The sequence below is a fragment of the Oncorhynchus keta genome, chromosome 33 (genome assembly GCF_023373465.1).
Source record: "Oncorhynchus keta strain PuntledgeMale-10-30-2019 chromosome 33, Oket_V2, whole genome shotgun sequence".
Taxonomy (NCBI): Eukaryota; Metazoa; Chordata; class Actinopteri; order Salmoniformes; family Salmonidae; genus Oncorhynchus; species Oncorhynchus keta.
Window position 1 is genome coordinate 24,477,977 of NC_068453.1, and position 72,089 is coordinate 24,550,065.

General features: G+C 41.8%; 1 protein-coding gene across 1 annotated transcript; it reads right to left on the minus strand.

Annotated features, from left to right (window-relative positions):
* Positions 1–2,462: 2,462 nt before the first annotated feature.
* LOC118381368 (decorin-like) lies at positions 2,463–42,002 on the minus strand. The gene is made up of 8 exons (XM_052492559.1): positions 41,561–42,002; positions 24,790–25,028; positions 16,378–16,490; positions 9,873–10,086; positions 8,693–8,806; positions 7,220–7,313; positions 4,809–4,947; positions 2,463–4,516 (listed from the first exon to the last, which is right to left on the minus strand). The coding sequence occupies exons 2-8, from the start codon at positions 25,007–25,009 to the stop codon at positions 4,316–4,318; spliced, it is 1,095 nt and encodes a 364-aa protein (XP_052348519.1). The 5' UTR covers positions 25,010–25,028; positions 41,561–42,002; the 3' UTR covers positions 2,463–4,315.
* Positions 42,003–72,089: the final 30,087 nt, after the last annotated feature.

Here is a 72,089-nt window from a genome sequence, read left to right on the forward strand (position 1 = left end):
CTTTTGCTAGACAGTCGCGGTTTAAATCCACCCTTCCTCCCCGACCAACCTCAATACTTTCTGTCTGAAATAACTAGACCATTAGTATATATAATATGTCTTAGAGGTGCTCAGAAATAGACGTGTTGGCTGATAATGTCACAAAAATGATGCACGCACATCGATGTGGTCGGAAGTCGTGCTTTGTTATGATTCTGAACGATCAGAAAGCTAGCAAAAATGACAAGCTGCCATGTGGGGAATCATAGGTGGCTCGTTTCACGAGGTTTAATCTTGTTCTTGATACCACGTCTTGTTTTGAGGTGTTTTGACTGATTTCATGTCAATGCTAATATGGTTGAAATTCACTAGCTAGCTAACCAACAACTGTAACAACGTATTTAAGAGACAACAAGTGCACATTGTGCAAATTTACTTGTTTTCAATAAACATTTGGAGACTAAATATAGTTGACATGTTGTCAACAATCTAATTTTGCCCCAAAGTTGCGCATGCTTTGCTTTTGTTGCTAAACAACCAACTCGCCTATATATATAGTATGTTTCCTGTGGCTCTGAGGCTGAGCGCACCTGATTTTAATCTAGGTTTGAAAATACGTTGACCAGTTGGGAGAACTCACAGAGAGGTTTGGGAAACACTGCTGTATAAATATCTCCCTGTCAATATGCAATATGTGTATTGTCTGGTATCTCAGTGTGTGTAAGTGACCCAAATCTGCAAGGAATCATGGAGGCTTTACAGACCTATCTTACACCATGAATGATATCATTACTATCACAGTAAATATACTATATCGGGTTTCCTACGTTTTTTTTTAAAGAGTCAAGGGAGCAAACTTGTTTTAAAGTGTCTATCTTTGTTGTTAACACAACCTTCCAATAGTTCATAAGTCCAGGGCATGCTGCATGTTGCGGGAGTATGATTCATGAAAAAGACTGAAGATATGATAGAGCAGTCATGTTTTTGGGGATAAATCTTTTTTACCACAGTTATCTGGGTGTCACTGGCCTCGTATCAAATCTGTCAGCTATTAAACAATATACAGTATTTACGATGTGTATCTTGATACCAAGACTATTCAACCACAACCATAGGCAATTTACTTTTTACTTGATTAGTTGTCGCATTTAAATATTTAATATAAAATCCATAAATGTAGCTCATATTCACTGAAGCGATGTGAGTTTTAACACTACTGTTGCCTTCAGCTTGTTGTTGATATAATATTATTCTGTATATCTACATTACACCACTCTTACTGTTTACCTTGGATCCTGTTTGTTTCAGATCTCCAGTCCCTGGACTTCTCAACAGAGAGCCAGCACAACAATAGTTCTGGCAACTACAGAAAACATTGATATTTCTCATTGATATTTCACCTTATGGATATAGTTGTTGTTTTGCACAAAGTCACGTATTCTTACTTGTTATGAGGGCCTTTCAACTTTTAAGAGTCTTCTAAGAGTCTCTCCAGTACTCTGTGTTTGGTGTGTGACTGTAGAATATTACAGTGTGAATACTTTCTCACCTGCTTTCTCCGGTGTCACACCTGTTCCTCCTCATGACCTTGTTCACCTGGAAACTCTGTCCATCACTGTGAAGTCTACACTCGTTTGACTGTTCCATAGATATTACAGCTAGCGACAGGGCAAGTTGCGCCCTCCACACACCGACCATAGAGTTGGCAAGTAGCGCCCTCCACACACCGACCATAGAGTTGGCAAGTAGCGCCCTCCACACACCGACCATAGAGTTGGCAAGTAGCGCCCTCCACACACCGACCATAGAGTTGGCAAGTAGCGCCCTCCACACACCGACCATAGAGTTGGCAAGTAGCGCCCTCCACACACCGATCATAGAGTTGGCAAGTAGCGCCCTCCACACACCGACCATAGAGTTGGCAAGTAGCGCCCTCCACACACCGACCATAGAGTTGGCAAGTAGCGCCCTCCACACACCGATCATAGAGTTGGCAAGTAGCGCCCTCCACACACCGATCATAGAGTTGGCAAGTAGCGCCCTCCACACACCGACCATAGAGTTGGCAAGTAGCGCCCTCCACACACCGACCATAGAGTTGGCAAGTAGCGCCCTCCACACACCGACCATAGAGTTGGCAAGTAGCGCCCTCCACACACCGACCATAGAGTTGGCAAGTAGCGCCCTCCACACACCGACCATAGAGTTGGCAAGTAGCGCCCTCCACACACCGATCATAGAGTTGGCAAGTAGCGCCCTCCACACACCGATCATAGAGTTGGTTAGAGGCCGCACTTTCCACAAAACCTATGCTATCACAGAAGCAATCATGTAAAAGATAGGAGGTGGGCCCTCTTTTCAACTCTATGACAATGACACACACAACCAAGGGTTATGACCTCTGATGGCGACACCCCCAGAAAAATGCTGCTTTTTAATTGGTATTTTTATTTGGTTCAGGAAGCCTTAGGCGGAGCCCCTGCTCAGAAAAAAAGAGAGGAACATCTTTATTGTTGATATATTAAGTCTGAACTACTGTAAGTGCTTGTGCTTTTAAGCAATGAGAGTTTTTCTTATACAGCATTTATATACAGCGTCTATACATACAAACATTCACACTAACATGGGCACTGAAGGCATGACAGTCCGCCTGCAAGCCTCCAATTCTCTTCAGACTTAAAAAAAAAGAAAAAAAGAAAGCCAAAGAATAAAAGAAGAGAAACATAACAGGCATTAACATGTCATTCCAGAAACCACAACCTTGCTTCAAGTCAAAAGATGAAAAGCATGCGTATAGATCTTTGGGCATGGCTTCTGTTTCAGAACGTATATATTGTTTATTCTACATCTTTAAGAGCTATTTTCATCTTGGTTGTATGAGCTGATGTTACATGACAGATGGGGGAATGGAATGTGTAGAAGAAGAAATAAATGCTTTACGGAAAATCAGAAATCTTTAAACTGTCGGAACATTTCGTAAAAACAACAAAACTTGACATCAACAGTGAAGCAAGCAGGAGACATGGCAATTGACTACAATGTGACAGAAAGAAAATCGGGAATCTTTCAAATAGTACGACATATTGTAAAGGTACACTTTGAACGCTAGCTACTACACAGGTAATATACTCTAGTACATTCTAGTATCCTAGCTGGTGTTAATGATATTAAGACAGGAGTTAACCCTTGGCAGCCCGCTCCGCAGGTCAGCTCACCTTCTGTAATTGTCACAGACTTATGCACGTAAAGGCTTGTTGCACACAACATGTCTACACCGGGCAAATTCAGATTTTTCAGCCAATCTCAACCAGCTGACATGTGTGAGGTATTAAAGGGTTAATTGTGTACATATTGTCAAAGTGGTCATAGATATTTTTTGTTGTTGTTGAAAATATTTAGTTGTCTTTCTTTCGCACACAAAATAACATTTCAGTCATGCAATCTGAGGGCACACACTTCCAAACCATTGCACAGACTTCTGTTAAAGGGCAGTTCCGCCACTTTTCAACCTCATATTCATTATCTCCAGCACCATATCAGTGTCTACATGTGTGAAAACGAACACGTTGTTAAGTCTATGATCTGTGGGTAAAAAGGTAAGGAGAAAGGTCCTAAAACAATGCTCCTCTGTGACATCACAGGGTTTTTTAAAAACAGTGATTTTCAAAACCGGCAACGAGTTTCTAGCCAGAGGGATAATTCTTGATGATGTCATTTGGTATATCTTTTTAACTTGATATTTGTTTTCTACAAAACATAGAAATGGGACGTTTTCACATATGTAGACAATGGTATTGTAATGGAGATAATGAAAATGAGGTTGAAAAGTGGGTGACATCCCCTTTAAGTTGAGCTTTTTGACAGATAACTACCATGAGGTAGTGTTACAGTATTTCATGAGTTGTTACAGGATAATGCCTGTGATTACTGTTGTAGGATATGAAATGTACAAATGACACATGGACTGTTATAAATCAACTGTTTGCACACAGAGCTGGTTTGAGTTATTACTAAGCCATCTATGGAAGGTTTGGTACTGAGTTTTGTAACTGTTCTGTCTTTGCTCATGAAAACATGAAGTACTGTAACTGTTAAAACTGTATTGGATGTTCGTTATGGTTTTAAAATGGGGATAAAGGTGCCGATCAGTGTTGTGGGGTAGATGGGGGGCTGCGGTTCACACACACACACACACACACACACACACACACACACACACACACACACACACACACACACACACACACACACACACACACACACACACACACACACACACACACACACACACACACACACACACTCTCCCTCTCTCTGGGGGTGGTCTACTTTTTCTCTACTTCTTCCTGTAGTTGCCCAGCTGGATGGCAGAGCGGTCGAACACACAGCGGAAGGTGATGGGCTGCACCTCCCAGTAAGGGACGGGGTTGGAGAACAGGCTGATGCCAGAGTACATGGCCTTCTTGGTATTGTAGCCCGGTGGGCAGAAGTCCTGGGTGCCCACCACCCCTATCTTGTTGCTGTGGAGGTAGATCACCTGGGAACATATCAACCACAATGAGTGGTTAGAGGGAGGGATGTCTGGAAATGAACATTGCATATATAAAAAGGTCATGTATGAAGCTAACACAATTCCTTTTGTTGAATGGCAGAAAATCATTTCTGTGTTAACAACTTATTAATATTTATTTCATCATCATCATCAGATTGATCTGTAATGGTTACACCCTCCTGAGAAAACCCTGTGTGAGGTGGAACATCCATGGACATGAAGCCTCTACCCATTCTCCCAGGTGTGGCGGGACACCTGTGTGTCCGGTGGAACCCACCTGGATATACTTGTGGTCAGGCAGGCCTGCAGGCACGGTGGTCAGGGCATTGTTGTCCAGGTGAAGCTCTCTGAGGTGAGGAACCATGGCCAGAGAACCGTTCTCCACCTGGCTGATCTCATTGTAGCTTAGACCCAGCCTAGGAGACAAACCAGCCAATGGGGAGAGACACAGAATGTGTCAGAGCCAATGGGAAAGACATGGTGTGTAAAAGAGCCAATGAGACAGAGGTACAGAAGAAGAGAGATAAAAGAGGGCATGAAGCCCTGAGCTGTCCCTACAAGTCCCAACGTACAGAATGTATAAAAACAAATGAGAGAAAGAAAACATCCAATGGGAAAGACACAAACTGGTTTTCTGCCAATGAAAACCATGGGCAGAATGTAGACTAGCAAATGAGAAAGAGGCTTTACTTTTGCCAAGGGATCAACTTCGTAGACAAAATGAAATACTCGCTAGCGAACGTGTTGCCGATCCAGAAAATGGAAAATAATATTTTCAGTGAATCCTGTAGCTCTTCCAAAATAAACTGCCTTGTACTGCATGAAAGGATATTTCTGTTGTTTAGTCTACCTACTTCGGCATGAGTCTTTTCCTGTCCTCCAAGCGGTGATCTTATAAACCAAGCTGTTGATTTTCAGAAACATTGCTTTCATATGCATTTTGTCAAAACTCTCAAACACATAATGATAAATCAACACCCCCAATGTCTCAATGAGAGCCAGAGAGTGAGAGACAGAGAGAGAGTGACAGAGTGAGAGAGCTCTAACAGGCACAGCCACAAGGAGTGAGAGAGAACCAGAGGTTGGGTTCTCTGAGTGAGTCTGTCTGGTTGGTTTAGATCTGGTACTGATGTATACCTCTTTCTCAAGCCCTGGCGTCTTTCCACAAATACAGCAGTGGACTCCAATTGCAGAACGCACTCAGCGTTGAGAAGAGTGGACAACTGAGTGATGACGAAGGAATAGAGAGAGAGAGAGGGGGGGGGAGAGAGCGAGAGCGATAGCGCGCACGCGCAAGAGAGAGAGAGACAGAGAGAGACAGAGAGAGAAACACAGAGAGAGGGACACACAGAGAGGGACACACAGAGAGAGAGAGAGAGAGAGATAGAGAGACAGAGTGAGAGACACAGAGAGAGGGACACAGAGAGAGGGACACAGAGAGAGAGAGAGAGAGAGAGAGAGAGAGAGAGAGAGAGAGAGAGGGACACAGAGAGAGGGACACAGCGAGAGGGACACAGAGAGGGACACAGAGAGAGGGACACAGAGAGAGAGAGAGAGAGAGAGAGAGAGAGAGAGAGAGAGAGAGAGAGAGAGAGAGAGAGAGAGAGAGAGAGAGAGAGAGAGAGGGACACAGAGAGAGACAGAGAGAGAGAGAGAGCGAGAGACAGAGACACAGAGAAACAGAGAGAGACACAGAGAGAGACAGAGACACAGAGAGAGAGAGAAAGAGAGTGAGAGCGAGAGAGACAGAGACACACAGAGACACAGAGAAAGACACAGAGATACACACAGAGAGAGAGAGAGAGAGAGAGAGAGAGAGAGAGAGAGGAGAGAGAGAGAGAGAGAGAGAGAGAGAGAGAGAGAGAGAGAGAGAGAGAGAGAGAGAGAGAGAGAGAGAGAGAGAGACAGAGACAGAGACAGAGAGTGAGAGTGAGAGAGACAGAGACAGAGACACACAGAAAGACACAGAGAGACACACAGAGAGAGAGAGAGAGAGAGAGAGAGAGAGAGAGAGAGAGAGAGAGAGAGACAGAGAGTGAGAGTGAGAGTGAGAGCGAGAGAGACATAGACACACAGAGGAACAGAGAGAGACACAGAGAGAGAGAGAGAGAGAGAGAGAGAGAGAGAGAGAGAGAGAGAGAGAGAGAGAGAGAGAGAGAGAGAGAGAGAGAGAGAGAGAGAGAGAGCAGAGAGACACAGAGAGACACACAGAGAGAGAGAGAGAGACAGTACTAGCAGCAGAGTACAGGGCGGACAAGGAGTTTTGGACATGCTGCTCCAGTCTAACCTCCCCAGTGAATGAGGCGATGTGGTACAAAAAACACTAGTGGCATTAATGCCAATAAGCACCGCATCAATTCAAATACCCCTTATATAACTGAATTGGTGACTACCCAGGATTGTTGCTGAGGTTTGAAATACATACTAGTGTGTGTGTGTGTGTGTGTGTGTGTGTGTGTGTGTGTGTGTGTGTGTGTGTGTGTGTGTGTGTGTGTGTGTGTGTGTGTGTGTGTGTGTGTGTGTGGGGCACTGTTGTCTAGAGATGACCCAATATCCCACTACAAGACTACTTATGAAGTGTTGACCCACTCATCAAATACAGTGAAGAAGAATACTGTACGCATGCTTTGTCCTCGTCAAGAGCATTTATCAACCGTTTTTTGAAACATTGAGTAGAAACATCTTTACTTAGCCAGGTTCTTGAGGCCCTTCAGGTTGTCCGCCTGCACCTTGGTGATCTTGTTGCTGTCCAGGTGGAGCTCGGAGAGGGAGGAGGGCAGACCTGGCAACCCACAGGAGAGAGACAGTGACGAGAGGACAAACAACCGGGGAAACCACAGCAGTTATGGTGAGGGGAAGCTAAGTGGTTAATGTCTACATACAGTATGCCAGTAGGACTCTGAATCCATACTAAGTCTAATGCATCTGAAATGGCACCCTAATCCCTAGTGCACTACTTTTGACTAGGTAATATAGGGAATAGGATGCAAACTCAGACGCAGCCTCTAACATCCAGAGGCCTATCCTTCATCCCTTCTATTCCTATTAAAGCATTAGATTAGAGGATCTCTCTCTGAGTACTATTCGATCTGAACTGGTTGCCAGATTCCCACAATAGACCAGATAACATTCATCTTACACACCTTTGAATTAATATGCTGTTTTAGTTTTCCTGTCTAGGTTCCACACTGTAACCATTGTTCAGTGGAGCCTATGAATCCACATGTGCATTCTTGCAGTGCAAGATGATTGATGATTTTGGCTGTGGTCGATTGAGTAAGAGATCCTCGCTGTTAACTTGAATTCCTTTGTTTTAGCTGGAGCTATTGAGCTGTGAAGTATTCAAACCAGTCCTGGTTGAAAATAGAGATTCAGGCACAGCACTGTAAAAAATAATAAGATGTTGATTCAACGTACAATTGAAAGGCATTAAGTTGCAATTGTGAGTTTGCTCAACAAAATGTTCACACACCAACTATTGTTGTGAGTTTGCTCAACAAAATGTTCACACACCAACTATTGTTGTGAGTTTGCTCAACAAAATGTTCACACACCAACTATTGTTGTGAGTATGCTCAACAAAATGTTCACACACCAACTATTGTTGTGAGTATGCTCAACAAAAATGTTCACACACCAACTATTGTTGTGAGTATGCTCAACAAAATGTTCACACACCAACTATTGTTGTGAGTTTGCTCAACAAAATGTTCACACACCAACTATTGTTGTGAGTTTGCTCAACAAAATGTTCACACACCAACTATTGTTGTGAGTTTGCTCAACAAAATGTTCACACACCAACTATTGTTGTGAGTTTGCTCAACAAAATGTTCACACACCAACTATTGTTGTGAGTTTGCTCAACAAACATTTTGACAATCCCATTGCAGCTGGTTGCCTTAGAATTATACAGTATGTTGAATACATCTTTTGTTGTTGTAGTGTGGTCAAAATCCTTACAGCCATCCTTTATTGAAATGACATGTTATTTTCCATATTCTTTAGTTGGATCCTCACAGTGAAATGATCTGACATGGCTGGATAGGTGAAAGCTATGTAATGGATCTCATACCTAGCCTCGTGTTAGATTTCCTATGATCCCTTCAAGGGACTGGAGGGAAGGATGATTTGTGATGGGGTGACCAGAGAGGGCAGTACCTTTGGGGATCTCTGTCAGGTTGGTGTCTGCAATGCGGATGTATGAGACCTTCTTCAGGGCCCCGAATGCCCCAGCCTCAACCCCTGCACTCTTCAGGGGGTTGGAGCCGAGCTCTGGAAAGAGAAGGAGGGAGGGAGAGACAGACAGAGAGACAGAGGGAGCAGAAATAAAGAGAGGGCAAGAGAGAGATAGACAGAGAGGAAGATAAATAGAGGTAGACAATCAGGGGAGGAGACAGAAAAGAAAACAGAGAAAAAAAAGGTCCATTAACCACATTTCAGTCCTGGTGTGTTACGGGAATCTCAACCTGACTCATGTATAAACATGGTTTGCGGCCGGCGTGGGATATTGTCCATAAGCCCTGCCTCCCTCGTCCTTTAGCCTCGCTGGATTGGCCGATTTGTCACACTGGGGATATAATCAGAGGATCAGTGTGTTTTAGGGCATACCGCTCCAGTCCTTCAGCTATGCTGTAATGAGACACTTTACATTCTGAGAGGGAATGTAACACACACCAGAATAGAGACATTATAAATAAATGTATACATGTGCACACACACACACACACACACACACACACACACACACACACACACACACACACACACACACACACACACACACACACACACACACACACACACACACACACACACACACACACACACACACACACACACACACACACACACACACACACACACACACACACACACACACACACACACACACACACACACACACACACACGCACACACACGCACACACTCTGTCACTCTCTCTGCTGCTGGCACCCTCAAATTCCACTCTCCACTCTGCAAGCAATGAACCAACCCTTCCTCTCTGTAGGCGAATGCTGGCACTCTCTAAACACTGACACGTTGTAATTCATGGTTACACAACACTTTGATCATCAGGCTCTGACTGTAATGTTTTAGTGTACTTTTTAGCTGAAAACTTGTTAACTTGCTCCTGTCATATTGCTACTATACAGTCAATTAAGGAAACATGTTCAAGTGACTGTGTGTTCGGTATATGTGTGTAAGGATTAGACTAGTTCTATCGTATGAGTACAGAACAAGGGATGGGTTGAGTTCACCATGCACCCATGGTGCAAAGCAAGGGCACAAAATATCTGAAAGATTTCTAATAGTATTTGAACCCAGGTCTGGTTCATACCCATGACGATGACCTGGGCCATGCCCTCGAAGGAGGCCTTCTTGATCTTAGTGATCTCATTCTCATGGATGCGAAGCTCCTGCAGGCTCTTGGGCATGTTGGCGGGCATTTCCTTGAGGTGGTTCTTGGAGAGGTAGAGGCGCTGCAGCTTTCCCAGGGGAAGGAAGGCCTTGGGGTGGATTGTGGTGATCTGGTTGTTCACCAGGATCAGGGTCTGGGGAGATTGGAGAGAGAACGATCCCTGTTATATTTAAGCTAACGCTAATGTGTATGTTTTGCTAATTATAATTTATATGTTTATCCTAATTATAATTAGTATGTTTGCGGTAATGCTAATTACTATGTTGATATTTATGCTAATGTACAATTAGGCAACTGTTTTTTCTATTTGAGATTGCTTTTGAGATAGCTTTTTCTATTTGAGATTGCTTTTGAGATAGCTTTTTCTATTTGAGATTGCTTTTTCTATTTGAGATTGCTTTTGACATAGCTTTTTCTATTTGAGATTGCTTTTGAGATAGCTTTTTCTATTTTAGATTGCTTTTTCTATTTGATATAGCTTTTTCTATTTGAGATTGCTTTTTCTATTTGAGATTGCTTTTGAGATATCTTTTTCTATTTGAGATTGCTTTTGAGATAGCTTTTTCTATTTGAGATAGCTTTTTCTATTTGAGATTGCTTTTTCTATTTGAGATTGCTTTTGAGATAGCTTTTTCTATTTGAGATTGCTTTTTAGGTAGCTTTTTCTATTTGAGATTGCTTTTGAGATAGCTTTTTCTATTTGAGATTGCTTTTTCTATTTGATATAGCTTTTTCTATTTGAGATTGCTTTTTCTATTTGAGATTGCTTTTGAGATATCTTTTTCTATTTGAGATTGCTTTTGAGATAGCTTTTTCTATTTGAGATAGCTTTTTCTATTTGAGATTGCTTTTTCTATTTGATATAGCTTTTTCTATTTGAGATTGCTTTTTCTATTTGAGATTGCTTTTGAGATATCTTTTTCTATTTGAGATTGCTTTTGAGATAGCTTTTTCTATTTGAGATTGCTTTTGAGATAGCTTTTTCTATTTGAGATTGCTTTTTCTATTTGAGATTGCTTTTTCTATTTGATATAGCTTTTTCTATTTGAGATTGCTTTTTCTATTTGAGATTGCTTTTGAGATAACTTTTTCTATTTGAGATAGCTTTTTCTATTTGAGATTGCTTTTGAGATAGCTTTTTCTATTTGAGATAGCTTTTTCTATTTGAGATAGCTTTTTCTATTTGAGATTGCTTTTGAGATAGCTTTTTCTATTTGAGATTACTTTTGAGATAGCTTTTTCTATTTGAGATTGCTTTTGAGATAGCTTTTTCTATTTGAGATTGCTTTTGAGATAGCTTTTTCTATTTGAGATTGCTTTTGAGATAGATTTTTCTATTTGAGATTGCTTTTGAGATAGCTTTTTCTATTTGAGATTGCTTTTGAGATAGCTTTTTCTATTTGAGATTGTTTTTGAGATAGCTTTTTCTATTTGAGATAGCTTTTTCTTATTTGAGATAGCTTTTTCTATTTGAGATTGCTTTTGAGATAGCTTTTTCTATTTGAGATTGCTTTTTCTATTTGAAATTGCTTTTGAGATAGCTTTTTCTATTTGAGATTGCTTTTGAGATAGATTTTTCTATTTGAGATTGTTTTTTAGATAGCTTTTTCTATTTGAGATAGCTTTTTCTTATTTGAGATAGCTTTTTCTATTTGAGATTGCTTTTGAGATAGCTTTTTCTATTTGAGATTGCTTTTGAGATAGCTTTTTCTATTTGAGATAGCTTTTTCGATTTGAGATTGCTTTTTCGATTTGAGATAGCTTTTTCTATTTGAGATAGCTTTTTCTATTTGAGATTGCTTTTGAGATAGCTTTTTCTATTTGAGATAGCTTTTTCTATTTGAGATTGCTTTTGAGATAGCTTTTTCTATTTGAGATTGCTTTTGAGATAGCTTTTTCTATTTGAGATTGCTTTTGAGATAGCTTTTTCTATTTGAGATTGCTTTTGAGATAGCTTTTTCTATTTGAGATAGCTTTTTCTATTTGAGATTGCTTTTGAGATAGCTTTTTCTATTTGAGATTGCTTTTGAGATAGCTTTTTCTATTTGAGATTGCTTTTGAGATAGCTTTTTCTATTTGAGATTGCTTTTGAGATAGCTTTTTCTATTTGAGATAGCTTTTTCTATTTGAGATTGCTTTTTCTATTTGAGATAGCTTTTTCTATTTGAGATAGCTTTTTCTATTTGAGATTGCTTTTGAGATAGCTTTTTCTATTTGAGATAGCTTTTTCTATTTGAGATTGCTTTTGAGATAGCTTTTTCTATTTGAGATTGCTTTTGAGATAGCTTTTTCTATTTGAGATTGCTTTTGAGATAGCTTTTTCTATTTGAGATTGCTTTTGAGATAGCTTTTTCTATTTGAGATAGCTTTTTCTATTTGAGATTGCTTTTGAGATAGCTTTTTCTATTTGAGATTGCTTTTGAGATAGCTTTTTCTATTTGAGATTGCTTTTGAGATAGCTTTTTCTATTTGAGATTGCTTTTGAGATAGCTTTTTCTATTTGAGATTGCTTTTGAGATAGCTTTTTCTATTTGAGATAGCTTTTTCTATTTGAGATTGCTTTTGAGATAGCTTTTTCTATTTGAGATTGCTTTTGAGATAGCTTTTTCTATTTGAGATTGTTTTTGAGATAGCTTTTTCTTATTTGAGATAGCTTTTTCTATTTGAGATTGCTTTTGAGATAGCTTTTTCTATTTGAGATTGCTTTTGAGATAGCTTTTTCTATTTGAGATTGCTTTTGAGATAGCTTTTTCTATTTGAGATTGCTTTTGAGATTGCTTTTTCGATTTGAGATTGCTTTTTCTATTTGAGATAGCTTTTTCTATTTGAGATAGCTTTTTCTATTTGAGATTGCTTTTGAGATAGCTTTTTCTATTTGAGATTGCTTTTGAGATAGCTTTTTCTATTTGAGATTGTTTTTGAGATAGCTTTTTCTTATTTGAGATAGCTTTTTCTATTTGAGATTGCTTTTGAGATAGCTTTTTCTATTTGAGATTGCTTTTGAGATAGCTTTTTCGATTTGAGATTGCTTTTTCTTATTTGAGATAGCTTTTTCTATTTGAGATTGCTTTTTCTATTTGAGATTGCTTTTGAGATAGCTTTTTCTATTTGAGATAGTTTTTTCTATTTGAGATTGCTTTTGAGATAGCTTTTTCTATTTGAGATTGCTTTTGAGATAGCTTTTTCTATTTGAGATAGCTTTTTCTATTTGAGATTGCTTTTTCTATTTGAGATAGCTTTTTCTATTTGAGATTGCTTTTGAGATAGCTTTTTCTATTTGAGATTGCTTTTGAGATAGCTTTTTCTATTTGAGATTGCTTTTGAGATAGCTTTTTCTATTTGAGATAGCTTTTTCTATTTGAGATTGCTTTTGAGATAGCTTTTTCTATTTGAGATTGCTTTTGAGATAGCTTTTTCTATTTGAGATTGTTTTTGAGATAGCTTTTTCTTATTTGAGATAGCTTTTTCTATTTGAGATTGCTTTTGAGATAGCTTTTTCTATTTGAGATTGCTTTTGAGATAGCTTTTTCTATTTGAGATTGCTTTTGAGATAGCTTTTTCTATTTGAGATTGCTTTTGAGATTGCTTTTTCGATTTGAGATTGCTTTTTCTATTTGAGATTGCTTTTTCTATTTGAGATAGCTTTTTCTATTTGAGATAGCTTTTTCTATTTGAGATTGCTTTTGAGATAGCTTTTTCTATTTGAGATTGTTTTTGAGATAGCTTTTTCTTATTTGAGATAGCTTTTTCTATTTGAGATTGCTTTTGAGATAGCTTTTTCTATTTGAGATTGCTTTTGAGATAGCTTTTTCGATTTGAGATTGCTTTTTCTTATTTGAGATAGCTTTTTCTATTTGAGATTGCTTTTTCTATTTGAGATTGCTTTTGAGATAGCTTTTTCTATTTGAGATAGTTTTTTCTATTTGAGATTGCTTTTGAGATTGCTTTTTCTATTTGAGATTGCTTTTTCTATTTGAGATAGCTTTTTCTATTTGAGATAGCTTTTTCTATTTGAGATTGCTTTTTCTATTTGAGATAGCTTTTTCTATTTGAGATTGCTTTTGAGATAGCTTTTTCTATTTGAGATTGCTTTTGAGATAGCTTTTTCTATTTGAGATTGCTTTTGAGATAGCTTTTTCTATTTGAGATTGCTTTTTCTATTTGAGATAGCTTTTTCTATTTGAGATTGCTTTTTCTATTTGAGATAGCTTTTTCTATTTGAGATTGCTTTTGAGATAGCTTTTTCTATTTGAGATAGCTTTTTCTATTTGAGATTGCTTTTGAGATAGCTTTTTCTATTTGAGATTGCTTTTGAGATAGCTTTTTCGATTTGAGATTGCTTTTTCTATTTGAGATAGTTTTTTCTATTTGAGATTGCTTTTGAGATTGCTTTTTCTATTTGAGATTGCTTTTTCTATTTGAGATAGCTTTTTCTATTTGAGATAGCTTTTTCTATTTGAGATTGCTTTTTCTATTTGAGATAGCTTTTTCTATTTGAGATTGCTTTTGAGATAGCTTTTTCTATTTGAGATTGCTTTTGAGATAGCTTTTTCTATTTGAGATTGCTTTTGAGATAGCTTTTTCTATTTGAGATTGCTTTTTCTATTTGAGATAGCTTTTTCTATTTGAGATTGCTTTTGAGATAGCTTTTTCTATTTGAGATAGCTTTTTCTATTTGAGATAGCTTTTTCTATTTGAGATTGCTTTTGAGATAGCTTTTTCTATTTGAGATAGCTTTTTCTATTTGAGATTGCTTTTGAGATAGCTTTTTCTATTTGAGATAGCTTTTTCTATTTGAGATTGCTTTTGAGATAGCTTTTTCTATTTGAGATTGCTTTTGAGATAGCTTTTTCTATTTGAGATTGCTTTTGAGATAGCTTTTTCTATTTGAGATTGCTTTTTCTATTTGAGATAGCTTTTTCTATTTGAGATTGCTTTTTCTATTTGAGATAGCTTTTTCTATTTGAGATTGCTTTTGAGATAGCTTTTTCTATTTGAGATAGCTTTTTCTATTTGAGATAGCTCGCTACATTATAATGCAATATATCACATTAGCAATGTGTTCATCTGAAATGTGTTTTGTCACTGGCTACTTTAATGTGGCTACAACTTCCCGTCGGTGTGTGATCATTGTTTATGTGTAAAATGAAGTAATTGAAGGCAGACTTTTCGTTATATCATAGTGAGGTTGCAAAAATTGCTTCACAAACAGACTGGACTATTTTAGGCTATGTTGTACTAGTCGACGAGCATCTTAAACACTTGACATCAACAAAATACGATGTTTTAGACCTATTGCAGACTGTTTGATTACATTTCCCAAGTATGGACTGACTGACTCAATTGAACGTATCCAAGGTAACTGAAATGTGAGATTGTTTTTTAACGTCTGTTCAGTAATCCCAACACACCCTTGGACCTAGTCTGAAAGAGCACAGGCGCCAGGGTTGTTGTGATTGGAGGCAATTTCTGAGAAATTTCGCAAGAGAAATTGCTGTGTCTCTAGTGGACCGTTCCTTACTCAAGGCTGCAGACGGGGGTGGAAGAATGGAGAATACAGCAAATTCCCCCTGGAGAGAACAACTAATGTACAGGGGTGGAAACAGTGTGGGCCGTTTCACAGAGGTAGGCTATTTATCACAGGTCAGAAAGCTATACACGTGTAGAGAGGTCAAGCGATGGCCCAGAGGAGAATAGTTTCCATAGCACATTGGTACCTGGATTCCTGTGGTTAAAACAAATGTTTACAGTGCTGTTTCCTTTGGTAGACTATTTTTAGGATCTTTGATCCGAGTTAAACATGTTAGTTAAACATGTTAGTGGTTTGGAATGTGATCAGGAAATCAGCACTCCAAAAAAGCGTATACACACGTGGAACACACACACACACACACACACACACACACACACACACACACACACACACACACACACACACACACACACACACACACACACATATTAAATGTTTAGTGGACATATTGAGTGTTTAGTGGACATATTAAGTGTTTAGTGGACATGTTGAGTATTTAATGGATATACAATATTAAGTGTTTAGTGGACATATTGAGTGTTTAGAGGGCATACATCATTAAGTGTTTAGTGGACATATTGAGTGTTTAGTGGACATATTGCGTGTTTAGTGGAGATATTGAGTGTTTAGTGGACATATTGAGTGTTTAGTGGGCATACAGTATTAAGTGTTTAGTGGACATATTGAGTGTTTAGTGGACATATTGAGTGTTTGTGCACATATTGCGTGTTTAGTGGAGATATTGAGTGTTTAGTGGACATATTGAGTGTTTAGTGGGCTTACAGTATTAAGTGTTTAGTGGACATATTGAGTGTTTAGTGGACATATTGAGTGTTTAGTGGACATATTGAGTGTTTAGTGGAGGGGACATATTGAGTGGTAAACTCTTACTTGGAGTCCCTTCAGAGTCTTGAAGTCATTCTCCTTGATCTCAGTGATCTTGTTGTTCTGCAGGTCCAGCAGGGTGCTGTCTGCAGGGATCTCATCTGGAACACTCTTCAGCCCTGCAGAAGAAGAGGAAGGAGAGTAGAGATACTCACAGACCAAGACAAAACAGGAAGGAGAGGAGAGATACTTCTAGGCCAGTCCGTTGAAGCTAGTTTCATAGCTCCATGTGATTTTACCCTGCCATAAGCATTTGTGTGCATGATGAGGCACGACAAGGAGTGTGTGTGTATGTGTGTGAGAGATAGTGTGCACACTTGGCCGTGTGTATGGTATGTTTGTCCAGGTGATAGGAGACTTCCTGAGCTGTGCAGCTGTGCCTGCTAGCTGATGGGAAATGAAGTTCGCAGTAAAGTGTGGTGGAGAGATTATTATACACGTGCTGCGTTCAACCAGTTAGCAAGTCAGAAATGTCAAAATGTTTAGCATGTCAACAGTGAATAACCCCAAAGAACCAACGTATGATGTGTTTCATGGTAATAGTCCAGACATGAGTGATACCAGATACCACATGAGTTAGCATTGAATCTATGGCACACAGTGTGGAAATGGGACTCAAAATGAATCTCCGTCAATTTCAAGTGTCCACATACCTGGACACTGACCTCATTGCATGCAGTTTGCGTTGGAGAGTACATTGCATTATTTGGCACTGAGACAGTAAATGTCATCTGTCTATGTGACTGGTAAACCAGAACCATATGTTCTGAGGGAGAACACTGAGGGAATTATAAGCTGGGGTGATGTATACACTATGTAGATTTATTGGGTAAATTATGTATTTTTGTGTAATATGAATCTGTTCTATTCTGTTCTATTCTAACTTTTCTATTATATTCTGTTCTGTTCTGTTATATTCTATTCCATTCTATTATATTGTGTTCTATTCTATTCTATTCTGTTTTATTCTATTATTTTCTATTCTATTGTGTTCTATTCCATTCTATTCTATTCTGTTGTGTTCTATTCCATTCCATTATATTATATTATTGCATATTCTACTATATTCTATTCCATTCTGTTCTGTTCTGTTCTATTCTATTCTATTCTATTCTATTCTATTCTATTGGTATTGTTTTAAATAGAGGGCGAACACAGAGAGCTACCACAAGTCATCAACACAATGTCTAAGGGTCAAGGTTCACATGGCTGGTTTCCATTCTAGAGGACGGCGGTTGTCTCTGGAATAAACTGTTTAGTTATTCAGGGCTTAAATGCTGTGTCTTTTAAACTCCACATATGCAGACACACTTTGGCCTAAAAGCTTTGAGCACGCCCCACTTACACAAACATTCTCTTCAGCTCAGATGGCTTTTCTATCAGCTTTTCTCCTACCCTGCCCAAGCCCCACAATTCTCTACACAGCTGTCTGTAGGCTCTCACTGTGCGGCATATCACCACTGTGCTCCCTCTCTCCATCTCCCATTTAATATCTTCTCTCACTCCTCATGCCCTTCTCTCATATCCCTTCACCCTTCCATCACGTCTCTTTCTCATCTACTCAATCCCCCTTTCCATCCATCACCTTCTCTCTCTCTCCTCTCATTACATCTCCATCTCCTCCCTCCACCTCAATCCATTGTTGTTATTCTCTCTCTCTCTCTCTCTCTCTCTCTCTCTCTCTCTCTCTCTCTCTCTCTCTCTCTCTCTCTCTCTCTCTCTCTCTCAATTCAATTCAATTCAATTCAATTCAAGGGCTTTATTGGCATGGGAAACATGTGTTAACATTGCCAAAGCAAGTGAGGTAGACAACATACAAAGTGAATATATAAAGTGAAAAACAACAAAAATTAACAGTAAACATTACACATACAACAGTTTCAAAACAGTAAAGACATTACAAATGTCATATTATATATATATATATATATATATATATATATATATATATATATATACATACACAATGTACAAATAATTAAAGGACACAAGATAAAATAAATAAGCATAAATATGGGTTGTATTTACAATGGTGTTTGTTCTTCACTGGTTGCCCTTTTCTCGTGGCAACAGGTCACAAATCTTGCTGCTGTGATGGCACACTGTGGAATTTCACCCAGTAGGTATGGGAGTTTTTCAAAATTGGATATGTTTTCGAATTCTTTGTGGATCTGTGTGATCTGGGGGAAATATGTCTCTCTAATATGGTCATACATTGGGCAGGAGGTTAGGAAGTGCAGCTCAGTTTCCACCTCATTTTGTGGGCAGTGAGCACATAGCCTGTCTTCTCTTGAGAGCCATGTCTGCCTACGGCGGCCTTTCTCAATAGCAAGGCTATGCTCACTGAGTCTGTACATAGTCAGTCTCTCTCTCTCTCTCTCTAGCAGCGTGAGGTGAACCACATGGCGTTCTGTCAGTCAGAGGACCCTGGGACTAAACCCCTCCCTCTGCAACTGGATCCTGGACTTCCTGACGGGCCGCCCCCAGGTGGTAAGGGTAGGTAACAACACATACGCCACGCTGATCTTCAACACAGGGACCCCTCAGGGGTGCGTGCTCAGCCCCCTACTGTACTCCCTGTTCACTCATGACTGCATGGCCAGGCACGACTCCAACACCATCATTAAATTTGCCAATGATACAACAGTGTTGTAGGCCTTATCACCGACAACAATGAGACAGCGTATAGGGAGGAGGTCAGAGACCTGGCCGTGTGGTGCCAGGACAACAACCTCTCCCTCAACGTGATCAAGACAAAGGAGATGATTGTGGACTACAGGAAAAAGAGGACCGAGCACACTCCCATTCTCATCGATGGGGCTGCAGTGAAGCAGATTGAGAGGTTCCTTGGTGTCCACATCACCAACAAACTAACATGGTCCAAACACACCATGACAGTCTTGAAGCGGGCACGACAAAGCCTATTCCCCCTCAGGAGACTGAAAAGATTTGGCATGAGTCCTCAGATCCTCAAAAGGTTCTACAGCTGCACCATCGAGAGCATCCTGACTGGTTGCATCACTGCCTGGTATGGCAACTGCTCGGCCTCCGACCGCAAGGCACTACAGAGGGTAGTGCGAATGGCCCAGTACATCACTGGGGCCAAGCTTCCTGCCATCCAGGACCACTATACCAGGCAGTGTCAGAGGAAGGCCCTAAAAATTGTCAAAGACTCCAGCCACCCTAGTCATAGACTATTCTCTCTGCTACCACATGGCAAGCGGTACTGGAGTGCCAAGTCTCGGTCCAAGAGGCTTCTAAACAGCTTCTACCCCCAAGCCATAAGACTCCTGAACATCTAGTCAAATGGCTACCCAGACTATTCACGTTGCCCCCCCCTACCCTACCCTACCCTCCCGTCTCCACACCACTGCCACTCTCTGTTGTCATCTATGCATAGTCACTTTAATTAACTCTACCTACATGTACATACTACCTCAACTAACTGGTGCTCCCGCACATTGACTCTGTACCGGCACTCACATTGCTTGTTACTTTTATCTCTTATTCTTATCCATATTTCTTTAAACTGCACTGTCGGTTAGGTGCTCGATAGTAAGCATTTCACTGTAAGGTTGTATTCGGCACATGTGACTCATACAATTTGATTTGATTTGATTGGAATCTTCCCAAAAAATATATTAAGTGAATTAGTTTGTTCAAACTTGGGAGCATTTCCATAGCAATGTCACGGGTAAAATGGCTGGTCAGATCGTCTCAGTGCGCTGCAGATTATTCATTTAAGAAAGTCGGCTTGGCTGATACATACAGTAAGTAAGTGAGAGAAACCAGAGGTTGAGATAGTACGCTCTGTTCTTGTTGAGATACTGGCACGGTAACATGACCTCTTGACAAGTGGCAGACTAGAAAAATAGGAGCTGAATGCCAACATAGTCCCTTTATTGTAGCAATTTCAAAGCCAAATGAATGTGATATCAAGCATATGATTTCCCTGGCCTCTCGCCCTCATGCTTTCAGCACATCCAAGAATTAATTGCAACGTTTATACAATTTCCAGCCCTGCAATCCTTTATTTGGGGGGTGTACTGTAACTTTCTCTCCTTGTGAGGGGAAGGTCTGTTCAGTCATTATGGGTCTGATTGTCCCTTAGTTGAGCGTGAGTTTTCCATTATGTTGTCCATTCACAGCAGCACAGTGTAGCTACGTCTGTCAGCAACACTAGTAATCACTCAGTTCAGTTAGAGCATTGGGAAAAAGAAGGCTTCTGTCATCCACAGCACCTGTTGACACATAGGGACCCATTAAATCAAACTCTCCTAGATAGGATGGTTCAAGGGAACTGGGAACATTATATCCCTGTCGGATGAAGGTCTTTTAGAAGCACAAGCATTTCGCTACACTCACATTAACATCTGCTAACCATGTGTATGTGACAAATAACATTTGATTTGATTTGATTTGACGACTGTAACATCAGCCTGTTTTTAATCTAAACCTTAATGAAACTGAGCATTTTTTTATGAAGAGCCTGGTGTTCATTAAACCTAATTTCCTAACTCAGAAAGAAAGGAAGATGTTTTCATGGTACACCACCAGGGTTGGGGAGTAGCGGATTACATGTAATCCATTATGTTACCAGCAAAAATATAGTAATTAGATTACATATACTTTTGAAAAACTAGATGATTACTTTAAAGATTACTTTTGAATTCAGAAAGGATATTTGAAGAAAAAAAACATCTTTGACATTTCTCTGTTTTCTCAATGACATTTAAATCAGCATTGAAAAAAGGATAAAGTTTAAGTTTGTTCCACCTGAGTGAGTCAGAGACCGCTATGACGACACACCAAATGTGTTTGATGGATCGTGGGAAAAGAGCAGAAAAAGGTTTTGTAGGCAACATCCCAAGATATGTCTTCCAATGGTGCGACTGCTGTCGGCATCCAAAGATGATCTAACTTGAATAAACGCCTGGAGGCAAGGATGACAGCAGTGGTTTAGTCCACGGCGATACGGATATCACTTATTATTGATATCTACATAGCACATTGATGTGAATCACACTGCTACTCTCTCATTTAGCTATTTGTGCCTTACAGATTGTGCTTGTTGTGGATGGCTGTTCACAAATCTAAATGTGTATTTGAACCCAATAATGTTTGAATTCAAGAAGTTTAAGCTGTCTATCAATCATTGTTTTTGAAACCAGTGGACAGCCAGTGAAAAATGTGTTCTTGCAACAGCTGCAAAGTGTGGATCCAAGACTATGGAATAAAAGTGGGTGCATTTATTTCTCAATCTAATTCATGCTGAATTTTTTTAATAAATCCATAGGCCTAATCGACACATGCTCAAACTTGCACACGTTTGATATACTTAAAGGGGCAGTCTGTAGTTGCTACATCCATTTTTGGACTTATAAATTATATATATACAGTTATGTCCATTGATTTTTGAAGAATATAACTTGTAAATGCCTCATGAGCTTAGTTCAACTGTCACACTCCATCAGAACCAAGAATATAAGCTTGTTTAACTCCAATGTTTGTAAACATTATACCATGGATAAAACATTTTTCAAAATATTAATCTGAGAGTGGTTATATCACTCCAGGCCCATCCCTCAGCTTTTAACCAAAACAGAGGCGGGGCAGCCGTTTTGTTATTGTTTCATCAGTGGATTTACCCTTTAAACAGCTGCATATTATCAAGATATCAAAGTGTCATCAACAATAAGGTAAACAATAGGCCTATAGCAAATGCAGTATATGACATTCATTTTTTACACGTAAATAGCACTTTTCAGTAGTGCTCAAAGCATGACATTCCATGAGTGCAGCATTTATTTTTCAACTCGAATCTATGAGCCCAATCAGTCCTCCATGACAACAAAATCATAAACAACAGAGTAGGGCTGGCTAATAAGTCCTTAGTTTTGGGGTTATGCTCAGGTAAAACAATTTGGCTAATCTATACTTCCATATTTCCAAGTCCTATTCTTAACGATCAAGGGGTATAACATTGATTGGAATGACTGGAATTCTGATAGACTTTGGTTTTTAATATAAAGATATAATTTAATCATATTATAATTTTTTGTAGCAGAAAGCAATGGGTTAGAAGAAGCCAACATAACCAACCCATAAAGTAAAAATTAAGATCCATCTATGGTCCGTTATGTAAACTTTAACACTGATTTATCCTGCAATAGATGATGTTCAATTGGTAACATACATTTTTACATTATTCTAATGCCCCTTAAGGGGAAAGTAATCTAAAAGTAACAGAATGTAATCAGATTACGTTACTGAGTTTGGGTAATTCAAAAGTTACGTTACTGATTACAATTTTGGAGAAGTAATTAGTAATTGTAATGGATTACATTTAGAAAGTAACCTGCCCAACCCTGTACACCTCAATGCCTGTCGAGTAATTGCCAAAAGTATTTTTTAAATAAATGTACTGTAACTACGTCTGGTGAACGTCTAGACTACTAGCCTCTGCCCTACTTCCCGCTTCATCTCTGCACATACACATTTGATAACTGTAGCACACACCGCCAGCTGGACACCTGCAACTGTAAAAGGGGGTGACAGGCCTGTATGTGTGCCAGCAGGTCTGGGGAACAGATGCAGTCTCCAGGCCAGAGGGGCCGGTGCCAGAGATGACGATCCAACTCTGGGGCTCCTGGGAGACGTTCAGCGCTAACAGGACCCAGTGAGGTAATGGAACAAGCCCTTTCCTGATCATCAGTCTCTCCATCTGTCTGTCGGAGTTGTTCTGTCTGTCTGTCTGGCTGCGTGGGTCAGTCTGTGTCTTTCTCTGTCCCTCTATCTCCTTCTCTTTCACAGGTCTCTGTCTCTTTCTCTTTCTCTGTCTCTTTCTTTCTTCTCTCTCTCCTCTCTGTGCATACATCCCAGTCCATCTGTATCTCTCACTCTGTCTTTGTCTGTCTCTTTCTTTCTTCTCTCTCTCCTCTCTGTGCATACATCCCAGTCCATCTGTATCTCTCACTCTGTCTTTGTCTGTCTCTTTCTTTCTTCTCTCTCTCCTCTCTGTGCATACATCCCAGTCCATCTGTATCTCTCACTCTGTCTTTGTCTGTCTCTTTCTTTCTTCTCTCTCTCCTCTCTGTGCATACATCCCAGTCCATCTGTATCTCTCACTCTGTCTTTGTCTGTCTCTTTCTTTCTTCTCTCTCTCCTCTCTGTGCATACATCCCAGTCCATCTGTATCTCTCACTCTGTCTTTGTCTGTCTCTTTCTTTCTTCTCTCTCTCCTCTCTGTGCATACATCCCAGTCCATCTGTATCTCTCACTCTGTCTTTGTCTGTCTCTTTCTTTCTTCTCTCTCTCCTCTCTGTGCATACATCCCAGTCCATCTGTATCTCTCACTCTGTCTTTGTCTGTCTCTTTCTTTCTTCTCTCTCTCCTCTCTGTGCATACATCCCAGTCCATCTGTATCTCTCACTCTGTCTTTGTCTGTCTCTTTCTTTCTTCTCTCTCTCCTCTCTGTGCATACATCCCAGTCCATCTGCATCTCTCACTCTGTCTTTGTCTGTCTCTTTCTTTCTTCTCTCTCTCCTCTCTGTGCATACATCCCAGTCCATCTGTACCTCTCACTCTGTCTTTGTCTGTCTCCAGTATTCCTCCCCTGCTCCTCCCTTTTAAAACAAGAGTAAAGCTCCAAAACCAACCAAAGTCATAGAGAAGAGAAGTTATACAAGCTACATAAGCTACAGCCAAACAACTGGGTCAGTGACTTCCCTTGGCAGAGCAGTAGTCCTAGAGATGAGTCAGGCCAAAGCATAAGGGCGAATGAAGCAAATAAACAGGATCATCTAACAAACAATTAAGAGGATCAAGTAAATCATTTTAACTGCGTGGAAACAGAGCGCCAGGCTAATTCGTGGCAGAGTTCGTTTGTCTCTGGAGGGGATGGAGAAAGGAGCGATCTGACGGAGAAAAAAACAAGCTTTAGAACATTGGGCTTGTTAAACCGGGATGAGTTCAAGACTTTCCCAAGCCCCGCTAACCTTTTATATCCCTGCTTCTGCAAAAACAATTAGGAAAATTAGACAAAGGCCAAAGTCACGGCAAAACTATGTCATCGTCGCAGAAGAACGTGAAATTCACTGCATCTGAGAGCGTTTAAGTGGTCAGGCTGGGGCGATATTCTTTTAGGCCAATTAACGAGCTGATGATGGGTAGATCAAACGCCAGACACTCTTTGAACATTTCTCTGAGGTCCCCAGATGGAGGGAACTCCTCTTTGGGAACCAGGAAGATGTATCTTGTAAACTAAGGGACTGCCTCAGTTAGACGAGAGAGGGAGAGAAGAGCTGATGCAACAGGTTGTCTGTATTACAAATTGACCTCAGCTCATGAAAGCACATTGAATCACAGAAGTACATACTGTTATGATGTTAAATATAATTTATTGGGAGAGTGTCTCACCTAAGTCGGAGCACTGCACCACGCGCAGGTGGCACTGGCAGCGGAAGGGGCACTTGGGTCCTTCGGGCATGGTGGGGATGTCCACACTGGGCTCGATGGGCACCTCTGGCAAGCCAGAGCCCGCCTCATCCTCCATCATGAAGTCCAGGAAGCCCGACTGGCGGAAGGGAAGTGACCAGCACGCTGTGACCAGGAGCAGGGAGAGACAGGCTGACCTCATGGTGCCTTTGTCCGGGAGCCTAGGAGGGAGGGAAAAGGTCATGGCTTAGAGGTTAGAACTACTGTAGAGGGGTGGATGGGTATTGGTGGGTGGTAAAGGATGGGGGCAGAGGTGAGAGGTTAAGGTGTTCTACTTTTAGCAATAAAGACGCTTTTTTATTGTATTCCATTGTCCTCCAAGCGTTGCTGACTCTCCTCTCTCCTTCAGTTTGCTCATCAACTCAAGCACCTGGGTTCCAAAGCGAGGATAGAAAGAGGCCAACCTTTCATTCAAGTAAAGGGTTGTGAGGTGATGTGTGGGGGTGACAGGGTGAGAGGGCAAAGGAGAAAGGGTAAAGGTCAGAGGTAGGAGGCTATAGGCTAGAAGGCCAAGCACCTGGATTTGCTTAGGTTTGTAACAGGTCAGCAGGGGGAGAATGGCCTATTTACTTAAGAAAGGTTATAGAGGAGAGGTCAGGGCAAAGCCAAGAACATTGGGAAATGTATCAATCTGTAAAATGGGGGACCACCAAGGCTGTACCAAGTGTATGTGCACTTCACAGGGCAGAAACAGTAAGTATGCATACATATGAACAATATATGGTAACGATTTCTGAAAAACATCTTGTCAAACCAATGATATCTGTATAATTGTACAGGAAAGTCATTTGTACTTATAGTGTTTTCCTTGTTTATCTCTCTCCATTTCAAGGCCCTCTAAGATTATAGGTAACCTGCCATATGCTGTTAGAAGTCTTCCAGTCTTCTTCTCTGACCGACAAGTCATGACCGAAATGGTCATCCATTCCAGTTCATTTTTGACCCACTCAAGCCTTCTGGCCAGTCCATTCACACAAAACACACTCTGTCCAGTCAAACTGACCCTGTACTCCAAGCCCAGACAAACACAGCCCGATTACTGTACTATACTTTCAGTTCTCTCCAACTGGTTTAGGGTCAGTGTTATTATTCAGCTCATGATGTTTGTGGTTACACACCGCCCCTTCAATTACTTTGGGACTAAAGAGAGAGGCGGGTCTGCTGGACCTTTGCATGACAGACAGATTGCTGGGTAGGTGACTGTGTGTGTGTGTGTGTGTGTGTGTGTGTGCGTCCGGTTCTTAGGGTGGCGTCAGGTCAATGGGAACAGGATCAGGCCTTACGGTGGCTCTCTCTGACCATCCAGGGTAATTATAGGTCTAACCCACACTACAGCCATCACACAGACAGACAGAGCTACATTACAGCACTCAATGGGAACAGAGATCTCAGGGAATACTGTATCACCGTTGGGATCAATCTCATGAAAAACAAATGTATGGGTTGATGGATTGAAATGGAATGGATTCCAACCGTGTGGCATTTGCCTCTGTTCATCGTAATATGGGTGGACGAAGGATTCAATTGGATTTTACTTGTAATGCTGTGACTTTGACTTCTATTTTCCATGGAGGACTGAGACGTAGCCTATAGAAACATGTTATTAAGTAGCCTTGCACGAGCCTTGGCTTATTCGAGCTGCAACGACTCATAGGGCAGGAGCCATTCTCCTGTTTCTGTAACATGAGGCAGCTTGATGTACAAGTACACCCCCTGGACAGGATGCTAGTCTATCACAGGGCCTTACCTCAAATCAATCTCCTTAACGCTGAGTGTCAAGCGAGACAAATCATGTCCCGTTTTTAGTCTTTGTTATGACTCAGCCAGGGATTGAACTCACAACCTTCCAATCTCAGGGTGGACACACTAACCACAATGCCACTGAGTTGGAAACATGTGCCATGCGGAAATGTGTTGAAACTCTGAGATAAAACAGATCCAATCTTAGCTTAACAGTATGGAGGACCACACATGTTGGTCCAATCTCTTTGAACAGGGCAAATCTTGGCTCTAGGTTTAACTTATCTATAAGTCAATATGTAGGGGAATCCATAATGAATACCCTGTTAGTTAAACCTTCATTGGTCTGACAGCAGGAAACCAAATAGAGATAGCAGGAAGGAATACTGTACTAATTTGCACAAGGGTCATTCCACAAAAATAGGGCATTTTAAAAGCCTGTTATATTAAATTAAAATTCAATAAATCCAATTTTCTATATGGATAAAGACTTGCTGAAGGGCAGAAATTCTGCATTTTGACATGTCGACCCTGTTACCCATAGATAGACAGGCTAGAAATGTTACAACAATTGATTTTGTTTTATGATTGCCACTCCCTGTTGCACACGACACACTTCCATTCCCCCTGTCACAAGGGGATTTATGGCTGATTTAAGATGAAATCACATGTTTGTTTTTTTTAAGTTACACTTCTCAAAAGGCACTGAATTGGTGGAACGACCCGTATAGTCCCTGACCACTAAGCATTGATCCTGATCTCCTCAGTGTTTGGACATTAGCCACTGCTGGAGGTACATGCAGGCAGGCACACACACGTACACACGCACACACAGAGGAATTCATATTAAAAGCAGCCTCCTGTGTGTCCTCCCATTTCTAGGTGATAATAAACATTCCTGAGGCGTATTAAAACAAAGCAGGGCAGGAGGGAAGAGATACCAATCTCCTTGAAGAGGGAGATCTGTCAGTCATGTTTTTATTAAACACTATAAGACCGCTAATGAACTCCTATACTGGCACATTACTAACAACTATATAATACTACCTGCTGATTGGTTGGTAATATGCTAACCCAACAACGCCACATCCAATGTGGTGCTAGTAATGATCAAAACTGGCATGCATGTCTAGGTTAGCTTATTTCATTTGCACAGGCATAGTACGATAAGGATTTGACACAATTGTGAGAAAAATGTGAATAAGGAAACGTTTGAAGTTTGCAAACCATGCAAACCTTGCAAACCATGCAAACCATGCAAACCTTGCAAACCATGCAAACCTTGCAAACCATGCAAACCATGCAAACCTTGCAAACCATGCAAACCATGCAAACCTTGCAAACCATGCAAACCATGCCAATCAAGATCTTGATTCCAGTCCATTTAATAGTAAGGTGCAGTAGCCTAACTGCAGTGAATGCATTTCCTTTCTCTAACTAATCTGTATTCTAGAGAGGCTGAGCGATGCCATGAGACCCAACAATGCAGAAGGGAGTTCGTCACAGTTTGGTTGAACCTGTGCAGGCAGACACATTCCATTAGACGTCAAACTGAGCCCCAGGCATAGGCTCTTTCATCAGTAGTTTCCTGAAAGATATCCAGGAGAGAGGAGGGGAGAGGAGAGAGGGTGGAGGTACAGCTTCACAAGCCTAAAGAACTGATCTGGCGAGGCCCCCATGGTGCATCTGGAGCATCCATTGGTTAGATCACAGACGGCCCTAAAAAACATGCTTCGAAGTGCAAGTCTGTGTGTGAACCTAGAGGGCTTTGTCCACGGCACGCCACGACACGACAGAGCCAATCCTCTGCTAAACCATTTAAAAAACCTGCCCCCATCAGCCCTTTGACTGGTCCTCAATCTCCCAACTGCTTGGCAATGTCTATTGGGCCAGCAAGGCCTTCTCTCTCTCTCTCTCTCTCTCTCTCTCTCTCTCTCTCTCTCTCTCTCTCTCTCTCTCTCTCTCTCTCTCTCTCTCTCTCTCTCTCTCTCTCTCTCTCTCTCTCTCTCTCTCTCTCTCTCTCTCTCTCTCTCTAATTGATGTTTTGTTTAGGTGGATCTTTTGAATGAGTTCTCAGTGCACTTCTAACGACTAATTCCAAAGGGCTTTACACTGTTTGTTGACAGCTGTATATGAAAGGCTTTGAGAGGGCTGAGGTGTGTGAGTGAAGGCCTTACATGGGTTCAGTCCGTGTCTAGGTATCTAGACCACACAGCATTGTAGTTGACCCTGCTGTAGGGTAACGTCTCCGGGAAGCAGTTGTCGGGGATCTAAGGACCATTGGATATAGTTGGTTAAATAGCTAACAAAATAGCTACCCGAACTGTCTGCGTTGACCCTTTTTGCAGTTACTTTTTTGTCTCTGCTACTGTTCATTATCTGTCACTTTATTCCTAGTTGTATGTACATATCTACGTGAATTACCTCGTACCCTGCACACCCACTTGGTAATGGTACCTCGTACCCCTGCACATCCACTTGGTAATGGTACCTCGTACCCCTGCACATCCACTTGGTAATGGTACCTCGTACCCCTGCACATCCACTTGGTAATGGTACCTCGTACCCTGCACATCCACTTGGTAATGGTACCTCGTACCCTGCACATCCACTTGGTAATGGTACCTCGTACCCCTGCACATCCACTTGGTAATGGTACCTCGTACCCCTGCACATCCACTTGGTAATGGTACTCGTACCCCTGCACATCCACTTGGTAATGGTACCTCGTACCCCTGCACATCCACTTGGTAATGGTACCTCGTACCCCTGCACATCCACTTGGTAATGGTACCTCGTACCCCTGCACATCCACTTGGTAATGGTACCTCGTACCCCTGCACATCCACTTGGTAATGGTACCTCGTACCCCTGCACATCCACTTGGTAATGGTACCTCGTACCCCTGCACATCCACTTGGTAATGGTACCTCGTACCCCTGCACATCCACTTGGTAATGGTACCTCGTGTATGTAGCCAAGTTATCCTTACTCATTGTGTGTTTATTATTACTTTTATTAATACATTTAATTACTTTTCAATAATTTCTCTATTTTCTCTCCCTCTGCATTGTTGGGAAGGGCCTGCATGTAAGCACTTCACTGTTAGTCTACACCTGTTGTTTACGAAGCATGTGATTAATCCAATTTGATTTGATTTGATACGTTCGTGGTTATTTTACTAGTGTATACTGCAGAGTAAAACATGTATTTGACATCGATATGAATTATTGTTCTGGATATTGTTTGATGGCTTAGGGAACTTGAATGGGCGGTATAGTGTGGTACATTACAGTGTGGTGTACCACTCAAGTTGAGTTAGTCTCATTGATGTACTGGGCAATGCCCACCCATATGCTTTTGCACATTGGCATGTTTGTTGAATTCTCTCACCATTCGTGCCGTTCCGCTGATGCCCCCCCAAATCACGTCAGAGCCATCTTTTTGTCTGCCTGTTACAGTAGCAAAGGCAACAGGGCCAGATACTGTTCATATGCACTCAAGTGGACCTAACCTCGCAATTATTTGACTTTTAATGAGGTGACAATTAGTGTACGTTAGTCAACTTGTGTCATCTGGTCAACATCACCGTGATTACTAGAACCAGATTGATTAGAGATATTGACAACAAACACGTAAATAGCGACACAATGACGTCTGACGGGGTCCGTATTTGGATCGTACAGGAGGAGGGCTGTAAACTAGCTGTAGTGCTAGCTGTGAGCGATGTTTTTAATGTTGCGGATGCGTAATGTGAGATGTTATTTAGTTCCTGGATCAGTAGGGAACACGGTGCAATGAGGGCCTAGAGAGTTTTAACAGTTCTGAGATCAGTGGATATTTTCCAGCCTTCAAAGTTTGTGTCCTCGATAAAATGTGTAAAAGGAGGTGTGTCTTCATACTGTGTGTGTGTGTGTGTGTCTTCATACTATGTGCGAATGTGTGTGTGTGTGTGTGTGTATGTGTGCGTCTGACTACCTGTGTTCAATAATCGAAAGGTGGAAAGGTAGGAGCAGTCAAAAGACACCCTCTCCCTTTCATCCTCCTCCTCCTCCTCCTCATCCTCTTATTCTCTGTAAGGCCTGAGGGCTGTGTTTTGTCAGAGCAAGTCTGATCTTTCTCTCTGAGCGGAGGGGTGGGTGTTGACACTTCCTTTCGTTGCAGCAGACTTGTCAACCCCCCTCCCATCTTCCCTCCCTCGCCACTTTCTGTAAAAATCTGGACACACTTCTGACAAGTCTCAGGCAGGAAGCAGATTACAGTAGAGACACCATGTAACATATCAGTCTCATTATTCCCTCCTCATCATCTCTCTCTGTCTCTCTCTCTCTCTCTCTCTCTCTCTCTCTCTCTCTCTCTCTCTCTCTCTCTCTCTCGAACACCATTCAGCTGTATTCCATCCATGCCACATGTACAGTATGTAGGTCATCAACCCATACTCATACCTTTCCAAACTTGTGTAGCATTTGCGAGAGGATAACAGACACGGGTTATTGTGTTTACAGTAACGAATCCATGGGGCCTGTCAGTAACAAATCCATGGGATGTGTTTACAAGGCTACAAGATGTCTGAAACATGTGTGCCCTCTTTAAACCCATCAACAACTCAACTCCTCCCCAACCAGACGCAGATACCCAGACAGTTCTAACCATTTCCAGTCCATTTCCAACCAAGACCCAGTTTGTCTGTCTACGTGATTCATCCACCTTTCCATATTGAAATCCTACTAACAGGTCTCCATTTGTCATTGTTTTTCTCCAAAGACATTTCCAAATACATTTTTCCCTAAAGACATTTCCAAGTTCAAAAGAGTTTATCTATATGGGGAGAAAACCAGAGATCCATCCATGTCAAGTGATGGGTAGATTGGGCACACAGATAATATACCAGCGCTTTGTCAACAGGAAATGCCTGCACCACTAACACCTTCAGTGGTCACAACAGTTCCCTAACAGGGTGATTTCCCCACGTCAAACCCAGAAACTCCCTGGATCCGTTACAAGACCAACGTCTGCGAGCATTGCATTTGTTTGGGGGAACTCCAAAGATATTCAGAACGTGGGTCATGAAAACACATATATCGTTGACAGACCGCGTTTGAACCTTTCATTGTGAAGTATTGTATGGCTGACATTTATATATTATCTATATATTATCTACAGCCTGTATCGTCTACAGCCTGTATTGTCTACAGCCTGTATTATCTACAGCCTGTATCATCTACTGCTTGTATTATATACAGCCTGTATTATCTACAGCCTGTATTATCTACAGCTTGTATTATCTACAGCTTGTATTATATACAGCCTGTATTATCTGCAACCTGTATTATCTACAGCTTGTATTATCTACAGCCTGTATTATCTACAGCCTGTATCATCTACAGCCTGTATCATCTACAGCCTGTATTATCTACAGCTTGTATCATCTACAGCCTGTATTATCTACTGCTTGTATTATCTACAGCCTGTATCATCAACAGCTTGTATCGTCTACAGCCTGTATTATATACAGCCTGTATTATCTACAGCCTGTATCATCAACAGCTTGTATCGTCTACAGCCTGTATTATATACAGCCTGTATTATATACAGCCTGTATCATCTACAGCCTTTATTATCTACAGCCTGTATTAACTACAGATTGTATCATCTACAGCCTGTATTATCTACTGCTTGTATTATCTACAGCCTGTATCATCCACAGCTTGTATTATCTACAGATTGTATCATCTACAGCCTGTATTATCTACTGCTTGTATTATCTACAGCCTGTATCATCCACAGCTTGTATTATCTACAGCCTGTATTATCTACAGCCTGTATTATCTACAGCCTGTATCATCTACAGCCTGTATCATCTACAGCCTGTATTATCTACAGCTTGTATCATCTACAGCCTGTATTATCTACTGCTTGTATTATCTACAGCCTGTATCATCCACAGCTTGTATTATCTACAGCCTGTATTATCTCCAGCCTGTATTATCTACAGCCTGTATTATCTACAGCCTTTATTATCTACAGCCTGTATTATCTACAGCTTGTATCATCTACAGCCTGTATTATCTACTGCTTGTATTATCTACAGCCTGTATCATCCACAGCTTGTATTATCTACAGCCTGTATTATATACAGCCTGTATCATCTACAGCCTTTATTATCTACAGCCTGTATTATCTACAGCTTGTATCATCTACAGCCTGTATTATCTACTGCTTGTATTATCTACAGCCTGTATTATCTCCAGCCTGTATTATCTACAGCCTGTATTATCTACAGCCTGTATTATCTACAGCCTGTATTATCTCCAGCTTGTATTATCTACAGCCTGTATTATCTACAGCTTGTATTATCTACAGCCTGTATTATCTACAGCCTGTATCATCTACAGCCTGTATCATCTTCAGCCTGTATTATCTACAGCTTGTATCATCTACAGCCTGTATTATCTACTGCTTGTATTATATACAGCCTGTATTATCTACAGCCTGTATCATCTACAGCCTGTATCATCTACAGCATGTATTATCTACAGCCTGTATCATCTACAGCCTGTATTATCTACAGCCTGTATTATCTACAGCCTGTATCATCTACAGCCTGTATTATCTACAGCCTGTATTATCTACAGCCTGTATTATCTACAGCTTGTATTATATACAGCCTGTATTATCTACTGCTTGTATTATATACAGCCTGTATTATCTACAGCCTGTATCATCTACAGCCTGTATTATCTACTGCTTGTATTATATACAGCCTGTATTATCTACAGCCTGTATCATCCACAGCTTGTATTATCTACAGCCTGTATTATCTCCAGCCTGTATTATCCACAGCCTGTATCATCAACAGCTTGTATCGTCTACAGCCTGTATTATATACAGCCTGTATTATATACACACTGTATCATCTACAGCCTTTATTATCTACAGCCTGTATTATCTGCAGCCTGTATTATCTACAGCCTGTATTATCTACAGCTTGTATTATATACAGCCTGTATTATCTACAGCCTGTATCATCTACAGCCTGTATTATCTACAGCCTGTATTATATACAGCCTGTATCATCTACAGCCTTTATTATCTACAGCCTGTATTAACTACAGATTGTATCATCTACAGCCTGTATTATCTACTGCTTGTATTATCTACAGCCTGTATCATCCACAGCTTGTATTATCTACAGCCTGTATTATCTACAGCCTGTATTATCTACAGCCTGTATCATCTACAGCCTGTATCATCTACAGCCTGTATTATCTACAGCTTGTATCATCTACAGCCTGTATTATCTACTGCTTGTATTATCTACAGCCTGTATCATCCACAGCTTGTATTATCTACAGCCTGTATTATCTCCAGCCTGTATTATCTACAGCCTGTATTATCTACAGCCTTTATTATCTACAGCCTGTATTATCTACAGCTTGTATCATCTACAGCCTGTATTATCTACTGCTTGTATTATCTACAGCCTGTATCATCCACAGCTTGTATTATCTACAGCCTGTATTATATACAGCCTGTATCATCTACAGCCTTTATTATCTACAGCCTGTATTATCTACAGCTTGTATCATCTACAGCCTGTATTATCTACTGCTTGTATTATCTACAGCCTGTATTATCTCCAGCCTGTATTATCTACAGCCTGTATTATCTACAGCCTGTATTATCTACAGCCTGTATTATCTACAGCCTGTATTATCTACAGCTTGTATTATCTACAGCCTGTATTATCTACAGCCTGTATCATCTACAGCCTGTATCATCTTCAGCCTGTATTATCTACAGCTTGTATCATCTACAGCCTGTATTATCTACTGCTTGTATTATATACAGCCTGTATTATCTACAGCCTGTATCATCTACAGCTTGTATCATCTACAGCCTGTATTATCTACAGCCTGTATCATCTACAGCCTGTATTATCTACAGCCTGTATTATCTACAGCCTGTATTATCTACAGCCTGTATTATCTACAGCTTGTATTATATACAGCCTGTATTATCTACTGCTTGTATTATATACAGCCTGTATTATCTACAGCCTGTATCATCTACAGCCTGTATTATCTACTGCTTGTATTATATACAGCCTGTATTATCTACAGCCTGTATCATCCACAGCTTGTATTATCTACAGCCTGTATTATCTCCAGCCTGTATTATCCACAGCCTGTATCATCAACAGCTTGTATCGTCTACAGCCTGTATTATATACAGCCTGTATTATATACAGCCTGTATCATCTACAGCCTTTATTATCTACAGCCTGTATTATCTGCAGCCTGTATTATCTACAGCCTGTATTATCTACAGCTTGTATTATATACAGCCTGTATTATCTACAGCCTGTATCATCTACAGCCTGTATCATCTACAGCATGTATTATCTACAGCCTGTATCATCTACAGCCTGTATTATCTACAGCCTGTATTATCTACAGCCTGTATCATCTACAGCCTGTATTATCTACAGCCTGTATTATCTACAGCTTGTATTATATACAGCCTGTATTATCTACTGCTTGTATTATATACAGCCTGTATTATCTACAGCCTGTATCATCTACAGCCTGTATTATCTACTGCTTGTATTATATACAGCCTGTATTATCTACAGCCTGCATTATATACCGCCTGTATTATCTACAGCCTGTATTATCTACAGCTTGTATTATCTACAGCCTGTATTATCTACAGCCTTTATCATCTACAGCTTGTATTATCTACAGCCTGTATTATCTACAGCCTGTATTATATACAGCCTGTATTATCTGCAACCTGTATTATCTACAGCTTGTATTATATACAGCCTGTATTATCTACAGCCTGTAATATCTGCAACCTGTATTATCTACAGCTTGTATTATCTACAGCCTGTATTATCTACAGCCTGTATCATCTACAGCCTGTATTATCTACTGCTTGTATTATCTACAGCCTGTATCATCTACAGCCTGTATTATCTACAGCCTGTGTCATCTACAGCCTGTATTATCCACTGCTTGTATTATCTACAGCCTGTATTATCTACAGCCTGTATCATCTACAGCCTGTATTATCTACAGCCTGTATCATCTACAGCCTGTATTATCTACTGCTTGTATTATCTACAGCCTGTATCATCTACAGCCGGTATTATCTACAGCCTGTATTATCTACAGCCTGTATTATATACAGCCTGTATTATCTACTGCTTGTATTATCTACTGCTTGTATTATCTACAGCTTGTATTATCTACAGCTTGTATTATCTACAGCCTGTATAATCTACAGCCTGTATTAACTACTGCTTGTATTATCTACAGCCTGTATTATCTACAGCCTGTATTATCTACAGCCTGTATCATCTACTGCTTGTATTATCTTCAGCCTGTATTATCTACAGCCTGTATCATATACAGCCTGTATTATCTACAGCCTGTATTATCTACAGCCTGTATCATCTACAGCCTGTATTATCTACAGCCTGTATTATCTACTGCTTGTATTATCTGCAACCTGTATCATCTACTGCTTGTATTATCTACAGCTTGTATTATCTACAGCTTTTATTATCTACAGCCTGTATCATCTACAGCCTGTATTAACTACTGCTTGTATTATCTACAGCCTGTGTTATCTACAGCCTGTATTATCTACAGCCTGTATCATCTACTGCTTGTATTATCTACAGCCTGTATTATCTACAGCCTGTATCATCTACAGCCTGTATTATATACAGCCTGTATTATCTACAGCCTGTATCATCTACAGCCTGTATTATCTACTGCTTGTATTATCTGCAACCTGTATCATCTACTGCTTGTATTATCTACAGCCTGTATTATCTGCAGCCTGTATTATCTACAGCCTGTATTATCGACTGCTTGTATTATCTACAGCCTGTATTATCTACAGCCTGTATTGAACAGAAGTGAACATCTACTCCTTTTCTCTCTCTTTTCCCTCTCCCTTCATCTTCCAAAGATTACAACATTTCTTCTTTGACCCTTTGGCAGTACCATTTGCTTTTTGGAAAGAGCACTACTGGAGAATGGAACTTTATATTATTCCAATGAGGGAAAAAAAAAAATGTGTGGCTAACGTCCATCTTTCAGTTTATTGTTCTCTCTCGGCCTGGACAGTTACAGTGAGTCCAGACGGGAAAATGTGTCCCTGGGCCTCGCCTCTAAAGACCCATAACATACTTTTCTAATACAGAGCTAACCAAACTATACTGTACAAATTAGTCCAAACAAACGAGATTTAAACATCAACGACTCCATCAACATGCCACAACATGTTTATCCTCCAACTCATAATCCCTTCCTCTCCACTCTGTTCTCCAACTCATAATCCCTTCCTCTCCACTCTGTTCTCCAACTCATAATCCCTTCCTCTCCACTCTGTTCTCCAACTCATAATCCCTTCCTCTCCACTCTATTCTCCAACTCATAATCCCTTCCTCTCCACTCTATTCTCCAACTCATAATCCCTTCCTCTCCACTCTGTTCTCCAACTCATAATCCCTTCCTCTCCACTCTGTTCTCCAACTCATAATCCCCTCCTCTCCACTCTGTTCTCCAACTCATAATCCCTTCCTCTCCACTCTGTTCTCCAACTCATAATCCCTTCCTCTCCACTCTGTTCTCCAACTCATAATCCCTTCCTCTCCACTCTGTTCTCCAACTCATAATCCCTTCCTCTCCACTCTGTTCTCCAACTCATAATCCCTTCCTCTCCACTCTATTCTCCAACTCATAATCCCTTCCTCTCCACTCTATTCTCCAACTCATAATCCCTTCCTCTCCACTCTGTTCTCCAACTCATAATCCCTTCCTCTCCACTCTGTTCTCCAACTCATAATCCCCTCCTCTCCACTCTGTTCTCCAACTCATAATCCCTTCCTCTCCACTCTGTTCTCCAACTCATAATCCCTTCCTCTCCACTCTATTCTCCAACTCATAATCCCTTCCTCTCCACTCTGTTCTCCAACTCATAATCCCTTCCTCTCCACTCTGTTCTCCAACTCATAATCCCTTCCTCTCCACTCTATTCTCCAACTCATAATCCCTTCCTCTCCACTCTGTTCTCCAACTCATAATCCCTTCCTCTCCACTCTGTTCTCCAACTCATAATCCCTTCCTCTCCACTCTGTTCTCCAACTCATAATCCCTTCCTCTCCACTCTATTCTCCAACTCATAATCCCTTCCTCTCCACTCTGTTCTCCAACTCATAATCCCTTCCTCTCCACTCTATTCTCCAACTCATAATCCCTTCCTCTCCACTCTGTTCTCCAACTCACAATCCCTTCCTCTCCACTCTGTTCTCCAACTCATAATCCCTTCCTCTCCACTCTATTCTCCAACTCATAATCCCTTCCTCTCCACTCTGTTCTCCAACTCATAATCCCTTCCTCTCCACTCTGTTCTCCAACTCATAATCCCTTCCTCTCCACTCTGTTCTCCAACTCATAATCCCTTCCTCTCCACTCTATTCTCCAACTCATAATCCCTTCCTCTCCACTCTGTTCTCCAACTCATAATCCCTTCCTCTCCACTCTATTCTCCAACTCATAATCCCCTCCTCTCCACTCTGTTCTCCAACTCATAATCCCTTCCTCTCCACTCTGTTCTCCAACTCATAATCCCTTCCTCTCCACTCTATTCTCCAACTCATAATCCCTTCCTCTCCACTCTGTTCTCCAACTCATAATCCCTTCCTCTCCACTCTGTTCTCCAACTCATAATCCCTTCCTCTCCACTCTGTTCTCCAACTCATAATCCCTTCCTCTCCACTCTATTCTCCAACTCATAATCCCTTCCTCTCCACTCTGTTCTCCAACTCATAATCCCTTCCTCTCCACTCTGTTCTTCAACTCATAATCCCTTCCTCTCCACTCTGTTCTCCAACTCATAATCCCTTCCTCTCCACTCTGTTCTCCAACTCATAATCCCTTCCTCTCCACTCTGTTCTCCAACTCATAATCCCTTCCTCTCCACTCTGTTCTCCAACTCATAATCCCTTCCTCTCCACTCTGTTCTCCAAATCATAATCCCTTCCTCTCCACTCTATTCTCCAACTCATAATCCCTTCCTCTCCACTCTGTTCTCCAACTCATAATCCCTTCCTCTCCACTCTGTTCTCCAACTCATAATCCCCTCCTCTCCACTCTGTTCTCCAACTCATAATCCCTTCCTCTCCACTCTGTTCTCCAACTCATAATCCCTTCCTCTCCACTCTGTTCTCCAACTCATAATCCCCTCCTCTCTACTCTGTTCTCCAACTCATAATCCCTTCCTCTCCACTCTGTTCTCCAACTCATAATCCCTTCCTCTCCACTCTATTCTCCAACTCATAATCCCTTCCTCTCCACTCTGTTCTCCAACTCATAATCCCTTCCTCTCCACTCTGTTCTCCAACTCATAATCCCTTCCTCTCCACTCTATTCTCCAACTCATAATCCCTTCCTCTCCACTCTGTTCTCCAACTCATAATCCCTTCCTCTCCACTCTGTTCTCCAACTCATAATCCCTTCCTCTCCACTCTATTCTCCAACTCATAATCCCTTCCTCTCCACTCTATTCTCCAACTCATAATCCCTTCCTCTCCACTCTGTTCTCCAACTCATAATCCCTTCCTCTCCACTCTGTTCTCCAACTCATAATCCCTTCCTCTCCACTCTATTCTCCAACTCATAATCCCTTCCTCTCCACTCTGTACTCCAACTCATAATCCCTTCCTCTCCACTCTGTTCTCCAACTCATAATCCCTTCCTCTCCACTCTGTACTTCAACTCATAATCCCTTCCTCTCCACTCTGTTCTCCAACTCTTAATCCCTTCCTCTCCACTCTGTTCTCCAACTCATAATCCCTTCCTCTCCACTCTGTTCTCCAACTCATAATCCCTTCCTCTCCACTCTATTCTCCAACTCATAATCCCTTCCTCTCCACTCTGTTCTCCATTTCATAATCCCTTCCTCTCCACTCTCTCATAATCCCTTCCTCTCCACTCTGTTCTCCAACTCATAATCCCCTCCTCTCCACTCTGTTCTCCAACTCATAATCCCCTCCTCTCCACTCTGTTCTCCAACTCATAATCCCTTCCTCTCCACTCTGTTCTCCAAGTCATAATCCCTTCCTCTCCACTCTCTCATAATCCCTTCCTCTCCACTCTGTACTCCAACTCATAATCCCTTCCTCTCCACTCTGTTCTCCAACTCTAGTTCAGCCCTGTAAAAAAAACTCCCTCTGTGTTGGAGGATGTTGGCTATTAGCTGGGAGTTTTGCGGTGTCTTGCAGGGAAGTCATCAGTCAGATCTCTCTGTGATAGAGGAAGCTGTACTGTTAGTAGATTAATAAGGCCTTGGGTTGCCAGGTACTGCTTTTTCTTTGCCTCTTTCTTTGACTTCAAAGCAGGTCCTCACTTTAATTTTGGTTGCCCCGGGCGATTTGGGTCTGCAGCGCTTCCATCAAAGCAGAGTGGTCACGAGGTGGGCCGAAACGGTGCCTTAACGTTGATGTGAAACAGAACAGCAGTACAACAAGTCAAATAAACCATTTCAGATCGATTTGTTTTCGTCTAAAATGCCCTGGATGGGTTCATTCAGGCTTGAACTGCTGCGAGTGAACTGTCATGGCTTGAGGCAATACAAAGAAATCCTTGTTGTTGTTGTGTTTTTATTTCACTTGTAGGATCTCCAAGTGCCAGAGGGAGAGTACAAAAGAGAAAGCAATGCATTAAAGTGCTACAACTGAAGAAAAGGACACTGGTAAACTTAATGGGTTTTCCACCAGGGCCAGTTACTGACAAGAGAGGAGAGAAAACTCTCCAGGGACTTCACATCAAAGAAACCTCTTCTCTTTCGCTCTATTCCTCTGCCCACAACACCTCTGAATGCATGTAAAGCCATAAACGAACACACTGGACAGTTTGATGTAAGGGAAAACCACATGTACAACCACAAGCCAACTAACTGACGAAACAGCTCATGGGTTGCCCCTTGAGGGGTAAAAACCTCAAATCCGCTAGCCAAGGATAAACCAATAAAGTCAAGGAAAGATAACATGGGGTCCTCTGTTGGATAAATAGGGTTTTATCATACATTGGCATGGGAGTGAAGTGCTAGCATCAACAGTAGCACCACACCCCCTCCCTATAGCTGGTGCTGTCTTCATCATTCTGTAGACTATCACATGGTCTGGTATGGGAATGATTACCTATGGTCTCTCCTCCCTAAGCCAGTCCTGTTGTGAGACTAAGACCTGGCCACGCATCTAGTTTAGAGGGAGCGTGCTCACACACACACACACACACCACACACACACACACACAAACACACACACACACACACACACACACACACACACACACACACACACACACACACACACACACACACACACACACACACACACACACACACACACACACACACACACACACACACACACACACACACACACACACACACACACACACACACACACACTCATGCACACACACACACACTAACCCTACGCACACACAAGACAAATGTGCAATATCATGCACAAACGCATCACTTTCATGATATGCCTGGCATGACTCATGTGGTACATTCTAATTTAATGTATGTGCAAAAGCATTGAAATGAACAACCGTTCATGACCAGTTCAACCACAAAACCACTAAACACAGAGTCTGGCGACAGAGTTCAGGAATGAAGGAACATCAAAAGAGCATCCACATCCCAGAACCTACCAAGCCATTAGAAAACCTCAGACCACAAGCACAGCATCACCATTTTACTAACCAAGTCTGCACGTTTGGGACCCCCGAAACACAATAGCCCCAATTCCAAATCCCTTTTAACAACTCCCCTCACAATCTCCCTCTCTTCCCACACTCCCCAGGCCTATAATCCAGTAATCCACTATGATCCATCCCCTCTATCTACCAGTGTGTTATCCTACCTGTGCTCTTTAGAACCGTGGGAGAGAGAGCGAGAGAGATAGAGTGCGCTGAGGTCAGATGGTCTTCCTTCCAAATATCCAGTTGGGGCTATAGGCTGAATCACTGTGAGCCTTCTGCACTGTGCTGCAAGGGGCCGAGCGATAATTGCACTGAGAGCGCGCGCAGCCAAGACCAAGCAGGTGTGCTCTGTCACAGCCGAAGGGGAGGAGGAAGGGGCTGAGAGAGGAAGAGAGAGAGGGAGGGAGCTCCTGTTGAATTGAGACACTTGGTGGAGAGATCTTCCCACAGCAAGAGAGAGAGAGAGAGAGAGAGAGAGAGAGAGAGAGAGAGAGAGAGAGAGAGAGAGAGAGAGAGAGAGAGAGAGAGGAAGCGTTCCAAAAACACCTGGAAATAGAGGGAGAGAAAATAGAGGAAAATTAAAAAATGAACAGCCACAGAGCGATGGAGACAAGAAGAGGAGAGTGGAGGGAAGAAAGGAGGGAGAGAAATGCAGGGAGAGAGAGAGGCAGAGTTAAGGCAATAAGTAGTGACTAGGCTGGCAGGCTCCCATTCAGTACCATCTGGTAATGATAGGTCCTCCAGAGCTCAGTTCAAAAACGCCAGCTATTCTCTGCCTTTCTCTCACTAACGTTCTTTCTTCCATTTTTCTCCCTCTCCCTCTCTTTCTCTCTTTACTTTGGTAAAATTCAAAATAATTTAACACAGCCAACTACCTCTCTGCCTTTGTTTAATCCCACATAAACATTCAGTCCACCCTCCCCCTTCACCCCCAATCTCTTGATTGGGTCGGTTTACTTATTTACACTTAACCAAAAGGGACAAGGGGACCGTTCCAAATAGGAGGAAGAGGAGGGGGATCTTAGTTCTCCCCATCCCCTGGTTTACCGTCCATGTGTCACATCTCCTTTAGGTCTATAATTTCCCCCTCCGGCTGGGCTCAGGGTTGGTCTGTCTGACGAAAATGTCACCCTAACCACCCTGGTGTGTGTATTATTCTAGTCCAAAGGCTAATGTGAAGGATGTAATACTCTTTAAATAGTTCAGATTACTGCCCCAGACCTGTGAGGTGCAGTCGGAGCTGAGCACTTTAGAGCTCTGTGTCACTTGAGCTCGGCATAGTTACACTTGGGTTTCACGTACAACAAAGACTGCAAGACAGAGGGAGAGCTTTCAAGAATACTTTCTACAGTACAGAGATGAGTACACAGAGAAATATGACTAAGACATAATGAATGCATTTAAAGACATGCAGGTTGTTGTAAACAGCCTACAGCTGTTATGAATGCGTTATGGGTGTGATAGATAAGGCACTACAAATTCATAATGCTGTATACAACTTTATTTTATAGAACGTTTTCACAAGCATCATTACAGTAATGATGGACATGGATCAGTTAAAGCTAATTGGAGGAAACATTGCTTCCACCCATCCAGTCCTTTCATTGGTCGCTGTGTGGCGGCGTAAAGCTAGAAGGATGCATTGAAGGAAGCATACTGTAAATTTAACAAGGACTTATAAATGAATGACATGTACCTATTGATTCTTGAGGAACATAACTTAGAAATGCCTCATGACCTTATTTCAACTGGCGTACCTCATCAGAACCCAAAACATAAGCTTGTTTAACTCAAATGTTTGTAAACAAAGTAAATGTAAACAAACACTAATTCGCCTTAATGTATATAGACCAACGATGACCAGAGTCAATGAATTCTACTCGCTCCGTAAAGTATACATGAATGGTGACGTATCCAGACTCCCACTCTGAGAAGGACACTGTATCAACAGCCATGAATTATCTCAACAACGTTGAATTATTTCAACAACACGTGCTGCAGAGATCTCAGAGTGTGGGCATATGGTCGTTGATTGTGTAGAGGGTAGAAACAGAGAGCAGATCTGATGAATGATAGAACAAGGAACATCTACAAAGGACTGCTGTGCCCTTCCTGCATTCAGCCTCCACCCAATGTATGCTAGCATATCACTCTCTCTCTCTTTCTCTCTCTCTCTCTCTCTCTCTCTCTCTCTCTCTCTCTCTCTCTCTCTCTCTCTCTCTCTCTCTCTCTCACACTCTCACTCTCTCACACTCTCTCTCTCTCTCTCTCTCTCTCTCTCTCTCTCTCTCTCTCTCTCTCTCTCTCTCTCTCTCTCTCTCTCTCTCTCTCTCTCTCTCTCCCACTCAGCCTATCATGCACGGCTCAGATCAAAGGGATCTGGTAAAATGGCTGAACTTTAGCTAGTAAGACTTCGTCTCTAATGGGAAGTACAGCATTCCAGCTGCATCCCATCTCAGTTATCCTTCTCCAAGCTAAGGAAAGAAGGACCACCCACATAGACATTGGTCATGACCAAGGTATCAGTACGACTGTCTTAAATCACTCAGAAACCAACCCAACAAACTGAACCCTAAAAACACCCATTCTCAAAATACAAAAGCAGTTAACATTGAAAAGGTATTTTTACTTGTTGAGTTAAACGACTTGTTAAATGGTTGTCATTGTACTGTCTTTGTTTCAGATTCTGGTCGAGTTTCTTACTTTTTTGTAGGGTCAGGAAAGGTTCAACTGAAATACAGGGACAGTTTTTCAAAAGTGATCTTTCTGGATTTCGCCTATCGGATAGGATTAAATGCATAGAAATAGAATCAATAGAACAGAGGAATCATTGACTTGAATGGGGACTCCAGTTCTATTAATTCTTTCTCTATGCATGTAATCATATCTAGGGGGAGGAGGGGACAAGGGAGTCAGACAGAGAAAAAGAAGGGTGGGTCATGGTCTTTGGCACTGTGTGGTGGTCTTGGATGAAGCTTCGGGGTAGAGGGCCACGAATACAAACACTGAGATCATACCTTGTGTGAAAAAGGGCGTGGAGGGGAGAGCAATGGAGGGGAGAGCAATGGAGGGGAGGGGGGTGATGGAGGGGAAGAGAGTGAGTGGAAAGGAGAGGGGAGTGGGGATGGAAAGGAAAGAGGAGTGGTGGATGGTGAGAGAGGGAGGAGGGGCAGAGAGATATGGGGAGAGGAATGGAGGGGAGGGGGGGTGATGGAGGGGCAGAGAGATATGGGGAGAGGAATGGAGGGGAGGGGGTGATGGAGGGACAGAGAGATATGGGGAGAGGAAAGAAGAGGAGAGAACTGTAAACATGTCATTATTTTTGACCTTCAGTGAAACAGCTCAGTTCACATGTCCTCCAGACTGTCTGAAAGACAGGCCTTTAAAAATGACTGAGTGGATCAAGGAAGGTTCTATACCTGTAATCACTAATATAGGTGTTGTACTGGGATCATCAGGGGTTGTCACAAATGTCTCTGTTTTTTGTCAACCTACAGCTTCTCACTATCAAACCCCAGGGATAACCCCAGGGATAACCCCAGGGATAACCCCAGGGATAACGTTTGGTTGGACAGTAGAGACCCCTAATCCTCTGAGGTGTCAACTTCAATGTTCCATTATCTACTTTTTTTGTATGTGTTTGTGTGTGTGTGTGTGTGTGTGTGTGTGTGTGTGTGTGTGTGTGTGTGTGTGTGTGTGTGTGTGTGTGTGTGTGTGTGTGTGTGTGTGTTTGTGTGTGACCAGGCAGGTAAGGTTTTTCCCGAGGTCGGCTTGTCCTCGCTCCACAGCACACAGATAGGCCTAAACATAGCTCTAAATGATTTAGAAATTGCACTCTGTGCTAAACGAACACAGTCTCCAACTCTCTTTCCATTACTCAGCATTCTCCCTCCATCTCTCACATTTCTCCCTCCCCCTTCCTTTTATCTTTCTGTCTCTCAATCTCTCCTTCGTTACCCCTGCCCTTACTTGCTCATTTTCTCCCTCCCTCCCTCCCTCCCTCCCTCCCTCCCTCGCTTCTTCCCTTCCTTGTCCCTGTCCCACCCTCTTCCCTTATAAAATCACATTGTTTCCACGCCAGCTTGCCATGACACTGCGAGGCTGTTGCCTCCGTCAAGCCCAGATTCCCTTCAGCCTCAACCCTCATCTCAGTCCTCTTGATTAGAACAGAGGGCTGGAAACTGACTCACTGCAACATGGTTACCCTCTCTGGGTCAAATCATTTACCACAGCAGAAATATGACAAGATATTATTTTAATAGTATCTATTAAAGATGATTGTGGTGTCTCTTGAGAGGCTACTGTTTGATGGTGGGAAACAACTTCAGGCAAGAAGGAGGTGGGGTTCAAAATGGAGGCTGGATGGGGTATCAAAACAGGGTAGGAGGATTGGCTTTGTGAAGACTACCTGTCCAAACAGGTTCAAAATGGAGGCTGGATGGGGTATCAAAACAGGGTAGGAGGATTGGCTTTGTGAAGACTACCTGTCCAAACAGGTTCAAAATGGAGGCTGGATGGGGTATCAAAACAGGGTAGGAGGATTGGCTTTGTGAAGACTACCTGTCCAAACAGGTTCAAAATGGAGGCTGGATGGGGTATCAAAACAGGGTAGGAGGATTGGCTTTGTGAAGACTACCTGTCCAAACAGGTTCAAAATGGAGGCTGGATGGGGTATCAAAACAGGGTAGGAGGATTGGCTTTGTGAAGACTACCTGTCCAAACAGGTTCAAAATGGAGGCTGGATGGGGTATCAAAACAGGGTAGGAGGATTGGCTTTGTGAAGACTACCTGTCCAAACAGGTTCATATACCTTTTTCTCTGTAACAATTGTTTTAATTAATCGCTTTGATTTTTAAGTGAATCATTTTAATTAATACTTGTCAATGACACCCACCATCACTCTAAACCTGACAGTAGTCTGGATCTTTGTGAATACATCTACTTTAGCCCATCAGTAAGCGTGACAGTTCCAAGATTTGGTGGTTGCGTACATTAGTCCTGGATGGCATGCTTCCTGAGTCTGGCGTGTCTTCAAATCAAGTTATGAATCATTCGTTATTAATTCAGGTATGTGAGGACATGTGTGAAGCATACCAACCCAGCCTCTTTTGGGCGTCAATTAGGTCATTTAGACCCAGTTAGCTTGATATCCTGACACCTGTGTGCCCTGAAGGACCTGCTGTGAAACACAGACCCATATCACACCTCAAAAATCACTAAATGGGTGTGATATAACTGTGATAAGGGATGAAAATCACACCGGAAGTAAGAGATGTCCTCTTTCAGCAGAACTTTATAGGGTGTTTGGGGTATGATGAATGTGGATGCTGTGTTTCTCAGATGGTATGGTTACAGCACTGACAGCGCAACGATGATTAACTGACATTACGATAATCCGTTGCACGTCTTTACAGAACAAGGGCCCTTCCGGGGATTGGCTGAGGCAATACATCTTGGTGAGATCATTGTGTCCCTATGAAGGTGGTTTAGTGACCTCTGACATTTCGTGGTCAACTACGTAACAGGCTCTCAGTAGCTAACGGGAGTGACATGACGTTTCATTCAGAGTGAATAAAAGAAACGCCTGATGTGGCCAGGTTTACACTGCCAGTAAAGAGTGGTGGTCTTTGAATGACTGCATCTGGATGACACATTTACATTTGACACTTTAGTCATTCAGCAAAAGCTCTTATGCAGAGCAACTTACAATGGTGAGTGGATACATGTTCATACTTTTTTTTTTTATACAAAGACAATTTATTTCTAATGGACTCCACAGAGCAAGGGCTTCAAACTGGTTTCTCCACAAGTCTCATCATTTCAAGGTGACTGGGAGCTTTTGGTTGAAAAACTCAACAGTGGATTGATTTAGGTCTTTATACATCCTTGTTCATGTGAATAATCGCTATAGATACCAACAATCATCCTGTATTAGAATGGGGTGTTTGCAGTACACATGCTACAGTACTAATTGACTAACAATGGGACCCAAGCAGAGTTTTCAGAATTGCAACAGAAGCTCCTTTCATAAATCCCATCTTGGACTTGTTAAGCATTATAACAGGAGTAGAGCAGAGGAGCTCTGTCAGACTCATCTCTAGACCCAGAGAAAGTCTTCTGTGACGGGCTAAACAGACTTCAGAAACTCACCAAGGAAGAGAGGGACAAAAGACGGACTCTGCAAGCCAATGGCAGGAGCTGTAACAGCAATGGCAGTCCATCAAATAAGCAGAACAATCAAGTTCCGAGCCAAAAGTACTGTGGGAAGTGACCTTTTTTGGGCCAATCAGAGTGGCGCTGTGCGGCACAGCATTCGTATGCTAATCACCCCGGAGGAATCCCGTCCCATTGGGTTCGTAACTAGAGTAAACACCCTGAGTCGTGTACACGCACACACACAAGCGTAAGCACACACACACACACTGTCCCTGGCAGTGCACTAACTGCTGGCATCGATGGCTACTTTTCACGGACGAGGAGGCGAGAGTGCCGAATTCACAGTCTGATAAACCATTATGGTGAAATAAAACGCACCAGCTATGTCATTAGTGGCCTAGTGAAAGCTGTTCACTGGAATGTCTGGGTTTTGAAGGCCATGCCGTTCTCATTAAAACGCATTAATTGTCCTGGATGTTCATACACACATAACGACAGGCCCGGGAACTTGACCCAGAGAAAGTTTCATCGATGAATATCCTTGTAAAATGGATGGTGTTGTTATCTTGGTGAGAGTTGAATTGTATTGACAACTAAGTAACAATAGAGAATGGAAGACAGGCTGACGTCGTCTACAGTACGTCTTGAATAAACATCATTTAAATATTCTTGTATGTTCACATACATGAATATAGAACGATGGGCTTGACCACAAAATAAGTTTCAATAATAAATATCACTGTGAAATGGAGGCCACTGTTCCCTTGACTTACTAGCCACTTAACTTCTCAAGTATAGATTCACAATCTGTATTCATAAGCAAGGAAAGCGTTTGTCAGTTGTGCATTAGGTTTTTACACAAAGGGCCTTTCAGAGACCAGCCTGGCATTCTGCCTCTCCTCTCTCAATCTCTGGCCCCACACAGCGTTGAAACACGCAGGCAAGGAAACACTCGCTTGGAGCGAGTGCTGTTGTGGTATTAACTTGTCCATTCAATGTACGACGGAACTTCTCCTCGCCATGGCAACAGGCGTTCGAAGTGAACGAGGGGGGGGGGGGAGACACTACTTCTCGATTGGCCAAGCTTTCCTCACACCCTCTAATAACGAGGAGAAGAACGAGGAGGATAACACAGCTGCTTGGCTAGAGAGGTGCTAGCTGAGGCATTGTTTGTGAGGGAATGAGTTTGGGGAAGTATTACTTTAAATGCAACTCTCCTTGAGCTAGCTTACAAATAGCTCATCATCCCTCAATTAAAGGTGTTACATAGGATTTATTAGAATTGTTGCATTGTAATTTCAGAAAATGTCAATAATATATCTGGCGCTAACAGTGCAATGATAGTGTTTCACAGTATTACTTACCCACCAGTGTTGTGATTGGCTGTGATATTCGCCTGTTGATTTCTCCCTCCAAAGCAGCATCTGTTGTCAAACTGTGAAAGCCGTTCTGACTTTGTGCTGTGTTATCTAGTGGACTGTTCTGTCAATTTGAATAGTGTAGGGAATCATTGTAACATCTAAATCATTGTGAAATATCTTTTCAATAACAAAAAATATAGTTTTTTCAGCTGTTTGAAGCTGGTGGACCATCAACTTCAAACAGCAGTTTTGGTAGACCAGAGTGGGCAGAAAGATATTTCACAGTGATTCAGATGGTACAATGATTCCCTACACAGTTCAGTGATTCTTTTCTCACAAAAACTGAAATTGAGCGAATAATATAGAATTTTAGCAACCAGGAAATGAATGATTTCCACTAAATAACACAACCACAAAGTCGGAAAAGTTCTCAGTTTGACAGATGCCGCTGCAGCGGGAGAAATCAGTAGGCGAATATCACAGCCAATCACAACACTGGCCGGTAAGTGATAATGTGAAACACTATCCTCCTACTATTAGCTCCAGATGTATTATCGACGTTGTCTGAAATTACAATGCTAAAATTCAACAAGAAAATATCCTGTGAGTAGCACCTTAAAGTTGAAGGTTCTTAACTTGACCATAAAGATTTTCATTGCAAAATCCACAAAAGCTCCTCTCCTCGAGGTAGCTTATAATGCCTCATCATGTCAGGACTCCTGACTTCAACATGAACTGTCTTGATTTATCGGCAAAATACACAAACTATTTGTACACTTCTATTCATACATTTATATGACATCTACTGTGTTTCAATGGTAGGAGTTTTTGATGTAGGGACAAAACACCCATTAAAACTCACAATGGATCTCATTAAAGAAACATCTCAGAAGAAAGCAATCAATCAATTCCCAGATCTCTCAGCTTCCTACAAACATCTTGGGACATACTACTGGCAACTTCCGACCACTGTAAACAAGTTTGTTTTCTAATCAGCCCTTCTTTTACAGGCAATCTGTAAAAAACAATCATGGGTATTAATATGGAGTTGGTCCCCCCTTTGCTGCTATGACATCATCAACTCTTCTGGGAAGGCTTTCCACTCGATGTTGGAACATTGCTACGGGGACTTGCTTCCATTCAGCCACTAGAGCATTGGTGAGGTTGCACACGGATGTTGGGTGATTAGGCCTGGCTCGCAGTCTGCGTTACAATTCATCCCAAAGGTGTTCGATTGGGTTTGTGCAGGCCAGTCAAGTTCTTCCACACCGATCTCATCAAACCATTTCTGGATGGACCTTGCTTTGTGCACAGGGGTATGGGCCTTCACCTAACTGTTGCCTCAAAGTTGGAAGCACAGAATCGTCTAGAATGTCATTGTATGCTGTAGCATTAAGATTTCCCTTCACTGGAACTAAGAGCCTAGGCCAAACCATGAAAAACAGCCCCAGAACATTATTTCTCCTACACCAAACTTTCAATTTGACACTATGCATTCGGGCAGGTAGCGTTCTCCTGGCATCTGCCAAACCCAGATTTGTCTGTCATCACTCCAGAGAAGGTTTTTCCACTGCTCGGTAGTGAGTGTTGCAACTGAGGACAGACGATTTTTCACGCTACACGCTTCAGCACTCGGCGGTCCCGTTCTGTGAGCTTGTGACCTACCACTTTGTGGCTGAGCAGTTGTTGCTCCTAGACGTTTCCACTTCATAATAACAGTACTTGCAGTTGACCGGGGCAGTTCTAGCAGGGCAGAAATTTTGACAAACTGACTTGTTGGCATCCTATGAAGGTGCCACATTGAAAGTCATCGAGCTCTTCAGTAAGGCCGTTCTACTGCCAATGTTTGTCTATGGAGATTGAAGGGAATTTGCTTTAAAACTGATTTTTTTTCTCTCATCCATCAGCCCCATGACATAATGTGTTGAATTGCAGGAAAATAGCTTTAAAACTGTCAAATGTTCTCTCTGCCCCATGGCAAAATGTGTAGAATTGCTGGAAATTTGCTTTAAAACATCAACATTTTGTCTTTGCGGCCAATAGGAAGGCCTCTAAAAGTGTTGATTGGAGATGAAACTGTTGGCCATTCCCTCCACCAATAACCCCCCACCCCCACGCTAACTTTCTATGGGAACCACTGCTAAGCTCCCAGTCTTGCAGATATTACACAGGCCTTGTACCTCTCTAACTGCAGTGGAATAACATATGTAGTAACAGATTAATAAGCCAGTATGTACAGTAAGCTTTATTGGATATCTTGTTGCTTTATGCTTGGAAAGCAGCATTAACACTTGTTAGTACTGTAACTGTGTATATGTGTGACTGATACAATGTTGTTCCATAATTCTATGGACACTTCACTTTGTCTCGAAATATGCTACACTATAAGGCAAATAAAAATGTGCTTTCTCCTCATCTTAAGTAGTCATTACTCTTTAACACTCCTTTACTATAGTATGAGTACAAATGTGTTGGGTGCACAATCTGCTCTCAAGTCGAGTCTGTTTTTGATTTGCTGGGTCGAAACAGAGCCAGTAGCCAGACAGCAGTCTCTCTGCCAAAGAGGCAGACTCAACACTCCCAGAACCATTTGGAATTATAAAATGAGTTTATAGTATCGCCAGAACTTCAGAGTGCCAAACTCTGTAACAAAAAGAGCCTTCAGACATATCGATATTTTCCTTGTGTCTCACAATGAGATGTCATGGTTACCAAAATGAAGCCTTAAGTTCACACAATGGGCGAGTTACACAAATAAATATGACTTGTATCAATGTTTGCTCAACCTATAGCCTACAGCATGTAATCATGACCTTACACTATAGATCTACAGAAGAACACATTTCTGCCTGTTATCCAGTTACAGTAGTCATTACTGGTCCTCATCACATTTATCCAATTATAGGCCAAAAACCAGATAGGAGACTGGAATGAATAGAAGACCTCGCCTCCCAGACCGTGCTTGACAGTAACAAGTATCACGGTGGTCGATGGTCCAACAACAAGACATTAATCAATGGCCTATTTCCTCTTCAGGAGGGACAGGAAGAGGAATGCGGGTTGTTTTGAGGGATTCACAACATCTGGGTTGGAGGTAGTAGGAGAGGTGTAACCATGGGAGGACGGATTCGGTGAACCAGAGAGACAAGAGAGTGCTTTGGCGCTGTACAGCGAAGCGTCCTGCAGGCTTTTGGGAACTCAGGCCACGTGTGATAAATATTAGTTTGTGCTCCTACTACAGAACATCGGTTGGCCATGTTTTATGCATTCCTCTTGGCTAGTCATCCAGAGGCCATTGCTCTGCATGAACCGCACACTTTTACGTTTACATTGAATCACGTTCAAGGAATGCCTTCGTATTTATTAAAGCGAGTTTGTCACGCCCTGGTCGAAGTATTTTGTATTTATCTTCATGTATTGAGTCAGGCCAGGGTGTGGCATGGGGGTTTTGTATTGTGGTGTGTTTTGTCTTGGTGTTTTGGTGTTGGTATTGGGATTGTAGCTTAGTGGGGTATCTAGCAAAGTCTATGGCTGTCTGGAGTGGTTCTCAATCAGAGGCAGGTGTTTATCGTTGTCTCTGATTGGGAACCATATTTAGGCAGCCATATTCTTTGAGTTTGTCGTGGGTGATTGTCCTTCGTGTCTTTGTTCCTGTCGCTGTATTAGTTGAAAAGTATAGGCTGTTTCGGTTTTCGTTACGTTTATTGTTTTGTAGTGTTTGTGTTATTTCGTGTTTACGTTTGTTTGATTAAACATGGATCGCAATCTACACGCTGCGTTTTGGTCCGACTCTCCTTCACCACACCTAGAAAACCGTTACAGAGTTGTATTCTATCTAATCATGTTCTTTGAAAGAGAGTCCAAATTTTAAGTCAATCGTTTTGCTTTTCCACTTATTGCATTTTGCATTTTACGATGATTTCTAACATACATTTTGTCTTAAACCTCGCTAATACATTTTGTATCATGAAGACAACAGAGACATATTCCACAGTTATGCTTATTTGTTACGTCTACATTAATTCTGCCTATTGAACCAGTGAATTCCCCAATGTCAGCAGAAACCAGACTCGGAACAGACGGTATCATTCATATGTGAGTTGCATTAATCCCTTATGAAGCTGTACGTGCTGTGAGATGCTGTGACCCATAGTCAGCACTTTCTGGGGGGTGTGGAATCTGCCTGGGCTGCTCTAATCATGACCAGGCTTGAAGAGCTGGCAAGGATGAAGGCTATGAGCCGTGTCAGTCAAAATGTGCTTAAATGGAATGCAATGCACACGCTAGCCCACAACCCCATGCACTGAGCTAAAGGAGCATCTGTTTTAAATCTGTTCATTGATGATATCAGGTACCGAGCCTTTATCATCAATCTGGTATCTGATATTTAATGCTCGTAGATAAGGGGTCCAATATGGTACAACACTGGCTTGGTGTCACAAGCATTTCGCTACACCACAAGCATTTCGCTACACCCACATTAACATCTGCTAAATGTGTGTACGCGACCAACACATTTGATTTGATTTGAGATGTAGGCTTGGTTGGGGATTGGATGACCATTTCCAGAGGCTGATAAATACAACATGCTACTTCAGACTGGGTTAGGGGGAAAGGGTTTGGCAAATGCATTCCCAGGTGTGTCTTCAGAACTTGTGCTCCTGCCTTTAGCTACGAGAAAGAGGCAGGAGGGGGTGGGGTGAAGTATCAGGGGTGTGGATAGAGAAGGGTTCTTTGGACCAGTCTTTAAACACCCAGCCATCAGAACACACTGGATGGGTAAATAAACAAACAGGTTACATCTATGCAGTGGATTCAATAGTGGTGATTTAAGTCATGTAGTGGTAAATATAATGGACAAGGAGCTGAAACTAGTGGAGTCACTGTTAATTCCATATCATGGCCATTGAGTTTATAAACTGGACATAATGGACAAGGAGCTGAAACTACTGGAGTCACTGTTAATTCCATATCATGGCCAATGAGTTTATAAACTGGACATAATGGACAAGGACCTGAAACTACTAGAGTCACTGTTAATTCCATATCATGGCCATTGAGTTTATAAACTGGACATAATGGACAAGGAGCTGAAACTAGTGGAGTCACTGTTAATTCCATATCATGGCCATTGAGTTTATAAACTGGACGTAATGGACAAGGAGCTGAAACTACTGGAGTCACTGTTAATTCCATATCATGGCCATTGAGTTTATAAACTGGACATAATGGACAAGGAGCTGAAACTAGTGGAGTCACTGTTAATTCCATATCATGGCCATTGAGTTTATAAACTGGACGTAATGGACAAGGAGCTGAAACTAGTGGAGTCACTGTTAATTCCATATCATGGCCATTGAGTTTATAAACTGGACGTAATGGACAAGGAGCTGAAACTAGTGGAGTCACTGTTAATTCCATATCATGGCCATTGAGTTTATAAACTGGACATAATGGACAAGGAGCTGAAACTACTGGAGTCACTGTTAATTCCATATCATGGCCATTGAGTTTATAAACTGGACATAATGGACAAGGAGCTGAAACTAGTGGAGTCACTGTTAATTCCATATCATGGCCATTGAGTTTATAAACTGGACGTAATGGACAAGGAGCTGAAACTACTGGAGTCACTGTTAATTCCATATCATGGCCATTGAGTTTATAAACTGGACATAATGGACAAGGAGCTGAAACTAGTGGAGTCACTGTTAATTCCATATCATGGCCATTGAGTTTATAAACTGGACATAATGGACGAGGAGCTGAAACTACTGGAGTCACTGTTAATTCCATATCATGGCCATTGAGTTTATAAAACATAATGGACAAGGAGCTGAAACTACTGGAGTCACTGTTAATTCCATATCATGGCCATTGAGTTTATAAACTGGACATAATGGACAAGGAGCTGAAACTACTGGAGTCACTGTTAATTCCATATCATGGCCATTGAGTTTATAAACTGGACATAATGGACAAGGAGCTGAAACTACTGGAGTCACTGTTAATTCCATATCATGGCCATTGAGTTTATAAACTGGACGTAATGGACAAGGAGCTGAAACTACTGGAGTCACTGTTAATTCCATATCATGGCCATTGAGTTTATAAACTGGACGTAATGGACAAGGAGCTGAAACTACTGGAGTCACTGTTAATTCCATATCATGGCCATTGAGTTTATAATCTGGACATAATGGACAAGGAGCTGAAACTACTGGAGTCACTGTTAATTCCATATCATGGCCATTGAGTTTATAAACTGGACATAATGGACAAGGAGCTGAAACTAGTGGAGTCACTGTTAATTCCATATCATGGCCATTGAGTTTATAAACTGGACATAATGGACAAGGAGCTGAAACTACTGGAGTCACTGTTAATTCCATATCATGGCCATTGAGTTTATAAACTGGACATAATGGACAAGGAGCTGAAACTAGTGGAGTCACTGTTAATTCCATATCATGGCCATTGAGTTTATAAACTGGACATAATGGACAAGGAGCTGAAACTAGTGGAGTCACTGTTAATTCCATATCATGGCCATTGAGTTTATTCCCGTCAGAGGATTTCCAAGAGAGCCTGTCTGTAATATTGTTTAGCAGGGCTCTAAGTTAGCCTTCAACAAGTGGTCAGCCAGGTATTTCCTCAATGGTGGTCGGTCCTATGTAAGAAGCAAAGGGTCACTTGCCACATCATCATGAAGTGACACTTCGCTTCTTGAAAGTCCAATATCTTGAAAACTTGACTGCTGACATGCAAAACATTTTGGGATTATATTATCAGCGGACAAAATATATATTTATATACTGTATATATGTGTACATACATATGTGTATATATATATATACATATATATACATACATACACTACCGTTCAAAGGTTTGGGGACACTTAGAAATTGTAACGGCGTTCTTCGTTTGTCGAAAGAGAGTCGGACCGAAATGCAGCGTGTTTGTTACTCATGATCTTTAATGAATGAAAACGAAACGATACATGAAATAACTCAATACAAAAACAACAAACGGAACGTGAAACCTAATACAGCCTATCTGATGAACTACACAGACAGGAACAATCACCCACAAAATACAAAGTGAAACCCAGGCTACCTAAATACGGTTCCCAATCAGAGACAACGAGAATCACCTGACTCTGATTGAGAACCGCCTCAGGCAGCCAAGCCTATACAACACCCCTAATCAGCCGCGATCCCAAATACTACAAACCCCAATATGAAAATACAATAACATAAACCCATGTCACACCCTGGCCTGACCAAATATATAACGAAAACACAAAATACAATGACCAAGGCGTGACAGAAATGTCCTTGTTTTTGAAAGCAAACCACATTTTTTGTCCATTAAAATAACATCAAATTGATCAGAAATACAGTATAGACATTGTTAATGTTGTAACCTGGAAACGGCAGATTTTTTATGGAATATTTACAAAGGCGTACAGAAAACCAATATCAGCAACCATCACTCGTGTTCCAACGGTACGTTGTGTTAGCTAATTCAAGTTTATCATAAAAGGCTAATTGATCATTAGAAAACCCTTTTGCAATTATGTTAGCACAGCTGATTAAATAAGCAATAAACTGGCCTTCTTTATACTTGAGTATCTGAAGCATCAGCATTTGTGGGTTCGATTACAGGCTCAAAAATGGCCAGAAACAAAGAACTTTCTTCTGAAACTCATCAGTCTATTCTTGTTCTGAGAAATGACAGTTATCCATGCAAGAAATTGCCAACAAACTGAAGATCTCGTACAACGCTGTGTACTACTCCCTCCACAGAACAGAGCAAATTGGCTCTAACCAGAATAGAAATAGGAGTGGGAGGCCCTGGTGCACAACTGAGCAAGAGGTCAAGTACATTAGAGTGTCTAGTTTGAGAAGCAGACGCCTCATAAGTCCTCAACTGGCAGCGTCATTAACTAGTACCCACAAAACACCAGTTTCAACGTCAACAGTGAGGAGGTGACTCCGGGATGTTGGCCTTCTAAGCAGAGTTGCAAATAAAAAGCCATATCTTAGACTGGCCCCCCCCCAAAAAAAGATTAAGATGGGCAAAAGAACACTGACACTGGACAGAAGAAGATTGGAAAAAAGTGTTATGGACAGACTAATCTAATGTTTGAGGTGTTCGGATCACAAAGAAGAATATTCGTGAGATGCAGAAAAAAATGAAAAGATGCTGGAGGAGTGCTTGACGCCGTCTGTCAAGCATGGTGGAGGCAATGTGATGGTCTGGGGGTGCTTTGGTGGTGGTAAAGTGGGAGATTTGTACAGGGTAAAAGGAATCTTGAAGAAGGAAGGCTATCACTCCATTTTTCAACGCCATGCCATACCCTGTGGACGGCGCGTAATTGGAGCCAATTTCATCCTACAACAGGACCCAAAGCTCAGTGACCCAAAGCTCAGTGACCCAAAGCTTAGTGACCCAAAGCTCAGCTCCAAACTATGCAGTAACTATTTAGGGAAGAAGCAGCCAGCTGGTATCCTGTCTATAATGGAGTGGCCAGCACAGTCACCGGATATCTACCCTATTGAGCCGTTGTGGGAGCAGCTTGATCATATGGTACGTAAAAAGTGCCCATCAAGCCAATCCAACTTGTGGGAGGTGCTTCAGGGAGCATGGGGTGAAATCTCTTCAGATTACCTCAACAAATTGACAACTAGAATGCCAATGGTCTGAAAGGCTGTAATTGCTGCAAATGGAGGATTCTTTGACGAAAGCAAAGATTGAAGGACACAATTATTATTTCAATTAAAAATCATTATTTATAACCTTGTCAACATCTTGACTATATTTCCAATTAATTTTGCAACTCATTTCATATACAGTATGTTTTCATGGAAAACAAGGACATTTCTAGGACGTTTACCTACTCTGCGTCTCACAAAGTCACAAGTTTGGACTCCAAAATTTCCATCGGTCTAATGTCCATTGCTCATGTTTCTTGGCCCAAGCAAGTCTATTCTTCTGATTGGTATCCTTTAGTTGTGGTTTCTTTGAAGCAATTCGGCCATGAAGGCCTGATTCAAGCAGTCTCCTCTAAACAGTTGATGTTGAGATGTGTCTGTTACTTGAACTCTGTGAAGCATTTATTTGGGCTGGCAAATCTGAGGGGCAGTTAACTCTAATGAACTTATCCTTTACAGCAGAAGTAACTCTGGCTCTTACTTTCCTGTGGTGCTTTCATCATTGCGCTTGATGGTTTTTGCGACGGCACTTGAAGAAACTTTCAAAGTTCTAGAAATGTTCATGTCTTAAAGCAATGATGGACTGTCATTTCTCTTTGCTTATTTGAGCTGTTCTTGACATAATATGGTATTTTTCCAAATAGGGCTACATTCTGTATACCACCCCTTCCTTGTAACAACACAACTGTTTGGCTCAAATGCATTAAGACGGAAAGAAACCCAGAAATGAACTTTTAACAAGGCAAACCTGATCATTGAAATGTATTCCAGGTGACTACCACATGAAGCTCTTTGAGAGAATGCCATGAGTGTGCAAAGCTGTCATCAAGGAAAAGGGTGGTTACAAATATAAAATATATTTTGATTTGTTTAACACTTTTTTGGTTACTACATAATTCCATATGTGTTATTTTATCATTTTGATGTCTTCACTATTATTCTACAAAGTAGAAAATAGTAAAAAATAAAGTGTCCAAACCTTTGGCTGGTACTGTATATAGTTTGAGTGGATTTTTCCTTTAAGTGTTAACAAAAACTTCCAGGTCTCTCCCAGGAGGGATGGGGTAACTACAAAATAACCCAGTCTCTACTCACCTTGGCTCCCTAATCAACCACAGCTGTGCTTTGTTAGTTTCACCAATAACACCAGGTGCTCTACTCCCAACACAACACAAAATGGCCGCCCACCATCCTCCATGGAAAATCCCTCACAGGAAGTGGGGGGAGCAGTCAGGGAGGGTGTAAATGGGACAATAACACAAGTGATTGATAGTGGTACTGTAGGTTTGAGGTCAGTTACCAAACTAAGGTATTTGTTTCTCCCAGTCACAATATCTCCCATTGAACTCATCGGAGTCTCTTTGTCATTGTGCTTTTATGCAACTTCATGATATTCTCACCAAAGAGAGTTGATGAAGTATGGAAAGAAAAGGGATACAAAGACAACCAACATATTCTGAGGATTTGGATTGTACTATCCTCCAAACTAAACAGTGGTGAAATGTATTTCAGTATAATGATTCCACAGAAATATGACAGAGAATAACATTGCTTGGAAAGCGCTACTAAATTCCTGACAGTGCCAGAAGTCTTCAGGAAGAATATAAATTCTATAAATCACCACGGAAAGGCTCATGTTACAATTTCAGTCAACCGTGTTAAAAAAAGCATACACATATTTATTTAACCATTTAACAACAGTGAGTACAGATTCACATTAATTGAAATAAGAGGGAAAGAGAAGAGTTATTTGGTGGAAAAAAACAGGCAGACAGTTAAAGTGTGATGTCTTTAGCAGGCCATCCAGGCTCTCGGGTGGCTTTTGGTACGTCTGGGGAGGAATGTGTGTGAAAGATGTTAATGGTGGAGAGCCCCACCGTGCCATCAGCTATAGTCCTGGAGAGGAGTTGACTCATCACTAACAAGAAGTGTGTGTGTGTGTGTGTGTGTGTGTGTGTGTGTGTGTGTGTGTGTGTGTGTGTGTGTGTGTGTGTGTGTGTGTGTGTGTGTGTGTGTGTGTGTGTGTGTGTGTGTGTGTGTGAGAAAGAAAGAGAGAGATAGAGAGACAGTGAGTAAGTGTACATATTCGTGTTTACAATGTGTCTGAGTCAGTGTCAGTGTTTGGAGACATTGAGTGCTCCACATGGAATCGGTTGATATGTTTCTGAATGAGGTGAGAATAACAGAAGCATACTAGAGGAAGACTCCTTTGCCCCGTAATGGCAGTGAGTCATAGTGAGACAGCACTGTTTCTTTACAGGAAAGACTAACCTAAATAACAAGATAAACAGATGTCCCCCCTACACACACATGTCCCATTACAGAACAGTTGAGTATTGTAAATGTATCCACACACACACACACACACACACACACACACACACACACACACACACACACACACACACACACACACACACACACACACACACACACACACACACACACACACACACACACACGTCTCAGGCCCACCCCCACCACCACACACATGCCAAAAATCCCAATCTCACTCTCCCTCAAGATACACAACCCAGATGAGGAAATGCATTAGGCAACGTCTGAGGAATGCACCAATCCAGAGGAGAGATAAACTCTGGCTGGTCATTTGAGGGACAGAGGGGGGGAGACAACAGCAGTAAGAAACGCTATGGGACTTTGGTCTTTGTTCTACCTTGTAATTTATCATAGCGCAGAGATCTCACACAAATAATCCTAGCTTGTTAGAGAGGCGAGGACAATGTGTACACAGGAAGTCACGAGTGCCAGAGCAACTGTTGTTAATACAACAGCACATCCTCTCCATTCACAACGTTTTCTAATTGTTTGGAGAAGGATCTCTGTTTAATGAAGCCTAGTATGACAGGTATCAGACTGGAGTTGAGTCTAAAGCCTTTATTCTACATGTTTGACATTCAAAGTAATCCATTTTTGTAGTAAATATCCCTAGTCCTATATACATTTTTGTCCAGGCTCCATCGCAGACGATCTCTGTCTCCATGGCGATAGAGTTTCCTGTTCACTGAGGTCCTTGGCCTCAGCTGTCTTCCGTTTGTGCCACGTATCTGCATTCCGGTCTGCTTATTGCTACCAGAACACTGGATTCTTGCCTCTTAGGTCTGAAATCCCATCTATCCTTGGAGAAAAATCATGCACTTCAGCAAACATTTTGCACCATTAGGGTATGATGTGCAAACCCAACCTGATTGTGCTTTTTTCAAAGATATGTCTTATCATTCAGTTGGAGTTCAAGTTATCTTTATTGTCCCAAATGTGAAATGTGTTGTGCAGTCAGGGTTCATCAATAAAAACAACATTAAAAACATTGGCAACCATACAACAGATATACACATAAGATAAATAATAACAAATGAGATCGGTTTACATGCCAACCACGTGGCTTTGCTACAATTCTCTATGAAACTGTACTACTCAGCTGTTGCAATGATATCCATCTATGCTATTGTAAGTAGCTTTCATTTATCTTTTTTTTATTGCTTGGGGAGAGTCATATGTTAGTTGTTTAGGGAGATTCATATGTTGGTAGTTTAGTTAGAATCATATTTGGGTTGTTTAGGGAAAATATTTTTTGGGTTATTTAGTTAGAATCATATTTGGGTTGTTTAGGTAGAATCATATTTGGGTTGTTTAGGGAAAATATTTTTTGGGTTATTTAGTAAGAATCATATTTGGGTTGTTTAGGGAAAATATTTTTTGGGTTATTTAGTTAGAATCATATTTGGGTTGTTTAGGTAGAATCATATTTGGGTTGTTTAGGGAAAATATTTTTTGGGTTATTTAGTAAGAATCATATTTGGGTTGTTTAGGGAAAATATTTTTTGGGTTATTTAGTAAGAATCATATTTGGGTTGTTTAGGTAGAATCATTTTTGGGTTGTTTAGGGAGAACAATTTTTGGGTTGTTTAGGGAGAACCATATTTGGGTTGTTTAGGGAGAACCATATTTGGGTTGTTTAGGGAGAACCATATTTGGGTTGTTTAGGGAGAACCATTTTGGGGTTGTTTAGGGAGAACCATTTTGGGGTTGTTTAGGGAGAACCATTTTAATGTTGTTTAGGGAGAATCACCGGTCTATCTCTTTCCTCTGTACTCTCTGACTGGATCCCATTGTCTCTTCAACAGTTTTTCTTAACACTTCTCCTTGATGACTAGTGATCTGCAATTGCATGTGGGATAAAAACAACCCTGTCAGATTGAAGGGCATTGAGTGAAGGAGTCAAGTAAATCATGTTATTATTACATAGCCTGTGTCTCTTGTTGAGGCTTGTCAATTTGATGAGTTGAAGGGACGAGGGGAAGCTGCTGATCATTCCGTCGGTAATGTAGCAGGCGTAAAAAAGACGCCTGAGTAGAGTCGCCACATCCATTTTTAAGGGGAAACGGAAGTTAGGTTGAAAATACTTTATCCCTGAAAACTGGAAACACACGTTTTCTTCCGACCCCGCGGACAGTGTTCCATCAGGGCCGAGATAACCTGCTCATCATTCGCTTGTCTTAGCATAGCTCAGGTGTCAGTGGCTGTAATGAATAGAAGGTCAGCCATCTTTCTTCACCTTTCATTGAGACAAGCCCAGTCTTGAGCTCCAATGGGTGCCCTGACTGAGCCCAGAGTGGCTGGTAATTCGTACAGCCAGACAAAACACTTCCCTGTGTGTATGTTAGGGCCAGTCACCAGACAGACAGCGATGGGGACTGTTTTTGTCTTCTTCCTCTGAGAGTTTTATGAGTCTCCTGTTCCGTCCACATCCATCATTGTGACTGCCAATGGGATTACTCCAACTTCCCTTTTTAGCCCCTAGACTTTGTATGTTTCTTTAGAGAGTTAGTGTGGTACAGTACGGTGCAGTTATGACGTTTGTAACAGAACGTTGTGTGACTGACCAGTACGGTGCAGTTATGACGTTTGTAACAGAACGTTGTGTGACTGACCAGTACGGTGCAGTTATGACGTTTGTAACAGAACGTTGTGTGACTGACCAGTACGGTGCAGTTATGACGTTTGTAACAGAACGTTGTGTGACTGACCAGTACGGTGCAGTTATGACGTTTGTAACAGAACGTTGTGTGACTGACCAGTACGGTGCAGTTATGACGTTTGTAACAGAACGTTGTGTGACTGACCAGTACGGTGCAGTTATGACGTTTGTAACAGAACGTTGTGTGACTGACCAGTACGGTGCAGTTATGACGTTTGTAACAGAACGTTGTGTGACTGACCAGTACGGGAACAGGAACCAAATGAAAACACACTCAAGGGAATTCCGGTTAGTTGTCGTTCCTCCCCGTCTCTGCCAAATCGCTAATTAAACAAAGAGTAGAAACGTTCACTCTGCACGCTTCATCCCATCCCATTCCACAGAGAGTATAAGACAATGTTTGTGTGTTTTGATATAAGCCCAAGGATTTTCCATTTCCCATTTTATTATCTAATATGTAATGCACATTTTTTATGCCTGTTTAATTCCTCAATGACATCAGCCATAACTATTGAAGCATATCGGATCTCCACCAGTGCTTGGAGTGCAGCCGTGTGGTAGGAACTCCAGAAGGCAACGGGGAAAAGACCTGGGGATGGAGATGGGATTAGAACCACCGGCTGGCTGTAGGAACACTTTGAGCAGGACCACATTAAGTACAGCGGTCGATAGAGAGAACACTTCTCGGCTTGTGAACACCTGTGACGTGCAGAGGTGCATGTTGGGAAAACCAGACCACAGGGAGAAAAACCATCTAACAACAACTTGAAAATCTAACACACTGTTGCCTTTTGCATACTGAAGAGACAGAGAAACATTTATTAATGGTAGGAGAGAGGGAGCGAGAGAGGGAGTGAGCGAAAGAAAGGAAGAGAGAGAGAGAGTTTGTGTTGAGCCAGAGAGTAGGCGTTGTTCACATCTGTTCAATCTTTATAATGGATCTGTGGTTAATGGCAACCCTGGAACTATTCAAAAATGGTTTATTAACCATTCACTGGCTTTCTTTTTCAACAGTCCAAAAAGGCAAAAAAACGTTTTAGGGCTCTCTGCGGTTTTTCCAATGAAATCTAAGTCTTGGTGAAAATAAGTGAATTATTTTCAGTGATTAACTGTAAAGAATAGCATTGGTCACAGGGAAACCAAAGCGGTGTCCGAATACTCATACTAACTGCACTAACCGTACTATTTGTGATGTGAATTGAGTATATAGTATGTTTATTGACCATAGTATGGATATAGTTAGTATGCCAAAAGTTCCCGGATGACATACAAAATTCGCCAAAATATGAAGTATACATGCAGTGGACACTGTTTCCGTCCTTTTAGTGCCCACAATGCAATTCTTCAGAAAATGGGTGTAGCTTCATAACTCTTCAGATTTGAAGAAAATGTCGTAAAATATGCAGCCGAAGTCTGACGAGAGTGGATACAAATTCATTGCTTTAACCAACTATGACAAATATTTTAAAAAAGAAAGATAAATGTAATAAAGTAATACCTTTTCAAATAAGCTACGTTACACTTTATGTTGGCTGACAATTTGTTAGCACACGCTACACCTAATGAACCACAGCATTTCAGCAGTATGTACCAGTATGTTAGCTCGTTGCTTAGCGTTGGCTACTAATACATTGAACTTGCCAGGCAGTATATGAACTATCTGCTATCTAACTAACTACCCAACATTTATTGACTTGATTAATTACATAATTCTTAGCTAAGTGTTGTAGTCTTGTATTTCAATGGCTATCTACTCTGATTTCAGAGCACTCTTGTACAGAATAACTGAAGTTAAGGATGCTCAACACCAGTTGAATATGGCCAGTGTCAGTAAACGTCTGCAAAAAAAAGCATAATTAAATTGTTGCCAGCAGCACAGTTACAATCACCAACGCTCTGGATAACATGAAAACAGCCTAACCAGGTCTGCTAGGGCGAGTAAAATGGTCAGAATGAGGTGTTCTCCCATTTGTGTCTGGAAGTAACTAGCCAATGTTAGCCAGTTAGCTTGGGTGCTTGACTGCTGTTGAACGCTTGGATCAACCCTACTCCTCGCCAGAGCGTCCAGTGTGCGCTATGAACGATCCGAGAGCGAAATGCCCTGAATTTGTGAAAGGACAATCTGACAACACTCTGGATTTACAAACGCCCAGAGCACACCCTGGCACTCCAGATTGAATTTACGAAAACACCGAAATCATAAAATGTTTAGCTAGTCATTTGTTATGCTAGCAAGAGGTTGGATAGTGACAGCATCAACTTCCGGTAGACAGGCGAAGCTCTAGTAAGCTCAACTGAAATGATACCATTCGTTTACAGTATACTAAAACAAACTAATAGTATATAGTATGTAGTATACAGTATGTTAGTATGGGTATTCAAACACAGCTAAAGTATTTCTCAAAGCACAGATATCAACCCGAAACTGTATGACACTCCTAACCCAAAGCTCTGTTGTCCTGCCCACCCGTCTCTCCCTGCTAGATACTTGTCTTCACAAGAGAGACTGGCGGGCCTGGGGAACCAGTCTGTTTCTTTGGGAGCCGTCTCAGTTTACCCAAGAGTCGCCTCTAATTCTTTCCACATATTTCACATTTTCATATCAAGGATCCTGTGAAGTTGTGAGAAGGTCTTCTATGAACAAAGAGAGGGTGGGAAAGATGACCAGACATAACTAGACAGACGGACGGTCAGTGTGTTTCCATCACCTCATCACCTCTGTTGTGGCCATCAAAATTCCAATATTACTGACAGAATCTGACCAACACCTCATAGACTGACCACTAGGCAATGTGGTTGAATCAACATTGTATTGTTGAATCAATGAAATTACGTTGAACCAACATGGAATAGATGTTGAATTGACGTCAGACATTTGCCGTACAGGTGAAAACTTCAACTGTTTGACCACATCAAACTCATCGGTGTGGAAGACAAAAAGATCTTTGGCATAACATTCAGATGGTTGTGTTGCATGAGTATACCTACTAGCAAGGTTGTGAACTATTGTGGCTCCTCATCCAATTCACTTCCATAGGGATGTTACACTGAAGCTTTACAGCCTCACACTAGCAAAGGGTAGGTCCCCTCACAGCAGTAGACCAGTTAGAACTTGTTAGCGGTAGCGCTAACTCCTCTGAAGTTAGCCTCAGCTCAGGGACTGTACAGTTTTAAAGGCCCTTGACCACAGAGGGAACTGGAGAGCTAACGAGCAGTAATAGAGGCCAGGGCTTGCATAGCGCTGACTCAGAGAACATCTTGGTTTCATTGGAGCTCAAAGAACACAGGAAGGGAACAGTGAGCGGTTACACAGAGAGACACGCACGGAGGGGAGGGAAGGACAGGACAGTAAAAGAAAAGAGAGCGAGAGATTTAAAGAGGAGGGAGATGCAACAGAACAGAAAAGAGAGACTAAAAGACCCACAAAAAGTAAGTAAGACCAGCAAGTAAGACTGATGGATTGGAGTGAACAAGGAGAGAGGGCTTACATCTTCAACCTTCTCCTGATCTAAGTCAGAGTTTCCAGAGCAAAGAGAACAAGCAGGCAGAGGCCCAGAGGCTGAAACAGCAAACAGGAGACCTAGCCAACACACACCACAGCAGGGCTACACCATTGAAGAGAGGCCAGTAAGCCTTAGCACAGGATTAGGCTGTGTCCTACATTCAATCAATGTCCCTGGGGTTAGACTATAAACCATTCTGCTTGAGCTGGGAGAATGTACTGTACATTTTGATATTTAGTTGATTAAATCATGATAACTGAGCGGGTGGGAAAGCAAATGAACTTATCTCAGGGGAAGAGTCTGTAAGATATTTTGACTGGATGGTGTCCAAGAACACACTCCAACTCCCACACGCTCACCCATGTGAGGCCTACTGCAGGGGAGACTTAGAGAGAACCCAGCTGGAGCTCAGGCCTGGTGTGCTGTGGACCTCTGGACTACAGTAAAGGTCAATGATTCAGTGGCTCATAGGCCACTATCTACAGGCACAAAAGACAAGTTGTCCAGGTTTTGGCCTCCATGTTCCGGTGCACAATAGGGATGAGATGGCTGATTAAAATCACATTTCAGAGCTGAAAGATTCCTTGATTCCCCTCATTCCTGTAAGACATTAGTCAAGGTTTTCTGCTTAGCCAGCTTTTAAAGTCATAACCTGTAATTGCATTGTATCTCAGTTCATGAGCGAAGCGGCTCACCAATTTAATGGTAGTCTTCTAACTAGCCGTTTGACTGTTAGCCTTGAATGCTAATATTAAGTGATTTACAGTAATGCCACAGTGGTATGTTGGCTGTGAGGTGCTGTGTAGATAGGGGAGAGGTGGAAGGTGAGGAACATGTTCACTCATTGCTGTGGTGACGGTGAGATACTTATCTAAACAGCATGGCTCCCTGCCCTCTAAAACTTCTCTCCAGCTTGGCAGAGAATCTAAGCAAGAAGCTTTTACAATATTTTTGTTACTATGCCTCACACATCTGACATCTGCTCTGAGTCTTCTTTGTTGGTGACTAAGAAGATCTCTTTTCATCTATCGAAGACAGACATGTCATTGCACAACTTAAGTGAACTTAAGTGAATGTGCTGATATATACAGTACCAGTCAAAAGTACCAGTCAAAAGTTTGGACACACCTACTCATTCAAGGGTTTTTCTTAATTTGAACTATTTTCTACATTGTATAATAATAGTGAAGACATCAAAACTATGAAATAACAAATATGGAATCATGAAGTAACCAAAAAAGTGTTAAACAAATCAAAATATATTTTAGATTTTAGATTTATCAAAGTAGCCACCCATTGCCTTGATAACAGCTTTGTACACTCTTGGCATTCTCAAAATCAAATCACATCTAATTGTATTTGTCACATACACATGGTTAGCAGATGCTAATGCGAGTGTAGCGAAATGCTTGTGCTTCTAGTTCTGGCCGTGCAGTAATATCTAACAAGAAATCTGACAATTTCACAACAACTACCTTATACACACAAGTGTAAAGGAATGAATAAGAATATGTACATATAAATATATGGATGAGCGATGGCCGAACAGCATAGGCAAGATGCAGTAGATGGTATAGAGTACATTGTTATACATATGAGATGAGTAATGTAGGGTATGTAATCATTATATAAAGTGGCATTGTTTAAAGTGATTAGTGATACATTTATTACATCCAATTTTTAATAATTAAAGTAGCTAGAGATTTTAGTCAGTATGTTGGCAGCAGCAACTCAATGCAGCCACTCAGGCAATGGCTCGGGTGGTTGTTGTCCTTGATGATCTTTTTGGCCTTCCTGTGACATCGGGTGGTGTAGGTGTCCTGGAGGGCAGTTTGCCCCCGGTGATGTGTTGTGCAGACCTCACTACTCTCTGGAAAGCCTTACGGTTGTGGGCGGAGCAGTTGCCAAACCAGGCGGGGATACAGCCAAAGTTTATGAGTGTTTTTGGTGACAAGCCAAATTTCTTCAGCCTCCTGAGATTGAAGAGGCACTGTTGCGCCTTCTTCACCATGCAGTCTGTGTGGGTGGACCATTTCAGTTTGTCCGTGATGTGTATGCAGAGAAACTTTAAACTTTCCACCTTCTCCACTACTGTCCCGTCGATGTGGATAGGGGGCTGCTCCCTCTGCTGTTTCCTGAAGTCCACGGTCACCTCCTTTGTTTTGTTGACATTGAGTGTGAGGTTATTTTCCTGACACCACACTCTGAGGGCCCTCTCCCCCTCCCTGTAAGCCGTCTCGTTGTTGTTGGTAATCAAGCCTACCACTGTAGTGTCGTCTGCAAACTTGATGATTGAGTTGGAGGCGTGCATGGCCATGCAGTCATGGGTGAACAGGTGGAGAACTGAGAGCGCACCCTTGTGGGGCCCCAGTGTTGAGGATCAGCGGGGTGGAGATGTTGTTACCTACCCTCACCACCTGGGGGCGGCCCGTCAGAAAGTCCAGGACCCAATTGCACAGGGCAGGGTAGAGACCCAGGGTCTCAAGCTTAATGACGAGTTTGGAGGTTACTATGGTGTTAAATGCTGAGCTGTAATCGATGAACAGCATTCTTACATAGGTATTCCTCTTGTCTAGATGGGTTAGGGAACTGTGCAGTGGGATGGCGATTGCATCGTCTGTGGACCTAATGGGCGGTATGCAAATTGGAGTGGGTCTAGGGTGTCAGGTAGCGTGTAGGTGATATGATCCTTGACTAGTCTCTCAAAGCACTTCATGTCAATGGAAGTGAGTGCTACGGGGCGATAGTCGTTTAGCTCAGTTACCTTAGCTTTCTTGGGAACAGGAGCAATGGTGGCCCTCTTGAAGCATGTGGGAACAGCAGACTGGGATAGGGATTGATTTAATATGTCCGTAAACACATGCTCTGAGGATGCGGCAAGGGATGCCGTCTGGGCAGGCAGCCTTGCGAGGGTTAACACGTTTAAATGTTCTACTCACGTTGGCTGCAGTGAAGGAGAGCCCACAGGTTTGGTAGCGGGCCGTGTCAGTGGCACTATATTGTCCTCAAAGCGAGCAAAGAAGTTGTTTAGTTTGTCTGGGAGCAAGACGTTGGTGTCTGCGATGGGGCCGGTTTTCTTTTTGTGATCTGTGATTGACTATAGAACCTGCCACATACGTCTCATGTCTGAGCCGTTGAATTGCAACTCTACTTTGTCTCTATACGAGCATTGAACAAACCTGAGCAGAAGCCTTTCCTGTTTTAGTTTCTGTCTATAGGCTGGGAGCAACAAAATGGAGTTGTGGTCAGATTTGCTTAAAGGAGGGTGAGAGAGGGCTTTGTATGCGTATCGGACGTTAGAGTAATAATGATACAAAATTGTGCCAGCACGGGTCGCGCATTCCATATGCTGATACAATTTAGGGAGCCTTGTTTTCAGATTAGCTACAATAAATGCAGCCTCAGGATATGGGGTTTCCAGGTTACATAGAGTCCAATGAAGTTATTTCAGGGCCGCAGAGGTGTGTGCTTGGGGGAGGGGGTATACACGGCTGTGATTATAATAGAAGAGAATTCTCTTGGTAGATAATGCGGTCGGCATTTGATTGTAAGAAATTCTAGGTCAGGTGAACAAAAGGACTTGAGTTCCTGTATGTTGTTATGACCACACCGTGAAGAAACCGGGTGGCTGTACCGGTTCTGATAACGTATCCTGAGAGAGCCATGTTTCCGTGAAACAGAGAATGTTACAATCTCTGATGTCTCTCTGGAAGGCAACCCTGGCTCGAATTTCGTCTACCTTGTTGTCAAGAGACTGGACATTGGCGAGTAGTATACTCAGGAGTGGTGTGCCCGTCTATGGAGCCTGACCAGAAGACCACTCCATCTGCCACTTCTGCGGCGCAGTTGTTTTGGGTCACCCACTGGGATCCGATCCATTGTTCTGGGTGGTGGTCCAAACAGAAGATCTGCTTCGGGAAAGTCATATTCCTGGTCGTAATGTTGGTAAGTTGATGTTACTCTTATATCCAATAGTTCTTCCCAGGTGTATGTAATAAGACTTAAGATTTCCTGGGGTAACAGTGTAAGAAATAATACATCAAAAAACAAAATACTACATAGTTTGTCGGCGCAATCTCTCAACCAGCTTCATCTCTCAACCAGCTTCATCTCTCAACCAGCTTCATCTCTCAACCAGCTTCATCTCTCAACCAGCTTCATCTCTCAACCAGCTTCATCTCTCAACCAGCTTCATCTCTCAACCAGCTTCATCTCTCAACCAGCTTGAAGGAGTACCAACTTGTTGGCTGCTTTTCCTTCACACTGCGGTCCAACTCATCCCAAACCATCTCAATTGGGTTGAGGTCAGGTGATTGTGGAGGCCAGGTCATCTGATGCAGCACTCCATCAGTCTCCTTCTTGGTCAAATAGCCCTTACACAGCCTGGAGGTGTGTTTTGAATCATTGTCCTGTTGGAAAACAAATGATAGTCCCACTAAGCACAAAATATTTGGGATGGCGTATTGCTGCAATGCTGTGGTAGCCATGCTGGTTAAGTGTGCCTTGAATTCTAAATAAATCACAGACAGAGTCACCAGCAAAGCACCCCCACACATCACACCTCCTCCTCCATGCTTCACGGTGGGTACCACATATGCGAAGTACATCTGTTCACCTACCCTGTGTCTCACAAAGACACAACAGTTGGAACCAAAAATCTCAAATTTGGACTCATCAGACCAAAGGACAGATTTCCATCGGTCTAATGTCCATTGCTCGGCTTTCTTGGTCCAAGCAAGTCTCTTCTTCTTATTGTTGTACTTTAGTAGTGGTTTCTTTGCAGCAATTTGACCATGAAGGCCTGATTCACGTAGTCTCCTCTGAACAGTTAATAATGAGATATGTCTGTTACTTGAACTCTGTGAAGCATTTATTTGGGTTACAATCTGAGGTGCAGTTAATTGGCCATTTCTAAGGCTGGAAACTCTAATGAACTTATCCTCTGCAGCAGAGGTAACTCTGGGTCTTTCTTTCCTGTGGCGGTTCCTCATGAGAGCCAGTTTCATCGTAACGCTTGATGGTTTTTGCAACTGCACTTGAAGAAACTTTCAACATTCCTGATTGACTGACCTTCATATCTTAAAGTAATGATGGACTGTCATTTCTCTTTGCTCATTTTAGCTGTTCTTGCCATAATATGGACTTGGTCTTTTACCAACTAGGGCTATCATCTGTATACCAACCCTACCTTGTCACAACACAACTGATTGGCTCAAACGCATTAAGAAGGAAATAAATTAATTAATTGAAATGGATTTCAGGTGACTACTTCATGAAGCTGGTTGAGAGAATGCCAGGAGTGTGCAATGCTGTCATCAAGGCAAAGGGTGGCTACTTTGAACAATCTCAAATATAAAATATATTTTGATTTGGTAACTACATGATTACATGTGAAGTTTCATTGTTTTGATGTCTTAATTCTACAATGTAGAAAATTCGTACAACCCTGGAATGAGTAGATTTGTCCAAACTTTTGACTGGACCTGTATATTCGATGATAAATCATACCAGGGGAGTACAAGTATGTCATTAGACTATCACCATAGATGGTAAAAGAGTGCATTGGCATAACCAATAGTAGAGCGATGCCATTCTGTCTGTCCACTGTACTAATGTAATAGAGAAACACTGATACTTTGGTGGATGGGGGTATTGATGTAATAGTGTTGTTCCTGCTCTGCATCAGCATTCTAAATGAGAGATTCTCCATTAGAGACCAGAGGACACACCCCACACTGGACAGCTTGTTTACACACACATCATAAACTGGCCTAGCTCCTCACTCCGTACACACACACACACACACACACACACACACACACACACACACACACACACACACACACACACACACACACACACACACACACACACACACACACACACACACACACACACACACACACACACACACACGCCCATGTGGTTTCTCTCTGTCTAGACATGCCTTCCTC

Bases quoted from the DNA above. Each gene is read 5' to 3' on its own strand.
- LOC118381368 (XM_052492559.1), bottom strand. From the start codon at position 25,009: ATGAGGTCAGCCTGTCTCTCCCTGCTCCTGGTCACAGCGTGCTGGTCA. The intron at 16,491-24,789 runs GTGAGACACTCT...CTTCTTCTGCAG, and splicing joins GGTGCAGTGCTCCGACTTAG to GGCTGAAGAGTGTTCCAGAT. The intron at 4,517-4,808 runs GTGGGTTCCACC...ATATGTTCCCAG, and splicing joins CTGACCACAAGTATATCCAG to GTGATCTACCTCCACAGCAA.